At 37.3% G+C, this 72,089-nt stretch overlaps 1 protein-coding gene across 2 annotated transcripts; it reads left to right on the top strand.

Annotated features, from left to right (window-relative positions):
* The first annotated feature begins 15,016 nt into the window (after positions 1–15,016).
* Positions 15,017–64,547, top strand: LOC101977989 (organic anion transporter 7). Of its 2 annotated transcripts, none has more exons than XM_078045797.1 (10): positions 15,017–15,615; positions 16,271–16,374; positions 17,765–17,919; positions 18,003–18,186; positions 53,302–53,425; positions 59,400–59,515; positions 60,150–60,364; positions 62,059–62,167; positions 63,200–63,403; positions 64,366–64,547. In XM_078045797.1, the coding sequence occupies exons 1-10, from the start codon at positions 15,214–15,216 to the stop codon at positions 64,424–64,426; spliced, it is 1,674 nt and encodes a 557-aa protein (XP_077901923.1). In that variant the 5' UTR covers positions 15,017–15,213; the 3' UTR covers positions 64,427–64,547. The 2 variants fall into 2 exon arrangements, with proteins under 2 accessions (XP_077901923.1, XP_005341504.2); XM_005341447.4 differs by having other exon boundaries at positions 15,020–15,615; positions 18,018–18,186.
* Positions 64,548–72,089: the final 7,542 nt, after the last annotated feature.

Here is a 72,089-nt window from a genome sequence, read left to right as displayed (position 1 = left end):
CTTCTGCATAGAAAAGGAAACAACTAAGAGTATGAAGAGAGAGCCTACAATATGGGACAAAACTGTTGCCATTATTCTTCTAAATAATTAATATCCAGAATACACAAAGAACACACACAGGAAAACCAATTTAACACCAAAATAACAATAACTTATTAAAAATGGGAAAATAAACTGAATAGACATTTTTCAAAAGAAAAAAATCAAATTGCCAACGAGTATATGAAAAAGTATTTGATATCTTTAGCTAACAGTGAAATTCATTAAGCTTTTATTTCACTTCAGGTACAATGGACTCATCAAGAATACAAGTAATAGTAATGGCTTACCAGGACTTTGGGGAAAATGTACAGATATATATTGTTGGCAAGACTGCAAATTACACTGTGGAAATCAGTATAAATTTTCCTCAAAAGACTAGGAATGAAACCACAATATGACCTAATTCTATTACTCCCCACAAAAATTTCCAAAGTAAATAAAGTCAGAATTCTACAGCAATATGTACATACCCATGTTCATAGCAGCACAAATTTAAAAAGCCAAGTTATGGAACCAGTTTAATGTGTCCATCAATTGATGGATGAATAAAAAAAAGTGTGGGATATGTACACAATAGATTTTATTTTTGTTCTTTATAAAGAAGAACAAAATTATGTCATTTTCAGGGAAATGGATTGAACTGGAGCAAATAAGTCAGATATAATGGATCATAAATTCTCTCTTATATGTGGAAACTAGACAGAAAAAAGTAGGAAAAAGGAACATTATGAAAATAGAATGAAGAACCAATATCATGGAACATGGAGATCAAGGAAAAGGAGGAGGGGAGAGGAATGGAGAGTGGAGGATGTAATTGAACAAATTATATTATGTGTCTATATACACATGTCGCAATAAATTACACTATTATTTGAAATTATAAAAAGACTATATTATACTAATCAGTAAACAAATGTTTGTTACAGAAAGATAAAAATGGCAAAATGCATAAAACCCATATGTAATGAAATGATAGTTGAAAACTTACCAAATCTTATGAGAGATATGGACATCCAGGTTCAAGAAGCTCAAAGAACTCCAATTAGATTCAGCAAAAAAAGTCTTCTCTAAGGCATATTATAATCAGGTTATCCAAAGTATAAGAGAAAAAAAAGGAATTAAGAATACAGCACATATAAGGGAATCCCCATTAGACTAACAGCAGATTTCTCGGAAGACACCTTACATAGCAGAAAAGAATGACATGATATACTGAAAATCCTCAAAGACAAAACATTACTTAACAAGAAAACTATACACAGCAAAGCTTTCCTTCAGAAATGAAGGACAAATAAGGACTTTGCAGCACAAGCAAAAACTGAGAGATCTACTAATCACCGCACTAGCCTTAATTACATATAAGAGGTTGTGAGGGGAATGGGAAAAAAAACAAGGGGAGAAATGAATTACAGTATATGGGGTAGAGAGAGAAGATGGGAAGGGAGGGGAGGGGGGATAGTAGAGGATAGGAAAGGTAGCAGAATACAACAGTTACTAATATGGCATTATGTAAAAATGCGGATGTGTAACCAATGTGATTCTGCAATCTGTATACGGGGTAAAAATGGGAGTTCATAAGCCACTTGAGTCTAATGTATGAAATATGGTGTCAAGAGCTTTGTAATGTTTTGAACAACCAATAAAAAAAGAGACAAAGAATAATAACCATCATCATGAGCATGCAAAAGTGTAATTTAGAAGAGCAGAAACTCAAAAGAGAAACAGAAAAATCAGGCAATATCTATATAGAAAACCACCAAATCACAAAATAGAACAATAAGAGAGAAAGAAAGAACACAGGATTAGAAAAAAAAAAAACAACAGAAAAAAGTCAACAAAATCACAACAGTTCTTACTTGTCAGTAACAATCTTGAAAATGAATGGATTAACATCTTCAATTAAAATATTTAAACTATCTGTATTAAATGTAAATTGATAAAAAATTACCTCATGATTCATTAGCTACAATTAACTCACCTCGATAGTGAAGACATGCACAGATTGAAAGTGAAGTGATGAAAAATTATATTCTATGCTAATAGAAACCAAAAGTGAGCTTACATGTGTCAGATAAAGTAGTCAAAAATTGTAAAAAGAGACAAAGGACAAGTGGCTATATAGTGGTACAGTTGTCAATTCCATAAGCAAAAATAACAATTGTAAATATATATGCATTGAATGACAGAACACCCAATTATATAAAACTAACATTACTAAATCTAGAAGGAAGGGTAGACATGAATACATAAGGATTTGGGGATTCCAGTACCCCAGTTTCACCAATAGATAGTTTTTCAGATACTCTATTTATCAGATAAAAACTTCAAAGAAATGTGTTAAAATGTGCTCAAATAACATGCTTAAGAAATAAAAGTAAGATAATGACTCATGAAATGTCTTGTGAAGATGTAGGTATTCCAAAATATAGCCATATGGAATTTGGGAGTTGAAATGGAAAATAACTGTATAAATTGTATAAATTGATTAAGGTTCAGAGTAGCAGATTTGAATTCACAGAAAAAAAGAATTGATGTATGTGAACATAGAACAATTCAGGTTATGAAACAGGAAGAGCGGGGAAAAAGAATGAAAGAAATATTAATAGAACAGATAAAACAGATACAGGATGTGGGGACAAGTGCATGGAATGCTGCATACATGGCATATGTTAAGGGCATGTGAGTGTCAGGCCACTCCCCTTGTGCTAGGCATGTGAATGGCAGGCTGCTTACCCCATAGGTACAGCCCTGGACATGAAGCTATGAGTTGCAGTCCTTGCATTTATTCCACGGCCCACTCCTTGATTAGTCGCTGCAAGGATGGTTAGCAGAAATTACATTGGTCACTGCCTGTATTCTGCTTGGCTACTACCTGAGTATATACACATGGTAACTGTGCAATAAAATCAGACCTGCTTCCTGCTTGGTCTGTGGAGGTCTTGATTAGTGATTCTGCAGCCATACTATCCTGTTCTGTGGACCTCCTTGCTTGACAAGAGAAAGCCCCTGCAGCTGGTGCCTGAACAGGGTCCTGAATAAGCTTATAAGTCAGGATGTGGCCCCTTACAGAGCAGTGAGGAAGGGGAAATAGGGAACCTATTGAATTCCACCAGAGACTCACAGCTGCAAGTGCTGCACACTCTCTTAGATACTAGAGCTTTAACCCTGAATAAGAGAGAAGCCAGAATTTCTGGGATATAAACACTAACCCATGGATCAATACTGTTAATGTTTTTGATCCTAGGATATGGGACAAGATAATGGCAAATGTGCAGCAAGCTGAAGTGAGACAGGGATATACTTTACCTCTACATATTTTTTCTATTATGACAGCCATTTAGCAAAGTTTAGGGGGCCCTGCAACAGACCCTTGTCATATAATGATGGCCCTGAGGAAAGATGAATCTGTGAAAGACAAGCAAGAGAGAAAAAAACAGGGGTGAGACTCTACTTCAAAGCAAGCAACCACAACAGGTGCAGGAGGGATAGAGGCAGGAAATGGTACCTCTAGCCTTCATGGTGCAGGAAGAGGTGACCACAAATGGTGCAAGAATGCCTTCTACTGACAGGCAATGATTATACCCTTTCCTGAGTCAATGGCAATTGCCTCTTTATGAGCAACACTAAAGCCAGCAAGGGACTATGACAGCTTAGAAATGACTGGGCCACCAGACAGGTCCAAGCCATAGTCTCCCAGAAACCCATTCCAGGAAGCCAGAGATCCTTTTGAAGATCTATGTAGGATAAGATATGAGATTCAGGGTAAGGGAGTACAAGTCTTCCTAGTTAACACAGCCTCCACAGCACAGCACCTTGCAACTTGGTATCCACATGCATTGGGTACCCTAAAGGAGTTAAAGAAGGCAATAAAAGAGGATGGGCCCTGGGGGCTGTTTGCAAAGCAAACGTTTGAAGCACTCAGTCTTGAACTTAATTTCCCTCAAGACTGGAAAGATCTATCCAGAGCAGCTCTTGAGCCTGCAACATTCTTGAACCAGAAGGCATTCTTCTATGATGAATGAGAACAGCAGGGGGATTGCAACCACACCACAAATGTTAACCTCCCAGCTGAATGTTTGCAAGGAGAGGAAATCTACAGTTCCCTTGTGGTACAGGCTATATGCCCACCAAAATATTTTGACCAGTTGCAGCCCTGTGCTCTGAGAGCCTGGAGGAAGTTACCAGCTGGGGGAGGGACAGTTTCTATACAGGGTTTAAGGCAGAAAGCCACTGAGGAGGTGCCACAGTTTATTGAGAGAGTAAACAAGGTGGTAGAAAGAAAGGTGTCTCATGAAGGAGCAAGAGTGGCCCTAGCTGATAAATTGATTAGAGACCAATTAAATAAGGAACATAGAGCAGCAGTGGCACCAGCACAAATGGCACACTGAATGACTGGATTTTGGCCATGCAGGATATAGGGACACAAGCAGCTCAAGCCTCTCTACTGGCCTCAGCCATGGCAGTTGCATAAAAGCATGACTAAAGAGATTTGAAAACAACTAGTCAGAGACTGAAAAAAAGTGCACCCCTTTTCCCATTGACCCTTTACAACCTGCTGGAGTGAATTCCCAAGAGTTAAAAACTAGTGCTTGGGGTTCCAACATGGCGGCCGGCGAGCAGGCAGCATTTTTTGTACCTCCGCAGTAACGGGATCAGAGAGACACATAAATACAGTTGCATGGGACCTGCTGAGGAACTTCTAACAATATTCCATTGAAAGGAGACCTGCCGATAACTAGTAAGTCTGTGGGAGGGGTCAGTTTGTCTCAGGCGAGTGAATCTAGGCAACGCGGATCAGGGACACAATCCCACAGGGACACAATCCCGCCGGCTGCGGCCGAACTGCAGTGAACTGCAGCAAACGTATGAACGGCCGCGGCGGACTGGGCCCCCGCAGGCCTGAGTCTGTAAACTGCCTCTGGCGGCTTGGCGCTGAAAACAACTCCCCCACCCCTCCCCCAGCCGGTTCGGAGCAACGCGGATCAGGGACACAATCCCGCCGGCAGCGGCCGAACTGCAGCAAACGTACGAACGGCCGGCCGTGGCAGACTGGGCCCTCGCAGGCCTGAGTCTGGGAACTGCCTCTGGCGGTTTGGCGCTGAAAACAACACCCCCACCCCACTCCCAGCCGGGAACAACGCGGATCAGGGACACATTCCAGCCGGCCGCTGCCGAACTGCAGCGAACTGCAGCGAACATACAAATGGCCTCGGCCGGACTGGGCCCGCAGGCCTGAGTCTGTGAACTGCCTCTGGCGGTTTGGCGCTACAAACAACACCCCCACCCCCCCATCCCACCCCCAGCCGGTTCGGAGCTGCAAACCACACGACCCCCCACCCCCACCCCGCTCCTGTGAATAACTCCTGCCCACGGGGCTCTGCAAAGGGCCCCGACCACACGGCAAACGGACAAATAGTCCGACCACTGGGCACTTCGAACAGCCCTGCCCGCACGGGGGAATCAGGAGTGGCGAGGGACCCACCGCACGGAACTCCCAGCTACGGCTCCCACCAGAGGTAACATCTGAGGTCTCTTGCACCAGTTTCCGGGGGCGTGACTACCAGAGGGCAAGCAAATTCGCCGCGGGTCCTCAACCCCAAGCCCTACAAACTTAGGATTCCAGGGAATGGCAAACAGGGAGAGCGTGCCCAGGTGGCCATGAAAACAGGGCACACAGGAGCAGCAGACCTGGCGTGTAGCCAGTATTGTGGTGAGCATTACCGGTGAGCAGACCCGCCCAGTCCGGGAGGAAAAGCTGCTGCACAGTGACAGGCTCCCACCTACTAAGAAGAGAAGCTTAGCCTGGTGGGCACAGCATCACCTAATGGAAGAATAGTGAATCGGACTCTAAGACTGCATTTATTAATTATTTTTTTTTTTTTTGGTGGATGTTGTGGTTGGGTTTTTTTTGTTGTTGTTGTTGCTGTTTTTTTAAAAAAAGTGTTTTTAAAATTCATTTTATTTTATTTTATTTTATTTTTTAATTTTAATCCTCATCTCTATTATTACTATTGTTATTTGTTTTAATTCTTTTAAATCTTCAATTTTTTCTTTCTCTTTCTTCTCTTCCTCTGTCTTTCCATTTCTTTTCAATTCTCTTATTCCCCCTTCCTGGAATTCTACCTGGTTACTCTCATTCTCTTTGGTGATTTCTTCCCTTCCCTGCTAATACCTTTCCTCCCAAGCATCAAATAAATTTATAGGAGTAGACAGTAACTCAACAGTCAAACAGAACAAAAAGCAAAATGAGCAATATGAAAAAGCAAGGAAGAAAAGGAGTACAAACAACACAGGACAGCCCAAATATTCAGAACGACATAGAGTCATCAGAAAAGTGGTCATATAAAGAACTCAGGGAACACCTTAGACAGATGGAATGGAACCTTAAAGAGGACACAAGACAGCAAATTCAAGCAGCGAAAGAACACATTGAGAAGGAATTACATAAAATGATAAAAGAAGAAGTTAAGCATCTATATCAGGAGATAGAGACTATAAAAAAGAATCATACAGTAATCTTAGAAATGAAGGAAAATATAAACCAAATTAAAATCTCATATGAGAGTATCACTAATAGAGTGGAGCAACTAGAAGCCAGAACGTCTGATAATGAAGACAAAATATATCAACTTGAAAAGAGTCTAGCCAACTCAGATAGGATGGTTAAAAATCATGAGAGAAACATACAAGAGATATGCGATAATATAAAAAAAACAAATTTAAGAGTCATTGGGATAGAGGAAGGGATAGAAATTGAAACCAGGGGAATGAGTAATTTACTAAATGAAATAATTACAGAAAATTTTCCAGAAATAAAAAAGGAAACAGATATACAAATTGTAGATGCATACAGGACACCGAGCATACAAAATCACAGTAGACCAACGCCAAGACACATTGTTATGAAGATATCCAATATACAGAACAAAGAGAGAATATTAAAAGCTACAAGAGAAAGGAGACAGATTACATTCAGGGGTAAACCAATACGGTTAACAATGGATTTTTCAACACAGACGCTGAAAGCAAGAAGATCCTGGAACAACGTATTCCAAACACTGAAAGACAATGGATGCCAACCAAGAATCCTGTATCCAGCAAAATTAAGCTTCAGGTACGACAACGAAATAAAAAGCTTTCACGATAAACAAAAACTAAAAGAATTTGCAGCCAGAAAACCAGCATTGCAAAGCATCTTGAGCAAAACACTCCACGAGGAAGAAATGAAAAACAATAACCAAAGCCAACAGTGGGAAGTACCTCAGTAAAGACAGACAGGGGGGAAAGCAAATCATGGAGAAACAAACTAAATTGAAAAAAAAAAAGAGATAAATAATCAAACATGGCTGGAAGAACAAACCATATATCAATGGTTTAAACACTCCAATAAAGCGACATAGGCTGGTAACATGGATTAAAAAAACAAATCCAACAATATGCTGCCTCCAGGAGACTCACCTAACTGGAAAAGACATACACAGGCTGAAGGTGAAAGGTTGGGAAAAAATATATCACGCACACGGTCCTCGCAAGCAAGCAGGTGTGGCCATCCTCATATCGAATAAAATCGACTTCAAGACTAAATTAATCCAAAGGGATAAGGAAGGACATTATATTCTGTTAAAAGGAACCATTAAACAACAAGATATAACAATTATCAATATTTATGCACCTAATAATGGTGCTGTGACGTTCATAAAACAAATTCTCCTCAAGTTCAAGAACCAAATAGACCACAACACAATAATTATGGGCGACTTCAACACACCTCTCTCACCATTGGACAGATCCTCCAAACAAAAGTTGAATAAAGAAACTATAGAACTCAATACCACAATCAATAACCTAGACTTAACTGACATATATAGAATATATCAACCATCATCAAGAGGATATACTTTTTTCTCAGCAGCACATGGATCCTTCTCAAAAATAGACCATATATTATGCCATAGGGCAACCCTCAGTAAATATAAAGGGGTGGAGATAATACCATGCATTTTATCTGATCATAATGGAATGAAACTGGAAATCAATGATAAAAGAAGGAAGGGAAAATTCAATATCACATGGAAAATGAACAATATGTTACTGAACGATCAAAGGGTTACAGAAGACATAAAGGAGGAAATCAAAAAATTCTTAGAGATAAATGAAAATACAGACACAACCTATCGGAATCTATGGGACACAATGAAAGCAGTTTTAAGAGGGAAATTCATTGCCTGGAGGTCATTCCTCAAAAAAAGGAAAAACCAACAAATAAATGAGCTCACACTTCATCTCAAAGCCCTAGAAAAGGAAGAGCAAAACAATAGCAAATGTAGCAGAAAGCAAGAAATAATTAAAATCAGAGCGGAAATCAACGAAATTGAAACAAAAGAAACTATTGAAAAAATTAACAAAACTAAAAGTTGGTTCTTTGAAAAAATAAACAAGATTGACAGACCCTTAGCCATGCTAACGAAGAGAAGAAGAGAGAGAAATCAAATTACTAACATAAGGGATGAAAAAGGCAATATCACAACAGATGCTACAGAAATACAGAAGACAATTAGAAATTATTTTGAAAACCTATACTCCAATAAAATAGAGGATAGTGAAGACATCGATAAATTCCTTAAGACATACGATTTGCCCAGACTGAGTCAGGACACACACAATTTGAACAGACCAATATCAATGGATGAAATTGAAGAAGCAATCAAAAGATTACCAACCAAGAAAAGCCCAGGACCAGATGGGTATACAGCGGAGTTTTACAAAACCTTTAAAGAAGAATTAATACCAATACTTTTCAAGTTATTCCAGGAAATAGAAAAAGAGGGAGCTCTTCCAAATTCATTCTATGAGGCCAACATCACATTGATTCCGAAGCCAGACAAAGACACATCAAAGAAAGAAAACTACAGACCAATATCTCTGATGAACCTAGATGCAAAAATCCTCAATAAAATTCTGGCGAATTGGATACAAAGGCACATCAAAAAAATTGTGCACCATGATCAAGTAGGATTCATCCCTGGGATGCAAGGATGGTTGAATATACGGAAATCAATAAATATTATTCACCATATCAATAGACTTAAAAATAAGAACCATATGATCATCTCGATAGACGCAGAAAAAGCATTCGACAAAATACAGCATCCCTTTATGTTCAAAACATTAGAAAAACTAGGGATAACAGGAACTTACCTTGACATTGTAAAAGCTATCTATGCTAAGCCCCAGGCTAGCATCATTCTGAATGGAGAAAAATTGAAGGCATTCCCTCTAAAATCTGGAACAAGGCAGGGATGTCCTCTATCACCACTTCTATTCAATATAGTTCTTGAAACACTGGCCAGAGCAATTAGACAAACGAAAGAAATTAAAGGCATAAAAATTGGAAAAGAAGAGCTTAAATTATCACTATTTGCGGATGACATGATTATATATCTAGAAGACCCAAAAGGGTCTACAAAAAAACTACTAGAACTAATAAATGAATTCAGCAAAGTGGCAGGATATAAAATCAACACACACAAATCAAAGGCATTTCTGTATATCAGCGACAAAACTTCTGAAATGGAAATAAGGGAAAACACTCCATTCACGTTATCCTCAAAAAAATAAAATACTTGGGAATCAACCTAACAAAAGAGGTGAAAGATTTATACAATGAAAACTACAGAACTCTAAAAAGAGAAGTAGAAGAAGATCTTAGGAGATGGAAAAATATACCCTGTTCATGGATAGGCAGAACTAACATCATCAAAATGGCGATATTACCAAAAGTTCTCTATAGGTTTAATGCAATGCCAATCAAAATCCCAATGGTATTGCTTGTAGAAATAGACAAAGCAATCATGAAATTCATATGGAAAAATAAAAGACCCAGAATAGCAAAAGCAATTCTAAGCAGGAAGTGTGAATCAGGTGGTATAGCAATACCAGACTTCAAACTATATTACAGAGCAATAGTAACAAAAACAGCATGGTACTGGTACCAGAACAGGCGGGTGGACCAATGGTATAGAATAGAGGACACAGAGACTAATCCACAAAGTTACAACTATCTTATATTTGATAAAGGGGCTAAAAGCATGCAATGGAGGAAGGATAGCATCTTCAACAAATGGTGTTGGGAAAACTGGAAATCCATATGCAACAAAATGAAACTGAATCCCCTCCTCTCACCATGCACAAAAGTTAACTCAAAATGGATCAAGGACCTGGATATCAAATCAGAGACTCTGCATATTATAGAAGAAAAAGTTGGTTCTGATCTACATATTGTGGGGTCGGGCTCCAAATTCCTTAACAGGACACCCATAGCTCAAGAGTTAATGGCAAGAATCAACAAATGGGACTTACTTAAACTAAAAAGTTTTTTCACAGCAAGAGAAACAATAAGAGAAGTAAATAGGGAGCCTACATCATGGGAACAAATATTTACCCCTCACACTTCAGATAGAGCCCTAATATCCAGAGTATACAAAGAACTCAAAAAATTAGACAATAAGACAACAAATAACCCAATCAACAAATGGGCCAATGACCTGAACAGACACTTCTCAGAGGAGGACATACAATCAATCAACAAGTACATGAAAAAATGCTCACCTTCTCTAGCAGTCAGAGAAATGCAAATCAAAACCACTCTAAGATACCATCTCACTCCAGTAAGATTGGCAGCCATTAGGAAGTCAAACAACAACAAGTGCTGGCGAGGATGTGGGGAAAAGGGTACTCTTGTACATTGCTGGTGGGACTGCAAATTGGTTCGACCAATTTGGAAAGCAGTATGGAGATTCCTGGGAAAGCTGGGAATGGAACCAACATTTGATCCAGCTATTGCCCTTCTAGGACTATTCCCTGAAGACCTTAAAAGAGCGTACTACAGGGATACTGCCACATCGATGTTCACAGCAGCACAATTCACAATAGCTACACTGTGGAACCAACCCAGATGCCCTTCAATGGATGAATGGATTAAAAAAATGTGGCATTTATACACCATGGAGTATTATTCTGCATTAAAAAATGACAAAATCATGGAACTCGCAGGGAAATGGATGGCACTAGAACAGATTATGCTTAGTGAAGCTAGCCAATCCCTAAAAAACAAATACCAGATGTCTTCTTTGATATAATGAGAGCAACTAAGAATAGAGTAGGGAGGAAGAGCAGGAAGAAAATATTAACATTAAACAGAGACACGAGGTGGGAGGGAAAGGGAGAGAAAAGGGGAATTGCATGGAAATGGAAAGAGACTCTCATTGTTATAAAAAACAACATATAAGAGGTTGTGAGGGGAAAGGGGGGAAAAACAAGGAGAGAAACGAATTACAGTAGACGGGATAAAAAGAGAAATGGGGGGGAGGGGGGATAGTAGAGGATAGGAAAGATAGCAGAATACAACAGTTACTAGTATGGCATTATGTAAAAATGTGTATGTGTAACCGATGTGATTCTGCAATCTGTATTTGGGGTAAAAATGGGAGTTCATAACTCACTTGAAACTAATGTTTGAAATATGATATGTCAAGAGCCTTGTAATGATTTGAACAACCAATAAAAAAAAAACAAAAAAAAACTAGTGCTTATGGCAAATGGATGTCACTCTTTATGCACTTTTTGAAAAAAAAAATATATTCCTGTAATTATTGATACCTATTCAGGCTGTGTAATGGCACAGTCTCCATAGGAAAAACCACCAAAAAAGTCATCTCCCATCTACTGAAGTGTCTTGGAAGTGTGGATGTTCCCATGTCTATTAAAACTGACAATGGGACAGCGTATACTAGCAGGACATTTCAAGCAGTTTGCAATCATTGGCTTGTACACCACTTACCTGGGATCCCCAATAACCTTCAGGCTCAAGGCATCATAGAAAGAACACACAAGAAATTTAAAAATCATACTACAAAATAGAGGGGGAGGGGACTATACCAATTCCCTGAATGATTTCTTGAACAAAACCTTATTTGCTTTAAATTTTCTTTCTTTTTTGTAGAAATTTAGCAGCACATAGCATTGGGCCCTCCTCACAGGGCCCTCCCATCTACCTATGGTCTCATGGAAGGCTCCCATAACAAATGTATGGGATGGTTTGAGGCCCCTCCTAATCATGGAGGGTTTACATATGTTAACAGGAGCTTCACCCCATCTGGGTGTCTTCCAGAAAATCAAGCCCTGAATACCCAGAACCACCAACCAAGAAGATGAAGGAACTAACTCTGGAGAAGAAATCTCACAAGCAAATAACTCAATAATGCAAATGGACCTCACATAAAATACCCTGGAGTGACCTTAAAGGTCTTGTTGACTAAGCCACCAGATTTGTTCCCCATCCCTGCACCTATGATGATGGTCCTAGTGTGTGCAATGCTCACTACTAACATTGAAGCCTCCCATCAGGTAAATTGGGCTTTGGTCACTAAGCCACCACTTTTTGTGGTGGCCAGTTGGGAAGGAGCCCTACCCAAGCTCTTCTCCAATAATTCCAACCTTATTGATCCTGAATTATCAACCCAGGAGGTAACCATACCCTGGAATACCATCATTTCTATACCTATTCTGCCCATTTGTTTCTCCATAGTTGATAATGAGACCTACCATCAGGACAGTCCTCTCTGTTTTGCTCTTGCCCATGAAACTATTGTAGATAACTATAACAAGTCATATGTTGGGCTGTCTCTCACTGATGTTAGAGTTCTAGTTAATGCTATCTATAGCCAGAGACTACCCTTGGAAAATTCAAGAAACCCTTGCTGCCAACATGCCCAACAATGCTTTTTGGAAAAGCCCCCTTGGATAATGATAGCATCCCATGGAATCAATGTGTCACTGCCACATCTTATCTCCTTGATAAGAGGAATTTCTCCAGGGAAGAACATCTATTGCACCTGGACAGTCGCAGCTCCTGGGAATGTAACTGTTGTGCCCCAAAATCATATGGCTGCTGCAGTACCTGCTACACTGGACAAGCTGTTACTAAATGTTAGGCAGGGAATCAGATGATGTGAGGAATATCATGCTAATATTGCTACGAGTTGGCTGGATGAATGAGTCTATATTGAGTTCAGACCCTGACCATGGATTTGCCTTTATGCCAAATTATACCCATACTCACTACGCACATGCTTGGGTTATGCCACCCTTTGCCATGCTGATAATCAATGATACTGAAGGCATAAATATCACTCATACAGAGATCCCTTGTGTATCCTGCTGGCTCACAAATTGTCTAATCCCTGATATAAAAGCTAAACATATATTTATCCTCAGAGTGTCCCCAGCAATCTGGATTCCAATGAACCTGTCCAGAGTGGAAGAGTCCATGGGACATGGAGATGAAAAATCTTCTGAATGAGATCCAACACTGGACAAGGTGTGCAATTAGCTTCATCATCACTGGAATTATTGCCCTGGTAGCCACTATTACCACCACAGCCACTGCCATTCTTCACTTACTCAGAGTATCCAGATTGCCCAGACTGTAGACAATTTGTCTATTTCCATGGCAGAAGCTTTTGCCATTCAAAACTATCCTGAGCTACTATTTTAGACATTCAGCAAGAACTAGATCTCCACCAGAATCAACTAGATATTCTGTTTATGTTGCAAAGACTCACTTGTGACCTTGAATTCCATACTATTTGTGTCACCCAATATGCTGTATCTGAAAATGTAACCTTACACTTCTCTAATTTTTCTCAGTATATTAAAGGTACATGGGATACAAACTATTTATGACTATGTATGACCTTATTAAGGCGATTGTCAAAATCAATGAAAATAAGTTGCCTATCTTCACAAACTCTTCCTTTTTCCAGGGATTGACTAAATATTGGAAAAACTTTATAGTCAATCAACTAATCCTTATAATGCTATTACTGGCCCTACTGTTTATAATAGTGATTTTTCTTTCTTTTGTTTTGAGATGCTTATGTAACCATGTAAAAGCCAGAAGGGGGAGATATGGGGACAAGTACATGGAGTACTGCATACATGGCATACGTTAAGGGCATGTGAGTGTCAGGCCACTCCCCTGGAGCTAGGCAGGTGAGTGGCAGGCTTCTTACCCCATAAGTACAGCCCTGGGCATGAGGCTATGAGTTGCCTTCCTTGCATTTACTCCATGGCCCACTCCTTGATTAGTCGCTGCAAGGATGGTTAGCAGAGATTACATTGGTTACTGCCTGTATTCTGTTTGGCTACTGCCTAAGTATATATACATGGCAACTGCACAATAAAATCAGACCTGCTTCCTGCTTAGTCTCTGGAGATCTTGATTAGTGATTTTGCAGCCACACTCTCCTTACCCTGTTTTGTGAACCTCCTTGCTGGATGAGAGAGAGCCCAGGCAACAGGGATCATTGTGGAAGAGGCTGACAGTTGAATGCTTCCCATAAAGTTCTACAGAAATGTCAGCTCTCAAAACTTCTGTTTGAAATGAATGCCCCCAGTGATCTGCTTCTTCCATCCACACTCTAAGTTACCACCCAATAGCCATTCATTATTAATCCATCAAATAATTGAACCCACTGGTGAGGTAAGAGCACTCATAAACTCATCACAGCCCCTCTGAACGTTCCTTCATTGCCTAACATGTGAGCTTTTCTGGGGTATCTTGCATCCAAACCATAACACCTCACTGCATTAATTTAACTTGGGATGATTTCTACAACCTCTGTCGGTCAATAATTAGTACTAAACAATCCAAAAATTTCCTCTCTCCATGTCTCCTAGAAAAATCAAACAGATAATGAATAGGCAAACTACATGTTCTCTAAAAAAATCACAAAGCAAGTAGCAGAGTTACTCTGGTTTGTTTTCAGAGTATTTGCAGATCAATGTCCAATATTAACTACATTCATTGCCCACAACAAGAATCTTCACAAAGTAGATCATTAACATATTTAATTGCAGAAGGCATCTCAGCAAAGTCTTTTTCTCTCAGTGATTGAAAGAAAACAGCCACTCAAATAACCTGAGGATGACTAAGGGATATTAGCTCCATGGAATTGCCTCAGAGGTGAAGAGGGGACAATTAAGAAGGAAGTGAGGTAAGGGTCAACAGCCTTTGCTGTGTCACAGTGAGAGAGGATAAAACACTTTGTTCTTTGAACTCATCTAGATACAACCACTTTATTTTCATTTGGTGAGGGTCATTCAACCACTATGGCCTTTCAGGACATCCTGGATCAAGTTGGTGGTCTGGGAAGGTTCCAGATAATTCAGATGGCTTTTCTTCTTACCTACAATGCCATGGCACACATTCATATTTTATTGGAGAATTTCACTGCAGTCATCCTTGGTCATCGCTGCTGGGTCCATATACTCGATAATGCCACTGTCTCTGACAATGACACTGAGACCCTCAGCCAAGAAGCCCTCCTGAGGGTCTCCATCCCACTAGACTCAAACCTGAGGCCAGACAAATGTCATCGCTTCATCCACCCACAATGGCAGCTCCTTCATATGAATGGAACCTTCTCAAACATGAGTGAGATGGACACGGAGCCCTGCATGGATGGCTGGGTATATGACCGGAGCTTGTTCCTCTCCACCACCGTGACTGAGGTAAAAGGCTTAATTTTCCACTCATAAGTATTTGACCTGGGTGTGTGGAAACAGTGAAAATAATGAACATGCTTTGAGCCTTTAATTGCTTTGTGGGTGCTGGTTCTTCTTTGCTTTTTTCAGAAACTACTGATATTTTTATGCAATTCAGGGCACATACTTAGTGTAATGATAATAAACAAATAGGAACCTACTGTCATGGCACTTTGATTCTTGTGAATATCACAGTTTAAGCAAGTAAATCATGTGTCTTGTTAAAAATGTGATGTTAAGTCAGTAATACCCTGTCTTGATTGCCAGTTAGATATGTATTGTCAGATGATCAAAATCCACATACCTGACTGAAATCTTAGAGTAATCATGTGGGAAAGTGTGCAGTGGTATTCAACATTAAGTAAATTCTTCAAGGTCCTTGAGTGATGGTGGTCTGTGGCCAGATTTGAGAACTTCTCAGTATGGGTTAAAGTGATCATTAATGGAACCCATAGGTATAAGGCAGTTTTCCTAGATAAAATTATTTTACACAGAGAACAGGATGATATAATTGCAATGTTTTTGAAAACAGAAGCCACAAAAAGAAGACAGGGGCCTGAAATAAAGAAAACTACACATCATGTGAAGGTGTTTTTCTTATGCTGGTTTCCTTGTCTTCCAGTGGGACCTGGTATGTGAATCTCAGTCATTGAATTCAGTATCTAAATTCTTCTTCATGGCTGGAATGTTGGTTGGAAACATTGTATATGGCTCTTTGTCAGACAGGTGAGTGTCTCTGGTTCACAGATCTCTCTACCCCTGGGTACCATCATCAGCTTATGAATCATTTATGCATATGAAAAAATTATTACAAATTACACTGTCCTGGGTGTACCTTTGTTCCCAGGGATCTACAAACACAAATGTAAAATATCATTCAGTGTGGCGAGTGATGTTTTTTAAAGATTGAGTGATGTTTTTAAAAGATTTGGAGGTGTTTTACCAGAGGGTTTGGATAGAAGATGCCACAACATGGGGTTTGAAAGATCACAAACTGTTAACAATGGGGACACAGAGGTGGATATGTCACCACATTGGATCCAGCCTGCTTGAGTATGCAGGTAGGAAAAAGACATTGTCAGTGTCGCACAGGGGCATCATGAAAATAAAATCTCAGTAGGAAAACTCAAAGGACTTCACTATTCTACTTTATCCTTAAAATGTTGAAGAATAAAAGAGTGAAGTCTCAACGAAGCAATGAAAAGTGGTTTTTTTTTTCCACATACAGTGGATCTTCAATGGAATATTGGGTGATTTTTCTTCAGAATACATGGAAGCATCCCAAACTTTTCTTCTCAATAAGGGTCATTATAGTATGTTGCCTATGCATCTATAAATTCATATTTTACAAAATGAGACAGTTGGGTTTATGCACTTAATTTACATGTAATTAAATGTGTTGTGCCCTTCTCTCCATTGTGTACTTACCACTCTGTTTTTGGGATACATACATATTCCTATTTGTACTTTTAGTTCACATTTCTAATTGCTACATAGTGCTCCACAGTGGAGATCCACAACAGTGTTCCTGAGCCTTCTTTTGGGAATGGGCAACCAGATTACCATCCAATGCTCACCCTCCCAAACCTAAGAAAAGGTCAACTTTGGTATGTTCTTTTGCTGTGGAAAATACATGTTATATTTTTACAAATATGTTTTGTTTCTCAAGGTCAACAAATCCAAACTCACCAGATAGAGACTCTTACTCAACCCATCAGCAACGTTGATGTTCTGCTTCATAGCTGTTCCTATTACATCATGTTAGCCATAACCTGTGCAGTTCTAGAGTCTCAAGCGCTGATTTTAATATTTTATATAAAATGTTGACTCTCCACTATCATAAGTGTATGGCTCAGTGCAAGAAATATTATGAGGTATTAATATTTCTAACACTGCAGCATGTCTTGTATAGCTTGAATTGGTGCTAAACTACTGGTAACAAATTGAAGAAGTAGTTTTGGGGACAAGGTATCTATTTTAAAAGAAGAGAGTTGATTTGAGAATATCGGCTGTTGGTCCTTTATGGATATTTTATAGGTGTGAAGTGTTTTCTTTGTGCTAATTTTTTACCACAGTTGTTATTGTTCCCACAATCTCATCTTTCCCTTTTCCATAGGTTTGGGAGGAGGTTACTTCTGACATGGTGTCTTCTCCAGCTGGCCATTGCTGACACCTGTGCTGCCTTTGTTCCCACTTTCCTGGTTTACTGCTCACTACGTCTCCTGGCTGGCATGTCCACCACGACCATCCTGACAAATACTATTCTTCTCAGTAAGTCAGCACTGACTCTTGGACATTTACTGATATTTGACTTTGACCTTAATATTCTATCTTTGCTTGAAGTAATTATTCAGTGATGTTTTTTTCAGTTGTAGAATGGACAAGTCCCAAATATCAAGCTATGGGAACAACAATGGCAGTCTGTGCTGCTAGTTTTGGGCAGATCATATTGGGAAGCCTGGCTTTTGCTATTCGAAACTGGCATACTCTCCAGCTGGTTGTGTCTATACCGGCATTCTTCTTATTTATTTCTTCAAGGTATGAGCTCCCTTTTGTCTTTCTCTTCTAAAACCATGGGATGGAGAATGCACATGGCATCAGGACATAAAAATTTATTTCTTTTTGGTTCTACACATGAGGACGTGCTCTCAGAACAGGTATCTTTGTACAATTTGAGAAGCAGGGCAAGTAGGATGGTCAGAAGAAATTGAGGACATGGAATAATCTTTCAATTTATGTTAACCTAGTAAATATTTTTGTTTATTTTTTTTAAAGAGATACAACATCTTTGTTTTTATGTGGTTCTGTAGATCGAACCCAGGCCGCACACATGCCAGGCAAGCATGCTACCTCTTGAGCCATATCCCCAGCCCCTTAGTAAATATTTTTGAAAAATTTTATCCCAAGCTTTGCAAGTGATATACTGAAAGTTATTCACTGTTTGTATGAAATTCTCTTTAACTGTTATATACTGTATTTACTAAGGAGGTAAAATGCAAGATATCCCATTATATTCATATCATAGATAAATAACAAATAATGTTTTAGGCATGGATTCACTTTTTAGAATATAATACACTATTTGGAATTCAAATGAACTATGCTTACTCTAGTTATATTTATTAAAACAAGAACCATGAAAACAAAATATCAATGAATCTGTACATGAAGTTCTGGGTCTTTCAGCTTACCCTTGATGTAAGCCTTATTTTGTAATGTGTAGAAAAAATTATTGCAAACATATTGGGCTTTAGATATTGGTAAATTAGTAGAATCCAGAGTGTCAGAGCAGGTCCTAAAGATTTTTAAGTAGCAAACTGAGATAGATGAAGGAGGAGAAAGAGCATGGAGGCAACTCAGTGACTAACAACCAGGAGTAAACAAAAATGAGTAGTTTTCAGGACAGAAAAAGAATTAATAAAGGCAGTGGAAGAGTCAGGAATGCAATCCCTCAGTGGCAGAAGGGAAGCATTTCTCAAGAAGCCAAAAGTCTTTCTACCACCTAGCTCAAGAAAAACAGACACTGACAAATATATCCATAATCAGAACAGATAATAAATTCAGGAAAGCTTACTGTGTTTACTCAGGAGAATGTTTTAGATGTGTCTGCCTGGAGAGTGAACCACCACTCCCCTAAAAGGTCTTGGAGCCTTCCAGCAGAGGTGTTTGGATTAGGGAAGCCCTGACATATTACATCCATTTTGATGTAATTATGCTAACATGGAATATATCTCATTCTATTTAGGATCCCATTCTAGTGTATATACATGTGATGGTGGGATTCATTGTGATGTTTTCATATATGTTCATGAAGGAACTTGTTAATTATCCTTCCTGATTCCCCAACTGGGAATTCCTGAATTTTATCCTTGTTTTTTAGATAGCATTTCCTGTTTTATTTGTTTTCTTTCTCCCTCTTTTTTTTCCTTTTTTATCCTTTACTTGGTACACATGTATTTTGAATATCTGTGAGTGTCCATACTGAGAGCTGATTTGAACATAAAAGAGAGAATGAGATTCAGTGCTGGGTTAGACTCAGAGTGACCAATCAGTCTGCTGAGTGGAGAAGAAAGAAGAGGACTTCCCTTTGAAATTGAAAGTATAATCTCTGAATAAAAAGTTTGACTGATGGGAGGGGACTGGAATAGATTATGATGAAACATAAAATCCCATATCTTCAAGCCTACGAGAGGCTGGATGATAGAGTGACGTTTCTACACACCTTTTCCTAGCACATGTTCAGTAACTCTTGGAAAGAGTGATGTAATTTAATTCACATCAGTCTATAGACAAAGCAAGTGGAGGAGCTGGTCAGGAGACCTGGCAGACCTACATTCCCACCTGCAGACAGAACAACAAAACCATTTGGAGAGTGAAAACTCTCTCACCCCTCTGCTACCCCTCAGCAAGGGGGCCAAGCAAGAAGCTAGCTAAATTCAGCATACAGACTAACCTAACAAGTTTGGCAGGTTAGCTCAGTCCTGAAAACTACAAAGGGTGTAAAATCCATATAATAGAGATTTTATTTTTTAAAGCTTTATTGGCTCTTTTTAGTTATATATGACAGTAGAATCCATTTTTATGTAATTATGCTAGCATGGAATATATCTCATTCTACTTAGGATCCCATTTTAGTGTATATACATGATGGTGGGATTCACTGTGATGTTTTCATATATGAACATGGAAAATTATGTCAGGTCCATCCAATGTCTTTCCTTTTCTCCTCTGCCTTGCTTTCCCTCTAATCCCCAGTGTGAAATGTACTGAACATCTAGTCTTCCCCCTTGCTTTTATTTTGGATTGGCTTCCCCATATTAGAGAAAGCATTTGATCTTTGGCTTTGGAAATTGGCTTATTTCACTTATGATTGTTTCCAGATTAATCCATTTACTGGGAAATGTCATAAAGTCATTCTTCTTCCTTACATTTGGAAATTTCTAAAATTAAAACACTGAATTCAAAATGCTCATTTCAAAAACTTCAAAAGAGCAATCCAAACACTTTTATGAAAATTAGTGCTTTACCTTTACACATATACCTATACACAACATAATCTCTCATACACAATTTTTTTCTTCTTGCCAATCTTTACTTGAACCCCATCCTGCACCCATTATACTCTCCCCATTTTAACTCTTGTCTTCCATCCCTTCTCCATACTTTCTTTCTTCTTTTCTCGTTCTTCTTTCTTATCCCATCTTCAAATTCAATTGAGTCTATAATTGTTACCATGTAATATTTGGAGCTTATTCTGTATTACTTGTTGCACACATTCCTCCTGGGTTAATAGAGTTATAGAGATCATTTTAATTGCATATATAATGTGTGTTGATATATGGGTAACTCTTATGCTACCACTGTTACTTATGGCATCTTTCCTTTCAAAGAGGCATTGGAAGTTGAAATTAACATTTTGATTATGCTGACGTGATGTGTTGAAGCTAGGCTATCCACCCAGCACAGGGCTTATTATAAAGAGGTAACCACACTAAAGGACTCCTATTACCAATGGAACCAATGTCAGGCTAGGGGACAAACCCAGGCTGTAACATGTCCAGTATGCCCCAGAAATATTCAGAATCAAATTGGTAGGAAAATTGTTTTTATTCAAAGCCAGTTTTGAAGGAAGATAGAAAAAACTGACTGTTTCAAAAGTTCATCTTTGAACTCTCTAAAGGTCAGCAAAGATGTTAAAGGATGAGTTGAAATGAGTCAGGAATCTAAATAGGTGGGCATGACTACAATTGGGGACTGAATGTAGAAAGGCCATATTCAAGAGTGCAGAGTGTATAAGAATTGTAGGTAATGGGTTACCCAGTCCCATGTACAATTCTTGGGAGTCCCCTGAGACTAAGACTCCCAGCAGAAATCGGTATCTATCTGGCTTTAGGTGTGTGTGATCTAATATCTTCACAGCAAGTACTATTATAGAGCTTGGGCCTTCCAATAAACTGGGTCAACATGAAGAACCCCCTTCAAACTGAATTCTTGTGATCAAGTCAGGAAGATTTTAGATATGTCACTCAGAGTAAGCAGAATGACATTATTGAAGGGATAGGAAAGGGGAAACTCTCAAGGGAGAGAGTAGGTCCTCTGACACAGGAGAGGGACAACATGCCTATCTTGCACTCCAGTTTTATTGGATATCTCAGAGAAGTTTCCAAAAAATATCTGGTCCATCACTTGATGGTTTATGGACAGCACCTGATATCAGACTTGGAAGTTCACACTGACATGACAATTCTAGGTCACCTTGTCCCATGTTGACCAGTTCTAAGTGAATTCTGTTTTTTTAAAAAAAGTATTTGTTCTAATTTGTAATAATGACAGCAGAATGCATTTCAATTTATAGTGCACATATGAAGTACAATTTTTCATTTCTCTGGTTGTACACAAAATAGCCTCACACCATTCATGTTTTCATAAATGTACCTAAGGTAATGATGCCCATCTCACCACACAATCTTTTCTACCTCATGCATCACCCTGTCTCTTCTTCCCTTTGCCATATGCAAAGTTTCTTCATTTCTCCCATGCTCTCCCTGGTCCCCACTATGGATAAACATCCACTTATCAGAGAAAACATTCAGCCTTCGGTTTTCTGGAATTGGCTAAATTCACTTAGCATGATATTCTCCAATTCCATTTATTAACATGCAAATGCTATGATTTTATTCTCTTTTAATGTTGAGTAATATTCCATTATGTATATATACCAGTATCTTATCCTTTCATGTATTGAAGGGTATCTAGATTGGTTCCACAATTTAGCTACTGTGAATTGTGCTACTTTAAACATTGATGTGGGGATGTCACAGTAGTATGCTGTTTTTAAGTCTTTTGAGTACAAAAGAAGGAGTGGGATAGCTGGGTAAAATGGTGGTTTCATTCCAAGTTTTCCAAGAAATCTCTAAATTTCTTTCCAGATTGGTTGCACCAATTTTCAGTCTTATCAGCAATGTACAAGTACGCCTTTTCCCCCACATTCTCACCAACAATTATTGTTGCTTGTATTCTTAATAACTGTTATTCTGACTGAAGTGAGTTAAAATCTTAGAATACTTTTTATTTGCATTTCTTTAATTGCTATATGTGTTGAACATTTTCTTCATATATTTGTTGACTGATTGTATATTATCTCCTGTGAAGCATCTGTTAAGTTCCTTAACCCATTTATTGTTTGGATTATTTGCTTTTTTGAAGTTTTTTGAGTTCTTTATATATCCTGAAGATTAGTGCTCCATCTGATGTGTGCGTGGTAAAAATTTGCTCCCTTTCTGTAGGTGCTCTATTCACCTCATTGATTTTTTTCTTTCTGAGAAAATGCTTTTCAGTTTTAATTCATCCCATTTATTTATTCTTGATTTTACTTCTTGTGCTTTAGGAGTCTTGTTAAGTAAATGAGGGCCTAATCCAAGATGATGAAGATTTGAGCCTACTTTTTCTTTTATTAGGTAATGTCTCTGGTCTAATTTCTAGGTCCTTGATCCACTTTGAGATAAGTTTTGTGCATGGTGAGTGACAGGGGCTCAATTTCATTTTACTTCATATGGATTTCCAGTTTTCCCAGCACCGTTTGTTAAAGAGGCTACCTTTTCTCCAATACATGTTTTTAGTGCCTTTGGTATGAGATAACTGTATTTACATGGGTTTGTCTCTGTGTCCTCTAGTCTGTACCATTTGTCTACAAGTATATTTTACTGTCCATACAATTTTTTGTTACTATTGCTCTGTAGTATACTTTAAGGTCTGGTATTGTGATGCCACCTGCTTCAGTCTTTCTGCTAAATATTGCTTTGGCTGTTTGGGTCTCTTATTTTTACAGATGAATTTCATGATTGCCTTTTCTATTTCTATGAGGATGTCATTGGGATTTTGATTGGAATTGCATTAAATCTGTATAGTGCTTTTGGTAGTACAGTCATTTTGATAATATTAACTTTGCTTATCCTAGAACAAGGGAGATCTTCCTATTTTCTAAGGTCTCCTTTAATTTATTTCTGTAGCATTCTGCAGTTTTTATTGTGGAGTTCATTCATGTCTTTCATTGATTCCCAAGTATTTTAACTTTTTTCTGTGGCTATGTGAATGTGACAGTTCTAAATTTCTGTTTCAGAGGTTTCATCACTGATGTCCAGAAATGCGTTTGATTTATGTGTGTTGATTTTATATCCTGCTACTTTTCCTAATTCATTTATTAGTTCTAAAAGTTTTCTGGTGGAAATTTTTGTATTCTAAGTATAAATTCATGTCACAGAAAATAGTGCTAATTTGAGCTATTCTTTTCCTATCCGTACCCCTTTGATTTTTTTCATCTGTCCAATTGTTAAGTAAATTTCCACATTGTACTTTTTAAAGATCCAACAATATTCTGCCTTCCAGAGATGCATCTCATAGCATGGACTGAAGGTGAAAATTTGGGAAAAAATATAGCACTCACATGGACTTTGTAAGCAAGCAGGGGTTTCCACCCTCATACCCAATAAAGTAGACTTTAAGCCAAAGTTAATAAAAATGAATTAAAGAAGGATATTTCATATCCAATAAAGTAGACTTCAAGCCAAAGTTAATGAAAATGAATAAAAAATGATATTTTATACTTCTTAATGAAATCATATATGAACAAGACCTAACAATTATAGATATTCCCCCCAAAATAGTACATCTACATTCATAAAACAACTTCAAGAGCCAAATAGACCACAGCACAATACTACCCTGCATTCTATCAGATTATAGTGGAATGAAATTAGAAATCAATGATAAAATTAAAAAATAGATGCTACTCAAACACCTGGAGACTAAATAATATGCTATTGAATGAACAATGGATTGCAGAAGACATCAGAGAGGAGATTTAAAAATTCTTAGAGGTAAATGAGAACACTAGTACAACATATCTAAATCTCTGGGATACTATGAAGGCAGTATTGAGAGGAAAGTTGATTGCATGGAGTTCATTTCTTCAATGAAGAAAAACTCAACAAATGAATGAGCTGACACTGCATCTCAAAGCCCTAGAAAATGAAGAAAAAATCAATACCAGAAGTAATAGAATCAGGAAAATTTTAAAATCAGAGCTGAAATGAAATTGAAACAAATAAATAATTGAAAAAATTGACAAAATAAGTAGTTGGTTCTTTGAAAAAATAAATAAAATTGATAAACTCTTATCCATGTTAATGAAGAGAAAGAGAAAACTAAAATTACTAAAATCTTTGATGGAAAAGGAAATATTATGATGAGCACTACAGAAGTACAAAAGATAATTAGAAATTATTTTGAAAATTTGTAGTCCAATAAAATAGAAATTATCAAAGATGTTGACAAATTTCTAATCATATGATTTACACAAACTGAATCAGGATGATGTACACAATTTAAATCAATCAGTTTTGAGCAATGAAATAGAAGATGCCATCAAAAGTCTACTAACAAGAAAAGCCCAAGACCATTTGGATTCACAGCTGAGTTCTAAAAGAACTTCAAAGAAGAGCTAATACCAATACTCCTCAAAATATTACATGAAATAGAAAAAGAAAAAAACATTTCCAAACTCATTCTATAAGGCCAATATTACCCTGATTCCTAAATGAGATAAAGACATATCAAGTAAAGAAAACTTCATACCAGTATCTCTAATAAACATAGATGCAAAAATTCTCATACAATTCTAGAAAATTTGAATAAAAAAGCATAGTAAAAAGATAGTGCAGCACAATCAAGTGGGATTCATCCCAGGGATGCAAGGTTGGTTCAACATATGGAAATCAATAAATGTAATTCATCATATCAATAAACTTAAAGATAAGAATTATATGATCATCTCAATAGATGCACAAAAAGCATTTGATAAAATACAGCACCACTTTATATTCAAAACATTGAAAAAACTAGGGATAATAGAAAGGTATCTCAACATTGTAAAAGCTACCTATGCTAAGCCCAAGGCAAACATCATCTAAATGGAGAAAAATTCAAAGCATTCACCCTGAAAACTGGAACAGGACAGGGATGTCTTATTTCATCACTTTTATTTAACATAGTCATTGAAACTCTGATTGGATACTTATAATACATTCTTACAGATTTTAGGGTTAGAAGAAAGTATCCATATCTTTAGGGTTTCAGAATCTGGTCACAAAAGTCTTCCCCTTCAGGGTAACTTAGGTTCCTCACATTGACATCATCTTGGAACTGCATTTCTCCTGCAGTTAACAGGTAGTTTTCTGAGGAATGTGACATATCCTGTTCACTTAGGCCAGATAATGCTACAGGTAAATTGCTTCTTGGAAAAGAAAGCATGTCAGGGTGAACACAGTGGGCCTTTTTATAGAAATATTCTCTTAACCTCAAGTTCCCACCATTTTCATCTGTTTGTCCCCTAAACAGTATCACCAGGCAAAGCTCCAGAGTTTGGAGCAGAGATAAACTCCAATCACTTCCCATTTTAAATTCTATGTCATATCCACCCTGGGAAAGCATTGATCTAATCTATCCAGACAAAATACCACTGAAAGTACTCTCTCAATTTGGTTCTACCTTATACTGGTGAGAAGAGAAGATGAGAGCTATTTCACCCAGATTTTGTTCCAGGACAATCTAGCTGGCAGCTTGGTGAGTAACACAAAAAGGAAGATTTTATATATTCCTTGCTTTTTGTAAGGGGGATATAGTTCAGGAAGTAATGGAAAGAAGGTCAGTCTGTCATAGGCAGAGAACATCTATCCTTGTCAAATTTTGACCCTCTCCACAGAGAATATTTCTTCAAGTTTCATGAGGGTGTGTGTGTGTGTGTGTGTGTGTGTGTGTGTGTGTGTGTGTGTGTGTTATTTCTGCATTGGCCAATAAGTTTGTGAACATACACAGATATGCTTATTTGCTTCTTTTTACTTTTTCATGTTTATCATTTTTAAAAAAATATCCATTTGTTATTTTGCTGTGTTTTATTTTTTTGAGGATTAAGGTTTTTACTTGTTTCATTTGGTCTTTTTTGTTTTTGTTTCATTGTTACTCTTTGCTTTCTTGTCCATTTAATATCCAAATGCTCTTGCTCTATAGTATGTTATTTGTTTTGCTCTTTCTTTTCTGTTTTTTCCACCTTTTTAGTCCTCATATGCTATCTCTCTTCCTTCTCTCTGTTCATGTACTGATTATTCCCAACTTTCTTCTTACTCAATTTTATTTCCTTTTAATAAAATGTATTATTATCACATTTTAGAATTACTTAGTTTACATAATTTCCAACCCTGCTATGGTTGCTGTTGTGGTTATTAGCAGGATGGATGGCACAGACAATACTGGCTCTTTACTTTAATAATACTTTAATATAAAGAGTAACAGAGTGAAACCCTTGATCTGATAATTAGGTCCTAAGTACAAAAGGCCGGGGGACAGGGACCTAGGTCTCACTCTTAAATATCTTCAGAGCCATAAAAAGACTGTGGATGCCACACCTCCAAAGGGCCTCCATATAATTTTCCCATACCTTTTTAGAATACACAGAGTTGTTAAATCTAGAAAAAAATTCATAGAGGTGTAACCCATGCACCCTGCTGTATACAACACCATTGCCAACTATAGAAGAATCTTCCTCTTGTGAGGCCTATAGAAAAGTGCAATTCTTAAGCCATGACACAATGCACACCATATAAAACTACACAAATTACACCACTGTAGAACTAGTAGGGATATTCTACTACAAAACTCTGGAAGTACATGGAAAAATTTACAAAAACCTGATATTACAGAACCCTTTTTCAGGAGAATGCTGTGCCTTAAAAAGGCAAACACATAAGAGCAGAAGAGAAGTCTATTTCAATAGATGCAAAAATCCAATACAGGATTACAAGAAATATTTTTAAAAACAGGATAACAAGACACTGTTAGCATTCATAATTTACCAGAAAATGATCCCAAAGATATTGAAGTGAACAAAATACCAGGCAAATAATTTTTATAATTATTCAAAAAATAATTATAAAAATGATCAATGAATTATGCAAGAACACAGAAAAATAACTGAGTTAATTGAGGAAAGCAGTAGAAAACATGAATGATAAATTTGGCAAAGAAAAAGAGATATTTAAAAAGAACCAAACTGAAATCTTAGAAATGAAAGGCACCATAAATCATATAAAACATTCAGATGAAAGTCTCCCCAGTGGATTTGACTATGTAGATGACAGAATCTCAGAGCTGGAAGAGAAAGTGTCTGGCCTCAAACATTCAGATAAATTTAGGGAAAATAAAATGGAAACATGAATAGAATGTACAAGAATACTGAGATATTAAGAGAACAAATTTAAGACTTATTTGAATTGGGCAGTGTTTTGAGATGAAAACTAATGACATGGAGAAACTCTTAAGGAAAACATTGACAGAAAAATTTCTAAGTTGTGGAAATGAGTTGGACATTTAGATACAGGATGCATTTAGAACCCCAAATAGACAGGATGAAAATAGAATCTCTCCACAACATGTTATAATTAAAAGGCCTAAAATATAAAGAAAGAGTAGAATTTTCAAATCCTCAAGATAAAAACATCAGGTCACTTTCAATTTCTTAGCATAAAAGCTAATATCTAGAATGACTTTGAAAATTTCAAATAAAATACCTGTTCACCAAGATTGTTATGTCCTAAGAAAGCTATTATTTAGAATGTTTTAAAAATTAAAATCTTTCAAGATAAGCAGAAAGTAATTCATAACTACCTAGAGAGAACTGCAAAAATTCTTAAATAGTACACAAAGAAGAAATCAGAAACAAACTCAAGAGCTCACAAATGGACAAATATCATTTAAAGAACAACTAAGAAAATGAGAAGTAAGATCAAATTGTGCATTAGAAAAAATGGCAGAGGTTAATAAAAATCTCTGTATAATATCATTGAATGTAAGAGATCACAACTTTCTAAGTAAAAGACATATATTGGCAGGATGGTTTACAAGACAAGACCCATCTATATGTTGTTGGCAAGATACTCATTTTATAGGAAAAGACAGCAATATGCTTAAAGAGAAAGGATGAAAGAGTATATTCCATTCTAATTGAGCTCCCAAACAAGTTGAAGTGGTAATGCTTATATCCAACAAATCAGACATCAAGCAAAAATTATAGAAGGGAAAGAAGGTTACTTCATACAGGTCAAATTAATCCAATAAGAAGATGTAATGATAATAAATATTTATGCCACAAATTCCAGTACACCTCACTATAAAAAACAGACACTACTGGACTTCAAGAATAAGAGAGACCCTAATATAAAAAATATACTGGGTGATTTCAACACACCTCTCTCTCCAATAGATAGATCATCTGGACATCAACTCAGGAAAGCCTCTTTAGAACTAAAAAATATCATATAAGTAGAATGGACCTACCAGACATCAATAGACTATTTCACCCAACAATTAATTACCCAAATTAATTCTTTCCTCAAGTTCTCAATGTACTTTTTCTAAAATAGTCCATAATTTAGGTCATAGAGTCACTCTTATAAGATAAAAAAATCAATATAATTAATTCATCTTATTAGATCATAGTAGAATAAAATTAGAAATAAACACCAAGAAAAATACAGAAACACATAGATATTAAATACTACATTGTCAAATGATAAATGGGTCATAGAAGAAATCCAGTGCTGCAGTCTGGCTGCAGCAAACTAACTGGGGGGTGAGGAACAACTTGTGTAGATTGATACAGCAGGAGTGGAAGCCATTTATTGTAGGACCAGAGCGATATTTATACATTCCACACAGCTTATCTTAATTAGCATAAACTAGACATAGCAGTCAACCAATAAGGAATCTCCACACTTAATGGCTCGCTGGTGTTACTTCACAAACCACTCCCTCTGGCATTTTGCCAGGTGCCCTCCAGACTTATTTACAGACTCTAACATTTCCCCCTTTTGTTTAATTTAAATAATGACCATAGTGTTTTTTACACAAACACCATAAATAATCTGCTATGAGCAGAAGGGGAGGATACAAAATGTCACAATACCAAGCCACTTAATGGCTCCATGCAAGAAGTCCTTGGAAAAGTTATACCAGCAATGACACCATTTGCAAAGATACCTAGTTACAATTTGTTGTAGATTACAGTTTGTTGTCTCAGTCCAGGTAAAGCAGTGTCTCAATAGATTAACTCACAGTCCAGGTAAATCACAGTCCAGGTAAGTTCTGCAGGCAGCTAGCTTGATCCGAAGTCTCGTCTGGTTCTCTTTCACCTTCGTCTTCACTGGCACTGGGACGAAGGCAGGAACTCCAGATGGCTAAAGAAAATCCTGTAGTATTCCAGCAGGCACTAAGAAAACAACCTTCTGAACAATTTAGTAGTTATTGACATTGGAAATGACCAAACCTCAGGGACGCCGGGTGCGTCCTCTGCCGCCAGACCGTAGCATTCAGGGCAGCCCCAGGAGGCCCAGGGGAGAGTCCCAGGGAGCGTCTGGTACTCAAACTGCCACCGGGCACAGGGAGCAAGAGCCTGCGAGACTGTGCCTCCAGGTCAGGTCTAGATTTGGGCTCCGGCAGTGGAAGAGCTGGCTGCTACTGCCTGGAAAGTCCTTGTTGTGCCATGACGGGCTCATGCACATGGCAGCCGCTGCCAATTCATGCACCCTCCGGTAACGAAAAGTATTCAGTAATAGCCTTTTGATGCAACTTTTTTCCTGATAATCCTTTTTCTTCTGAACTTTCTTTTTCTTTCTGACTAGAGTTCCTGGGCTTTTATCAATACATGCCCTAATTGCTCTTGGTTCCATTGGGGTGCCTTCTTTCCTTAGTAATTTACTTAACACCCCTTCCATATTTTCACCATAAAGACAATACAATACACTGAGACAAAACAAGACACAAACATACTGTATCAATCTTCTCAATTTTCTCAAAATGGCCATTTTTCCTCTCACCCTATCTGCCTAGGGATGAGCAGATTTGCTCCCGTCCTATCTATGGACAGGCAGTTTTTCTCATCAACTTACCCCCGAGTGTCCTGGGGCTCCCCATAACGGGCCACCATCTGCCACAGTCTGGCTGCAGCAGAATAACCGGGGGGTGATGAACAACTTGTGTAGACTGATACAGCAGGAGTGGAAGCCATTTATTGTAGGACTGGAGCCATATTTATACATTCCACACAGCTTATCTTAATTAGCATAAACTAAGTCAACCAATAAGGAATCTCCACACTTAATGGCTCGCTGGCATTACTTCACAAACCACTCCCTCTGGCATTTTGCCAGGTGCCATCCAGACTTGTTTACAGACTCTAACAATCCAGGAGGAAATTTAAAGATTCCTAGAATGAAATGAGAATAGATATACAGAATATAAGATCATCTAGGACATTATGAAGGCAATTCTAAGAGGAAATCTTATAGCTCTAAGTGCCTAAAAGAGAAAATCTGAAAGATCCCAAACAATCCAATGATGCATCCCACAGTACTGGAAAAACAAGAACAAACCCATTGCAAAACCCATAGAAGAAAGGAAATAATATCAGAGCCAATAAAAATAAAAAGTAAAAAGCATCAATGAGATTAATCATTGATTCTTTGAAAAGATAAACAATATGACAAACCCTTAGCCAAGCTAGCCAAAGTAAAAAAAATAGACACCAAATCAATGAAATTAAATGGAAAAAGAAGATATCACCAAAGATGTCACATAAATCCAGAGGATCTTTAGGTACAATTTTGAAAACTTATACTCCAAGAAACTGAAAGATCTAGAAAAAATAAATACATTTCTAGACACACATAAACTGCCACAATATTGAATCAAGAGCATATATAAAACCCAAACAGATCAATAACAACTAAAGATATGAGGCAGTAGTAAAGATCTTTCCAACAAAGAAAAATTCAGGAGCAGATGGGAATTCAGATGAATTCTACTAGACTTTTTAAAAAGAAAGAATGCCAAGGTCCTCAAATTATTTTATAAAGTAGAAATTGGTGAAACAACCAAGTTTATTCTATGAAATAAATGTCACCCTGATAACAAAACCAAAGAACAACACACAAAGGAATGAAAAATATAGAGAAATATCTCAGATAAACATAGAGAAAATAATTTTCAAAATATATTAACAAATTGAATTCAACAACACATTCAGAAGATTGTACTCATGAACAAGTTGACTTCATTCCAGGAATAAAATGATTGTTCATATAGTCAAATCAATAAATGTAATCTTTTACAGAGAATTAAGGACAGTCATATCTCAATAGATGCAGAGCAATCTTTGACAAAATTTAGCACCCATTCATGATAAAACACTAACTAAAGTATTGATAGAAGAAATTTACCTCAACACCACAAAGCCTATATATGAATAATCCAAATGCAAAAATCATACTGAATGGAGAAAAATACAAAGTATTTTCTCTAAAATAAAGAAAAAGACAACGATGGCCACTCCCTTAACTCCTATTTGATATAGCTCTTGAAACTATCCAGGTCAGTTAGGCAAGAGGAGAAAATAAAAGAAATGCAAACAGGAAAGGAAGTAGTTGAATTTTCACTGTATGAATATAATATAATACTCTAATTGGAAGATTCAAAAGCTTCTATTAATAAAATAATTCTGTAAAGTTGCTAGGAAATAAATCAGCATTTAAAAATTAATAACTTTTCTAAACACTAATAATGACTTTGTTAAAAGAGATCAGGAAAACAAATCTATTTGCTATGGGCTCAAAAACAAAGCAAAATGAAAAAAAACAATCCTTAGAAATAGGCTGGGTGCAGTAATGCATGTCTATAATCTCAGTGATTTAGGAGTCTGAAATAGGATAGTCAAAGGTTATAGGTCAGCCTGGGCACCTTAGTGAGACCCTGTCTCAAAAGAAAATAAAAAGTGATAGAGAGTATGTTTAGTGGTAGATCATGCCTAAGTAAAATCTCTATTATTCCCCCTGTCCAAAACAAACACCTAATCAACAAAAAAACCCAACATTTGAAGAATGAATAAAACTAGATCTCTATTCTTTACCCTGCACAAAATTCAACTCAAAATGGATCAAAGACCTTAGAAGTAGACCAAAAATTGTGCAGATGACAGATGAAAACCTATGGTTAACTTTCAATCTATTGATATTGGCAAAGATTTTCTTAATAAGATTCATGAAGCTCATTAAATAAAACCAAAAAACAATAAGTAGGATGACATCCAATTAAAAAGCATCTGAATAGTAAAATAAACAATTTAACATGAATAAAGAGCCCACAGAATGGGAGAAAAATCTTTGCTACATCTTCTAACAGGGGACAAATATCCAGAATGTATAAAAAGCTTAGAAAACAACATAAACAAACAAAACAAAACAAAACAAACAACAGTGACTAAATGGCCAGTGATAAAACAAATATTTCTCAAGATGAAAATACAAATGATGGTCAACAAATATTTTTAAATTTTTGTACATCTTTAGATATCAGGGATGAACATCAAAAATAACAAATAAATTTCATCTTAGTCCAATTCAAAATGCAAATATCAAAATGAAAATAATGATAAGCACTGGAAATTATTTCTGTGAATGGGTGCATTTATACACTGTTATTGGGTCTGCAAATTGGTACAATGACTATGGAAATTAGTATGGAGATTCTTCAAAAATTAGGAATGATACCACCATATGATCCAGCTCTCACAAGTCATTGGATTTACCTAAAATTACTAAAATTAGTATTCTACATGATACATGCATACCAGTATTCATTGCCATGAAATTCACAATAGCCAAGTTATTAAACCAGTCTAGTAACCAGCAACAGATGAGTGCATAAAGAAAATGTGATTTATATACACAATGGAGCTTCACTCAACTCATAAAGAATAAAATTATGTCATTTTTTGGTAAATGAATGCAACTGGGAAGCATCATGCTATGTTAAGTATGTGAACCTCAGAAAATCAAGTGTCATGTTTTCTCTCAGATGTGGAAGATAAAGACAGAAAGAAGAAAAATGTGGGGAAATATCAAAATAGAAGGCAGATAGTACAATAAAGGAAAGGGACCTATGGTAAAGAGGAAGGAAGGTATTAGCCAGTAAAATTGACCCAATTATACTGTATGTTTTATGGATGTCTGAGCATGTTTTTATTTGTTCTTTTTAGTTATATGTGACAGTAGAATATATTTTGACGTATCATACATACATGGAGTACAACTATCATTTTTTGTGGTTGTACATGATGTGGAGTTACACATGTAGTGTATTCATATATGCACATAGAAAAAGTGTGTCTGGTTCATTCTACTGCCTTTCCCATTCCCATCTATCTCTGTTCCCTCATTTATCCTTGTCTAATCCAGTGAACCTCCACTCCTCCCTCCCCACCACCAATGTGTTACCGTTCACATATCAGACAGAGCATTTGGCCTTTGGTTCTTTCAGAACTGGCATATTTCACTTAGCAAGGTGGTCCCCAGTTCCATCCATTTACCAGCAACTTCCATAATTTTATTCTTCTTTATGTAAGAGTAATATTTCATTTTTTATATGTACCACATTTTCTTTGTTCATTCATCTATTAAAGGGTACCCAGGGTGGTTCCATAGCTGAGCTATTGTAAATTGAGCTGTTTTGAAAATTGATGTGGCCATGTCTCTATAGCATGCTGATTTTAAGTCCTTTGAATATATGCCAAGGAGTGGGATAACTGAGTCAAATGGTGGTCCATTCCAAGATTTTGAAGAAATTTTCTATACTGCTGTGCAGAGTGGTGGCACCAATTTGCAGTCCTACCAGCAATGCATGAGTGTACCTTTATCCCCATGTCCTTGCCAACATTTACTGTTACTTGTATTCTTTATAATTGCCAATGTGACTAGAGTAAGATAAAATCTCAGTATAGTTTTGTTTTGCATCTTTTTTTAAATATTTATTTTTTAGTTTTAGGTGGACACATATCTTTATTTTTTTATTTTTATGTGATGTTGAGGATCGAACCCAGTGCCCTGCACATGCCAGGCGAGCATGCTACTGCTTGACCACATCCCCAGCCCTGTTTTGCATCTTTTTAATTGCTAGAAATGTTGTACACTTTTCATATATTTTTGAGCATTTATATTTATTCTTCTGTCAAGTGTCTGTTCACTTCTGCAGCACATTTATTGACTGTGTTATTTATTTATTTTTCTCTGGTGTTAAGTTTTTTGAGTTCTTTATATATCCTGGAGATTAATGCTGTATCTGAGGTGAAGGTGACAAAGATTTTTCTCCCACTGTATAGAGTCTCCCTTCATGTTATAGATTGTTCCCTTTTCTGTGAATAATTGTTTAGTTTGATACAATCCCATTTGTTGATTCTTGATTTTACTTCTTGTGCTTTAGTAGTCTAGTTGAGGGATTTGATTTCTAAGCTGACATGATAAAGATTTGGACCTACATTTTCCTTCTAGAAGATGCAGGGGTATAATTTCATTTTATTACATATGGATTTTCAGTTTTTCCAGCACTGAGAGACAATCTTTTTTCCAATTAATGTTTTTGACACCTTTGTATAGTATGAGATAACTGTTTTTATGTGTGTTTGTCTCTGTATCTTCTATTTTGTACCACTGGTCTTCATGACTATCTTGGTGTCAATACTATGCTGTAGTTCTGTAGTATAATTTAATATATGGTATTATGATGCTTCTTATTTCACTTATCTTGCTGAGAGAATGTCTTTGGTATTCTAGAGCTCTAATTTTTTCAAATTAATGTCTTCACTGTTGTCTCTATTGCATGAAAAATGTCATTGTACTCTAATATAAATGGGATTAAATTTGTATAAAACTTTTGTTAGCATGACCATTTTGACGGAATAATTCTACTAAGCCAAGAATATGAAAGTTTTTCCCATCTTCTAATGCCTTCTTCAATTTCTTTCTTTAATGTCCTGTAGTTTCATTTAAGAAGTCTTTTGGCTCTTTGTTCGGTTGATTCCTAAATTTATTTATTTATTTATTTATTTTAGTTTGGCTAGTTTTTACCTTTTGGTTATTTTCCTCCCCCTTTACTGAGATACCTCCTGCTGTTAGTTTTGGGCACTATTTTTCAATTCCTCTTCTTGTAGTATTTTGCTCAAAATGCTTTGCAGAGCTGATTTTCTGGCTGTGAATTCTTTTAGCTTTTGTTTATCATGAAAGATTTTAATTTTATTATCAAATCTGAAGCTTAATTTTGCTGGATACAGTATTCTTGGTTGGAAACCATTATTTTCAGCGTTTGAAATACATTGTTCCAGGATCTTCTCACTTTTAAAGTCTGTGATGAAAAATCAGTCGTTAACCTAATTGGTTTACTCCTGAATGTAATCTCCCTCCATTCTCTAGTAGCTTTTAATATTCTCTCCTTGTTCTTTATGTTGGCTGTCTTCATAATTATATGTCATGGAGTTGGTCTATTATGGTTTTGAATGTTTGGGGTCCTGTAGGCTTCCAGGATTTGGCAATCCATTCCATCTTTCATCTCTGGGAAGTTTTCTAGAATTATTTCATTTAATAGGTTTTCCATTCCTTTGGTTTGATTCTCTATGCCTTCTTTTATTACGATGATTCTCAAATTTGGTTTTTCTATGACATCCCATATTTCTTGAATAGATTGCTCATGGGATTTAAGCATCTTTTCTGTGTTGACTATATTCTTTTCAAGTTGATAAACTTTGTCTTCATTATCTGATGTTCTGACTTCTACTTGATCTAGTCTATTTGTAATATTCTCGTTTGAGTTCTTAATTTGGTTTATGGTTTCCTGCATTTCTAGGATTACTGTTTGAATTTTTTTAAGATCTCTATCTCCTGGTAAAGCTCATTCTTTGCCATTTGAATTTATTTGTTTAATTCATTCTCAAAATATACTTTTATTGCTTGGACTTGCTGTCTCATGTCTTCTCTAATATTTCTTTCCATCTGAGTTAGGTATGCCTTGAGTTCTTTCCCTATCCCTGTTTCTGATGCTTCTAGGTCCTCCTGTAGAATTAAGTTGTCCTGCATTGTTTGTACTCCCTTTTTCCCTTGTTTTTTCATGATGTTCATGCTACTTTCCAGCTCTATTTGATTGCTGTGTTTCTGCTCTCTTCTATAAATTTGTTTTGGTTTTTTATATCTCTGTTGTCTCTCCTTTGTGTTGGTAGACTATGCTTGCTAAAGTGGATTCCGCTGGGAAGTAATTCCGACAGCCAAGCTCCAGTGACGTCACCTCTCTGCTATGGCGGGCCCCAGGCTCCTTACTGGGGTGTCCGAATGGAGGGGTGGGACTGGACTGTCTCTGGTTGGTTTCAGCTCCTAGACGCCTGCAGCCGGGTGGTCTCCAGCTTCCCAGTTGCGCTAGCAGCTGGCAGGCGATTGGTCGCCAGCGTTCGTGCGGTTTCCAGCTGCTCAGTCGCAGGGGCAATGGGCCGGTTGTTGCCGGCGGTTGTGCGGTCTCCAACTGCCCATTCACAGTGGCAACGGGCTGGCTGTCGCTGGTGGGCGGGAGATCTCTAGCTGCCTAGTAGCGCGGTCAGCCAGCGGGCCATCGGTCGCCAGCAGGCATGTGGTCTCCAGCCGCTCAGTCGCAGGGGCAATGGGCCAGTTGTCGCTGGTGGGCGGGAGATCTCTAGCTGCCCAATCACAGGGGCAATGGGCCGGCTGTTGCTGGTGGGCAGGCAATCTCTAGCTGCCCAGTCTTGCGGTCGATTGCAGGGGGGGGGGATTCCAGCGGCGCAGTTTTGTGGGTGGCTGATGGAGTTTCGCTGGCGGGCGTGTGTTCTCCAGCTGCGAGGGCCTGGCCTCTAGTCCTCTGGTTTCTCCTGCTAGTTCTGGTTTCTCCTGCTAGACCAGATTTCCCCTGAGTGATGCCTCTTGGCAGTTCAAACTGTACTCTGGGCCTGCGGTTTGTTGGGCGTGGAGGGTGGCTATTGAGAACCCCCCTCCGGCACTCTATTGTTTTGATTTTTTCCGGCTGCCCCTCTCCCCATGCTGACAATACAGGTTTCGTTTTCCCCGCTGATGGGAGGGGGAGTTGAAGGTCGGGTGTCTCTAGTTTTCCCTGCGTCTTTATGCAGGCTTGCTCTGATAATCCCTCCCCCAGAGAGCCTAGGAGAGATTTTATGCGAATTCCCCGCTGTATGGGAGATGAGCTGAGTAACACGCACCTGTTTTATTGTTGCAATCTGTCGGAGAGTGGCAGTGGTTACTTCAGCTCTCCAAGATGGTGGCTTCTGGTTTCCTTGGTGGAGTTTCCATTGTGGAGGATAGAACTGTTCCATTTCCTTCCCCGTTTGAAATCCCGAACTCAGCCCGGGGCTCCGTGAGTGCTCAGGCAGCAAGATTCCACAGAATCTGCAGCAATCTCCCTGCTTGCGGGTCACTTCTCGGCAGCTCCCCGCCATCTGTAGTCGCGGGGCGGGCCGCGCGGATCAGTCAGCCCGGATCTCCGGTCGCACAGTTAGCTCGTGTATGAGACTCAATTACTGGACCTCAGTGCTGGAAATCCTTCCTCTAGGTTTCGGTGAACCCCCATTTTGCTGTAAGTTCCTAACAAGATAGTTTTTTGTCTTTCTAACTCATTATTCACCCGAGCAGTGGTGCGGTACTCGGGGTGTGATGCACTCTATTTGCGGCCATCTTCGGGATAGTCTCCTAAATTTTTTTATACTTTTATTTTTTATTTGTAGTTGGACACAATACCTTTATTTCACTTATTTATTTTTACATGATGCTGAGGATTGAACCAAAGGTCTTATACATGCAAGGCGAGCTCTGTACCACTGAGCCACAACCCCAGCCCCTCCTAAATATTTTTTTTGAGGCTAATATGAATTGGATAGTTTTATGTTTCAGTTGATTCATCATTGATGTATAGGAACCCAATTGACTTATGGGTGTTAACTTTATATCTTGCTACATTGCTAAATTCATTTACTAGCTCTAGAAGTTTTCTGGTAGTGTGCTTTGGGTCTTCTAAATCTAGAATTATGTCATTACTACACAGTCATAATTTGGTTCTTCTTTTTCTATTTGTACCCTTTTAATGTCTTTCTTGTGTCTAATTGCTCTGTGTAGAGTTTCCAGGATGATGTTGGATAAAAGTGGTGAAAGGGGGCATCACTGTATTGTACCAGTTCCTAGAGGAAATGCTTTCAATTTCTCTCCATTTAGAATGATGTTGGCCTTGGTTTTAGCATAGATAACTTTTACAATGTCAATATATGATCTTACTATCCCTAGTTCTTCTATTGTTTTGAACATGAGTGGATGCTACATTTTGTCAAATGCCTTTTCTACATCTATTGAGATAATCATGTGATTCTTGTCTCTAAGTTTATTGATGTGATTAATTATGTTTATTGATTTCCCTGCATTGAAACAAATTTGAATTCCTGTGATAAACCTCACTTTATCATGGTGCTCTATCTTTTCAAATTTTTTTAATTTGTTTTAATTAGTTATACATGAGAAAGAATGCACTTTGAAACATCATATATAATGGATTATAATTTCTCATTCTTCTTGTACATAATGGGGAATCACACCAGTTGTATAGTTATATATGTACATAGGTTAATAATGTCTGATTCATTCTTTTAAACTTTTGAACCCCTATACCCCCCTCATTCCTTCACTCCCCTCTATCTTAAGTAAATCAATTCTTCCCTACCCACCACTTCTGTAGTAAATTCTCATCCACAAAGTAGAGCAAATCTCTAGGATTGGCTTATTCTTCACTTAGCATGATATTCTCCAGCTTCATATACTCACTGTTGAATGACATAATTTCATTCTTCTTTAAGGTTGAGTAATATTCTCACATATTTTTATTCATTCATCTGTTGAAGGGAGCCATTTGGTTCCAAATTAAGCTCTTAAGCTGCTATAAATGTTTGATGTAGCTGCATCACTGCAATACACTTGTTTTAAGACCTTTGGGTATAAACTGAGAGGTGGGATAGATGGTTCAAATGGTGATTCCATTCCAAGTTTTCTGAGAATCTTCATACTTCTTTCCAGAGTGTTGCACTTATTTGCATTCCCATCAGCAAATTTTCCCCCATATCCTTGCAAACTTCTATTCTTGTTTGTATTCTTCACAATTGCCATTCTGTCTGGTGTGAGATAAATCTTAAAGTAGTTTTGATTTGCATTTCTCTAATTGCTAGTGATGGTGAACGTTTTACATATATTTGATGATTGACTGCATTTTGACTTCTGTGAAGTGTATGTTTAGTTCCTTAGATCATTTATTGATTGGGTTACTTTTTTTTTGGTGTTAAGTTTTTTGGGTTCTTATATATATCCCAGAGATTAATGCTCTCTCTGAGGTGCTGGTGACACAGATTTCAAAGATTTCTTCCATTCTCTAGGCTCTCTCTTCATGTAATTGAATATTTCCATTGCTGAGAAGCTTTCTGGTTTAAATTCATCCCACTTATTTATTCTTGATTTTACTTCTTGTCTTTAGGAATCTTGTTAAGGAAGTTAGATCCTAAGCTGACATGATGAAAATTTGAGCCTACTTTTTCTTCTATTAGGCACAGAGTCTCATTAATATTTTTTTTGTGATTTGCCAGTATTTTCTTAAGAATTTTTGCATCTAAATTCTTTAGAGATAATGGTCTGATATTTTCTTTACTTGATGGGTCTTTGTCTGGTTTTGATATTAGGGTTATAGAATGAGTGTGGAAGATTTCCCTTCATTTCTATTTTGTGGCATTATTTGAGGAGAATAAGTGTAATTTCTTTGAAGGTCTGGTAGACTTCATCTGAGAAGCCATATGGTCCTGAGCTTTTCTTACTTGATAGTTTTTTTTATGGCATCTTAAATTTCATTACTTGAAATTGATTCATTTAAATTTTGTATGTCCTCCTGATTCAGTTTTTGTAGGTCATATGTCTCTAGAAAATTGTGAATGTCATTAAGATTTGCTATCTTATTAGAGTATAAATTTAATAGTTTCTGGTTATCATCTGTATTTCAGTAGTGTCTGTTGTGACATTTCCTTTTTCATCAAGAATTTTAGTAATTTGAATTTTCTCTCTCTCTTTCTATTAGCTTGGCTAAGGGTTCATTGATTCAATTGATTTTTTTCCCCAAAGGACAAAGTTTTTCCTTCTGTTGATTTTTTGGATTTTTTTGTTTTGATTTCATTGATTTCAGCTCTGATTTTAATTATTTCTTTTCTTCTACTGCTTTTAATGTTGATTTATTGTAGGGCTTTGAGATATAATGTTAGGTTATTTATTTCTTGACTTTCTATACTTTTAAGAAATGAAGATTATTAGGACTGCTTTTGTAGTGTCCTGGAGATTTTGATAGGTTGTTTCACTATTCTCATTTACCTGTATTTTTAAATTTTATCCCTGATTTCTTCTGCTATCTGTTTGTCATTCAATAACATATTATCTTGCCTCCATGTGCTTAAGTAGCTTCTATTTTTAATTTATCATTAATTTATAATTTTATTTTATGCAAAGAATTATCTTTATTTTTTGTATTTGCTAAGAGTTGCTGTATGACCTATAAAATGATCTGTGTTCTGCTGAGGTAAAAAGTGATTCAGCCTTTGATGGATGAAATATTTTATATATATCTGTTAAATCTTAATTTTAGATTGTATTTCTATAGTTTTTTTTAAATTTAGTTTTTGTTTTGATTATATCCAGTGGTGAGAGAGAGAGATGCGTTAAAGTCTCAGAGTATTATTATGTTTTAGTGTATTTTATTCTTAACATTGAGAATGTTTTTTTTTTCGATGTACATAATGCTCCATTATTTGAAGCAAAAATATTTATTATTATTATATCTTGTTGGTGTATAATTCCTTTAAGCTGTATGAAGTGTTCTTCTTTGTCCCTTCTAATTAAGTTAGGCAAAGTTCACTTTATCTCTTTTGAGCATCTAAACTCCTTCTTATCATGAGATTTGTGTGTATGATGTGTTTTTCCCCATGTTTTTATATTCAGTTTGTGGATGTATTTCCATATTATATGAGTATTGTGGAGTCAGCACATTGTTGGGTCTTGTTTTTTAATCCAATCTGTCAGTCTGTCTTTTGATTGATGTGTTTAGGCCATTAACATTCATTGCTATTATTGAGATGTGATTTTTACTATCTTTCATGTTGATTTATTTCTGCTTTTGACTTTGAATTAGTTTCTCCATTGATTCACTGTTCTTTTACTGTACTTCCTCTATTTGCTGGTTTTCATTTTTATTTTTGATTTCTTCTTCATGACCTCTCTTATTTAATATGTTTTGTAGTGCAGGCTTTCTAGTTGTGAATTCCTTTAACTTTTGTTTATAATGGAAGGTTTTTAAATTCCATATCAATTCTGAAGCTTAATTGCTTAATGTTTTGGGGCATAGTATTCTTGGCTAGCATCCATTTTTTTTCCAGAGCTTGTTATACATTAATCCAGGACCTGCTAGCTTTAAGGGTCTGGGTTGAGAGATCAGCTGAGATCTGGATTGATTTTCTTCTAAGTCTTATCTTTCATTTTTCTCTGACAGCCTTTAAAATTTGATCTTTATTTCATAGGTAGGTATCTTCATAATCATGTGTCTTTGTGTGGGGCTGTTTTAATTTTGTATATTGGGGTCCTGTAAGCCTCCTGTATTTGATTTTCCTTTTAATTTTTTAGGTTTTGGAAAATTTCTGATGTTATTTCAGTGAAAAGCCTGTGAATTCCTTTGGTTTGTATCTCCAAGCCTTCATTTACCTTAATAAGTGTTAAATTTGGTCTATTCAGATTATCCCATATTTTCTTGTAAGTTCTGTTTGTGGTCTTTTAACATCTTTTCTGCATGGTCAACTTTGTTTTCAATATTATGTTTTGCCTTTGTTGCCTAAAACTCCATCTTCCAAGTGATCTAGTCTGATTGTAATATTTTACAATGAATATTTAATTTGGTTTGTGGATTCCTTCATTTCACATGTTTCTACTTTTTATTTTAGAATTTCTATCTCCTTATTGAAGTGATATTTCACTTTTTTGCATTTTCTCTTTGATTTCTCTCCTTATATCATCCTTTACTTTGCAGATCAGTTTAGCTATGTACATTCTAAACTCCTTCTCTGGAATTTCTTTCACTGTGGTGTGAAATGGTTTCTGTTATTGGAGTATCTTGGTTTGTGTGGTGTGACTTGCTACCTTGTCTTTTCATTTTGTTTGTGCATCTACTATAACAGTATGGATTTGAGTTAGTGGAGTTTCAACTCTGCAGACTTATGGTGTCCCTGAATATTTACAGTATATCACTGCTTAGTGGGAGACAAATAATCACAATTACCAATAAACAGAAATCATATGATCAGTTTCGTCTACAATAAAAACAGCAAGTTTCCAAAAGGATTTACAATTTCAAATGGTGGACAGGGAGAGAACAGAGTGATATAGGATGTTTTGATTATGAAGGAGGAGGAGAGAAGATAGAAGTAAAAAAGTAAAGAGTGAAAACAATGCTGATTGGCTTGGAAGAAAATAGAGAAAGAGAATCAAGGGGTTTCCTTGGTAAGAGAAAAAAATACATATAGAGTGAAAATTTTTAAAAATGACAAATACAAATAAAAGAATACAAAGCAAAACTAAATATACTAATAAAACATTCTATTCCTCAAAAAAAAACTGAACTGTAAAAAATAACCAGCTTCAAAAATGCTAGAAAAGAGGGGGAAAACAAATATGAGTATATATAAATATCTATGAATCACAATTAAACTGGTAAAAGAATTAAAGAAAACAAAAAGAAAAAAAATTCAATGAAAACTTAATGAATTCTTTACATTAAACTTCAAAGTATTCTGTTTCTTTTCTCAGCAGTTTTAGGTGGTCATCTGGAGCATGATGGTCCACCTTTGGGATTGCTGGAATGAGAGAGGTAATCCCATAGGTGGAATGCCTGGAGGGAAGGTTTGAACTTAAGCAGACTCAAGGCTCTTCACTGAATGCCAATTGGTCTGGAGATTTAAAAACACTACAACTCCAGGGCCCAGCCATTGCTAGTGTACACCGGAAGAATGTACCCCAGGGAAATCCCCTGGATTCCACTTCTGTGGAGGAGGAGCAAATTCTTAGTGCAGTATGTCAACTTCAGACAACACATTTTCCTGTCTTGGGTTAAGTCTCCAAACTCAATCACTCTTGCCCCTGCCCTTCTGAATTTCTGGCCAGACATGTGTCTCTCAGCCAGTTCTGCAAGCAACCAGATTGCAGGGGGAGGGGTAGAACCAAGTTGGTTTCCACAACCAGTTGTCCTCTGTGTAAATCTCTCTCCATGTGTGATTTTCCCCCAGTCACTTAAGCACACTCTGGGTTGTGTAGTTTGTGTTTAATGGGCCTGTATTTCAGGTCAAACTCATGTTAGCTAAGAACTGGCTCCTGCAGCTCGCAGCTCCTGTACTGAGGCAGCAAATTTTTCCTTCTTCTTTCCTCTACTTGCTGACAGGAAATATGGGGGCTTCTTTCCTGCACAAGAATATTGTGCATCACACCTTTTAATTTAGTGGGTCAATGTTCTTGATCTCTAAATGCTTCATACCCAGACATGCTTCACCCCTCTAAATTGTAGGCTATTTAATACCTTTTTCCTTTCACTTTGCACATGGTGGTGCTGTTCTGGCTGCTGCTTCTTGCCAAGCTATGGCAGTGGCTGAAATGCTGGGTATTTTTATTTTATTTTATTTTATTTTATTATAGCCAACCTCCTGGGTTGCTGATCTGGATTGAATGTCCAGCTTTAAATTCCAGTAAATCCCCACTCCTCCCACCCTTTGTGCTGTTGTTGTTGTTGTTGTCCTACCTTGATGAGAAGCCTCTTGTCTGCTTTCCTGGTTTCATTTCTTGGAGCAGCCAGGAAATCAACCTCTTATTTTCTGCCATTTGACAAAAACATATATAAATATGTAAAAACAAATTCCACTGTGATGTACAATGTAACAATAAAATGGAAAAAGAAGCATAAGAAGCAAAGTTTTTTTTTACATTATGTGAATTCAATCTTCACACTATTTTTTTCTTTTGCTGTGTAGAAGCTTTTTAATTTGACACCATCTAATTATGGTTTCTTGGTTTTATCTCTTGAGTTCTTGGAGTTTTATCAATGAAGTCACTGCCTCCTCCTGAATGTTACAATGTAATCCTTGCATTTTATTCTCTCAGTTGCAACATGTCTGGTCTAATTCCTAGGTCTTTGATCCACTAACTCAAAATTTCTAAGTCTTTGATCCATTAACTCAAAATGGTAACTCAAGACTTTTGTGCAGGGTGAGAGATAAAAATCTAATTTTATTCTTCTACATATGGATATCTAATTTTCCCAGCAAAATGTGTTTAAAATGTTGTTTTTCTCCAATGTATATTTTTTGACAACTTTGGCAAGATTTAGATGTATCTGCATGGATTTGTTTCTGTGTCTTCTATTCTTTTCCATTGGCCTTCATGTGTGATTTAACAAGTTTGGTTGGCTTGAATTAGAGTCAAAATCAGTAAAAAGCATGAGATTTGCATTTGAATAATTCTCTCACAGTTTGTAGGTTTTAACATTTGAAACAGATACAAAAGTCTGTCTCAAAAATTTCTAATTTGATATAACTTTCTTATGTCCATATATGAATATACCACTATCGAAACTCCCCATCATGTACAACCAGAAGAATTGGATCCTAAGTAGGATAAGTTATACTACATATATGTATAATATGTCAAAATACATTCTATTTTCATGTATATATAAAAATAATTATTTTTTAAAAAACTTTATCAACAAATAATCTTAACTTCTCTATAATAATTTATGTAACAACTGACTGATAATAATTAATACCTACAATATCTCCACCATATAACTATTCCACTGCAGTTTTCTTTTGTACTCTAATTTTACTGTTACCATTTGAACCTCTGTATCTCCTCCCTTACCCACCACCTTCCTTGATTGACTTCCCATTTTTCTTTATTTTGTATAACATCTTAAATTTTAATGGAATATAAAATTATGAATGTGTAGCTGTTTCATTCTATTTTCTCTCTATTGCTGTTCATAGACATTCTTCTGGGAGGGATCAGAGTAATAGAGATCTTTAGAAATTACATTTGTAGTATATGTGAACATATGGCTTACTTTAAAACTATCACTCTTACTTTCTGCTTTCAAAGTGGCATTAAAGTTAAAATTAATAATGGTATTTTTCTGAGCTTATTTGCTAAAGCTAAAATATATCTTCAGATTAAGAGTTAGTACAAAAAGATAACTACTCACCAAAATATCCTCCATATCAAAGAGGAAGAGGAGTTTATCTTATCAGATACACAAGTCTAGGACTTCTGAACATGTGAGAAATGATGCCAACAAGTCTCCATCCAAATTTACATTTCCCAAATAAAAAAACCTACACATATTTAAAGGGATGAATTTCCAGAAGGAGACAATAAATGTTGATTATTAAAATAATTAATGAATTAAAAGTAGATATAAGGAACAGATTGAGAGAAAATATATTAGGTGGAAAATCATTTCAATAACAGATTGATTAAGAAAGAAACTCAACCAGAACTCCTGGAAATTAAAAAACAATAAATAAAATAAAAATTAATTTGGAAGAATCAACAAGAGATTAGATTTTGTAGAAAACAGAGCTTCAGACCTTGAAGACAGGTTATATAAACTTGAATTCTTATAAGCACAAAAATAGAAATAAAATCATTATTAGAATACACAAGAATTATGGAAAAATATTAAGAGGCCAAACTTGACTTTATGAATTTGATGGTAAATGAATGGATCTGGAGATTATCATGCTAAGTAAAATAAGTCAAATGTTCTCTCTGATATGCAGATGGAAACACACAACAAAGGAAGAAAAATAGAAGTTCAGTGGACTTGACAAAGGGAAATAAAGGGAAGGAGAGGAGATAGGAATGGGAAGGAGAGGAGATAGGAATAGGAAGGACAGTAGAATGAATTGGACATAATTTTCCCATGTTCATATATGAATACCTGATCAGTGAAACTCCATATCATATAACACAAAAATAATGGGTTCTTAATTAGAATAATTTATATTCCATGTATGTATAATATGTCAAAATATACTCTAATGGCATGTATATCTGAAAAAACAAAAGAGAAAAACATCATTGGAATTGAAAAGAGCATGGAGATACAAGCTAATGGTACTAAGAACTTTTCAGCTGAATAATAGAAAAAAAATTCACACCTTAGGTATTAGATGAACATACACATGTAGAAGTCATATAGAATAACATATACAATAACAAAATAACATATACATATACAATAACAAAACAAAATGTCTCTAAGACACATCATAATCAAAATGCCTAATATAGACAATAAGGATAGAACTTTCAAACTTCAAGGAAAAATGGCAGAGCCAGGCACTGTGGTACATGTATAATCCCAGTGGCTCAGGAGGCCCCTACTTCAAAGCCAGCCTTAGCAACTTATGGAGGCACTAAGCAGCTCAGTGAGACCCTGTCTGTAAAAAGTACAAAAAAATGGATCACTGGTTAAGTGCCTCTGAGTTCAATCCTCAGGGGAGAGAGAGAGAGAGAGAGAGAGAGAGATCTCCACTTGCCAGATACAAATATGTACCCCAAAACCATGTCCTCAATTCCCACCTCCACCAGCCACAACCTACCACTGCAGTTACCACTCAGTCAATACCTATCAAGGGGTTGATTCACTGGTTAGTTAAGACTCTCACAACCCTATCATTTCTCCTCAGAACCTTCTTTCATTTTCTCACACGTAAGATTTTGAGGAACACCTCACATCCAAATCATACATAAACTTTCCAAATTCTTTTTCTGGCATTTCCTCCATTATGATATCAATGGGATTAGTTGCATTCTGAGGCATTTGGAGTGACTAGTTCCCTTGCTTTTTCATATGTTAGAATTCCTTAAGGGCTATTTATCTCTTTTACTTTTATATAAAGAACATTTTCTTGTTATTCTGTGGGTTGGGTGAATGCCTTGGTGTCCACATTTCACTCAATTTAAACTTTCTATTATGTCCAGTATCTAACAGTACACTAAGAGGAGAGAGATTAATTTCAAGTAGTTACAACCACTTCAGAACAATTTCATACCAATAAATCTTTTAAAAAAATTATTACAAATGTTCTCCAGAAATATACTAGTCTGAGTGGTAAATGGGGGTGATTTTATTTAATTGGTTAATAAATAAGTTAATAAGGAAGCCAAATTATTTTAAGACTGTATTTGGCTTTGAACTTTTGTGTGGAGTCTTATCCTGCATGCTAAATTCTCATGTCTCTAGGATTAAATAGATGAAGTTCTCAGCTAGGCATGTGGATTTCTAATATCACTGAAGAGTTCTACCCATAGGTCATGGTAGCAGACCACTATGGGTAGATGGTGGATGGAAAGTTTTGTGTAGCCCTCCCCCCCACTGGCTACCAAATAATTGTCCATCCCTAAATGAATTCTGCCCATCTGTTCAATTTTCCTGTCCTTTTCAACTGATCATTCACACCACAGAGTGCAAAGGCAGAGCAGGTTTTACTCTCCTCTGTTTCTGTCCTGAATCCCCTGGATCTGCCATTCACTATGATTGTGTTGGGATCATGATTTTTCAGGTGAGCTTGAGATAACACAATAAGCACTGGCTGAGACAAAAAAAAGTGAAAGTTTTTGTAAAGAACTCTCAAGTTCCTACAGGAAAATGATTCAGCTTAAACTCCTACAGTTAGATCTCTATTTCTGTTCTTTATTTACATGAAGCATATTTTGAACACCAGTTCACCCCAGGGCGTTTGTATCTGCCAAGTCTAGACTGCATTTTAAAGGTGTTTATGTGTTGAATTTGTTCACTGTGTTTCCCTTTCCTTTTGTGGTGATGCAGTATCTCTGCTGCTGCCAGGCTCTGGTGTGTTTTCTTATATCCTTTGTTCTCAACACCTGAATTTCTGGGCTTCTCTGACTCTCTGACAGACAAATATTGATTTATAATTACACTCACCTTGTAATTAAGACGTATTACTGTTTCTTCAATTCCAAACATCAGATAAGTGGGAAGTGCTTTCTTCCTCTATTCACCATTTGGGAGCCTCTGAACAACACACGGTGGAACAAGAACTGGATATGAGAAAAAGTCACAAGAAATATTAAAAATTCTTGGAAACAAACAAGAATAATTTTAGTCCATGGCCAGCGCAGATGGTGAGAACAGTTCGGTCACATGGGAAAATCCTCAGGGAGTTTAAATTAAAGACACAGACACCACTTTGTGAGGTTTTACTGAAGAGGGGGGAGAGAGAGAGAGAGGGAGGGAGGGAGAACACAGGTTAAGAGAGTGAGCAAGCTAGGGAGAGGGCTTTAATAATTGGGAAACAAAGAATAAAAAAATTATGGGGGAAAATCCCATCCAATGAATGTCAAGGGGGGCAGTGTTGCAAGGTCAGTTGCGATGATTAGATCTTTGGGGCAGTGGTGAGACATGCCTCCACATAGGCAAACTCTGGAACCCAAGAAGGGCCAGGAAAGCTCTGCCACATTAAAAGTGACTGAGCGCTGCCGCAGTCTGGCTGGGCACAAATCACTGAACTGCTACAAAGCACTTGTATGTTAAAACAGGAAACTTTATTGCCTGAACTCCAACAGCATTCCACACACACTCCCGGGAACTCTCCCGAACTCCACCCATGAGGCCCCTCTCAGGCACACCACAACAACCGGAACTCCCTCCACCGGAACTTCACCAACCAACGCGAACTCCCCAGGAATCCCCGAGAGAACTCCAAAGTAGGGGGGGCCCCCCAGGCGGACACCAGGGGTCTATATACAATTGAATCAATCCAGCATCATCTTAATGGCTCGCCTCTCAAAATGCCAGGCGTCATCCAGACTCGGCTGTGGCCCTCAACAGAGTGCTTCACACCCAGCTGGGGAGGAAACTCAGTCATGTGCAAAGATGGTCTCCCACAAATAATGATACAACATACCAAGAATCTGGGACTCTTAGAATACAGATCTTAAATATATATATATAAAATGTATTAAATGCCTACATTTAAGATAGAAATATCCCAAATAAAAAAATCTAATGCCACATCTCAAGGCCATAGGCAACCAGGATCAAACTAATTCTATGTCCATTAGATGATAGGAATTAATTAAAATATAAATCAATGAAATAGAAAATGAAAAAAACAAAACTCCTAAATTCACAGGATTGATGTAACAAAGTGTTGATTATTGAAAAAATAAAGAAGGCTGATAAACCATTATCTAATTATAAGAAAAAGAGGAAAGAATCATATAGAGAAAATTATTGCTACATGGGGACATATAACCACAGACATTTTTGAAATACAGAGGACCATTAAGGACTATTTTAAAAACTTATTTTCATATACATTAGGAAATCTAGATGGTATTGACAAGTTTGTAAAAACATGTGACTTACCCAAACTGGAGCCAAAGTGTATAGAAAAGCTAAGTGGATCAATAAAAAACAATATGATTGAAGCAAAAATAAAGACCTTTGTGACAAAGAAAATTCCGGTACTAGTTGGATTTTGGGCTGCATTCTATAAGATCTTTAAAGAAGAAACCTTCTCAAGACTCTCTAACTTGTTTCATGAGATAAAAAACTGGGTAATATTTACAAATTTATTCCATGAAGAGAGTAACACCCTGATACCAAAACCAGATACTGATAAATCAAGGAAAAAACCCTGCAGACCAATATCCTTGCTGTATCTCATAGCAGATAAAGTGGACTGAAAGCCAAAATTAATCAGAAGAGACAAAGAAGACTATTTCATACTGCTTAAGGGATCTACAGATTTAATGCCATTCCCATCAAAATGCTAATGAAATTCATTACAGAACTGGGAAACAATCCTAAAATTCATTTGGAAGAATTAAAGATATAGAATGGCCAAAAAATTGATCAATAAGCATAATGCTGGAGGCATCACAATGTCCTTTAAATTATATTACAGAGCTATAGTAACAAGACCAGCATGGAACTTGCATAGAAATAGACATAAGGACCAATTAAGCAGAACAGAAGACACAGAGAAAAATCCACGTAAATATAGTCATGATCCTTGCCAAGGGTGCTGAAAACATGTAGTGGAGAAAATAGTCTTTTGAAGAAATGGTGCTGGGAAATCTGGATATTCATATGTAGAAGAATGGAATTATATCCCTACCCATCATCCTATACAATAGTCAAGTCAAAGTAGCTCAAGGACATAGAAGTTAGAACAGAAACTAGGAGAAAACATCAGTTTAACATTCCAACATATTGGTGCAGGTATGGATCCTACAGCATAAGAAATAAAACAAATAACCCTAATAAGTGGGATGGTATGAAATTTTAAAAACAAATTGCAGAGCAAGGAAACAAGAACATGAAGAGAGATCCTACTGAAAATAGGGAGAAAATATTTGCCAACTGCTCTTTCTACAGGGAATTAATATTCATAATACATAAAGAACCCACAAAACCTTAAAATCAGAAAAACACATGATCAATAAATGTGCAAAACAAATGAGACATATTTCTCAAAAGAAGAAATACAAATACATAAAAAGTTTAATATCCTTAGCAACCATGGAAATGCAAATCAACACTACACTGGGATTTCATCTCACCCCAGTGAGAATGGCATTCATCAGTATACAAATAGCAATAAATGCTGATGAGAATGAGGGGGAGAGGTACACTTGTACAATGTTGGTGTAACTGTAAATTCCTACAACCACTGTGGGGAGCAGTATGGAGGTCACTCAGAAGACTAGAAAAAGAATCACCATGTGACTCAGATATTCCACTCCTCTCTATCTCTCCACAAGACCTAAAATCAGCATTTTATAGTGATACATACCCATCTTTATGGCAACACAATTCATAATACCCAAGTTATGGAACCATCCTTGATGTCCATCAACAGATAAGTGGATAAAGAAAATGTGATACATATACAAAGTGGAGTTTTACTTCAACAACAACAAAAAAAATGAAATTAAGTCATTTTCTGGGAAATGGATGGATCTGGAGCACATCAACTAAGTGAGATACATTATACTTTAGAAGATCAGTGGTCAAATGTTCTCTCTGATATGCAGAAAATGAGAGAGAAAAAAGAAATAAAAAAGGGCTATCACAAAAATGTGAGCCCCATCGAGTAGTGACAGGAAATGTAAGTGTAATGAAAGGGGAGGTATGTACTTGGAAATAAAATCAACTAAATTATGGTATTGCCATGAAAAAAGGTACCACAATGAATCTATTTTTATATATAATTAAAACCACTAATTAAAATATAATAGAAGAGAGACCAGTGGAGGAGAGGAAGGGGATCATGGTGAGGGAGTAGGGAATGGAGAAGGGCAGATACTGGGGAATAAGATAGATAAATTATGCTGTGTGCATCTATGAATATGTCACAATGAATCCCAGTATCATATATAGTTATAATAGATTAATAAAAATTAAGTTTTAGTTTGACTCTGCCACTTCCTATTTTAGGGACTTGGTAAAATTAATATTATTTTAGTACAATTTCTGGTAATGACCACTATTATGCTCTATCTCTGTACTTTTTTAAAAAAAAAACTGAAATTATATAGTGACTATGAAGATGCTTGATGAAAACTAAATGTATTCAATAAACATGAAACGACAAAACAATAAAACATTTCCATCACATCAGGAAGCACTTGAAGATTAGATAGCCACAACTATTCCATGTAGTTTTGTGTGTAGCTTTCAATGAAAAATGCCCAACAGAGAATATTTGGGGGATTTTCAAATTCGGAGGTGATAATGGATGAGAGAAAGAACATATTTCCATCTATAGCTATTTAATGAAGGAGGAACACTGTTTCTCCAGTTGGAAAATATAGGCTGCCTGGACATCTTACATAATTTTTTTCCATAGATCTTCTTCCTTTCTTGTCTTTAGAAAGCCTTAAGTCAGGCTTTGATGTTCTTCCTCCCAAGAGGCTGGCTCAGTGGAGGAAGCCCATTTGGTGAGGAATGACTCTCAGAGAGATGATTTTAGATTAAGAGAGTGAGACGATTTCTGGCAGACAAGAGGGTGTACTCTGTGGTGTACTCATCCATGATGTCATTCATCCTCATAACAAATCTGAAAACTGGTGACGTTGCTGTTCCCATTACATAGATGAGAGTGTCCAGGCAGACTGAGCTGTTTGTGTATCAGATTCCATCAGAGTGGCAGGAGCAGGAGTGCTTCCAGTCTGCATGGGACCTTCAGTAAGCAAAAATATTTTAGGGTGCTTATTTTAGGAAAAGAACACTTTATAAATCAACATTTCTTTTGCCCTTACAAAGAACTTGGAGAAGGTCTGAACAGCCAAGTGTCCCTCGTGCTCCAGTGCTATGGGTGCCATAGTCAAGGTGTGTCCAACCAACAAGGCTGCTAATAGGAAGGACTCCATGTGTGCCATCCCAGCTGTGCAGGTGTACTGCATGCAGGCATCATTTCCCGTTTGCCCAGTTATGGTACCAGGCAACATGACAATGTGTTTCTTGGCTTAATTGAGTAACTGGTAGGTATTAGATTAAAGGAGAATGAAGGTGATGTGATGTGGTAAATACCATGTGAGAGTTGACTACACTTCCATCATCTTTGATCAGGTGGATGTCAGAGTCAGCTCGGTGGCTGATTACCAACAACAAACCCGAGGAGGGCTTACAGGAACTTAAAAAAGCTGCAAGGGTGAATGGAATGAAGACTTGTGCAGATGCCTTAACCATGGAGGTGAGCAGGATGGGAGGTGCTTATGAGACAAGGAAGACATAGCCTGACATATTATTAATAGGTTTCCAAAGATGCAATATGCAGTCAGTGAAAAGGTTGAACACAGATATTTTATTCAGAGGAGGCAAAGAGCCCCATTTTTTCTACCTTTTGCTCCTCCAAATCAATTCACACATCTCCCTCCACAGGATATTATTCTTTATATTTGATTACTTTTCATTTTGACAAGTTACCCTGTATGTTTTTATATTTATAGTGTGTTGTTTTGAAGAATATATACAGGGTAGAATGGTTAAGTCTAGCTAGTTAAACCAATTAATTAAACTAATTAATTAAAAGTTTTAATAAATCAACAGTATAGTCAGCTTTTAGTGGCAGTGACCAAAATACCTGACAAGAACAATTTTGCTCAGGAAAAGTTTATTTTAGGCTCACAGTTTCAGAGGTCTCAGTCCGTTGTCAGCTGACTCTATAGGTCTGGTCCAGTGGCGAAATGAAGCATTCTTTGCAGAGGGCTTTGCAGAGGAAGGCTGTGCACTTCATGCCTATCATGAAATTAATAGAGAGGAGAAGGAGTCTGAAACAAAGCATTATAATCCCTAGGGTATGTCCCCAGTGACCCACTTCCTCCAGCCAAACTGAACCTGCCTACAGTAACCATTTGTAACAAATTCAAAATTTCTAATCCTTCAAAAGGATTAATCCACTTCACTAGGTTATGAGTCTCATCATCTAATTATTTCACTTCTCACAATACCACAGGAAATTTGGGAGGACCCTTCATATCAAAACCATAACAACCAATGATTAGTTTAAATGTCACAAGTCAAAAATGCATTTAATACATGTCACCTACTGAATACTTTGGTATAGAAACACAGTACCTGGTAGAATACTAGTTATTACCCTAAAGATCATGTGGATGGTGGGAACTGTGGCTCACTGCAGCTCACTGCAGGTGCCTAACATGTTGAAAGAATATAATGGAGTACCCGGAAACAAAAGATCAAGGTTCAAAGTGTATTTTCTGTAAAATGTATATAGCATTTGTACCTCGGCAAAGTTGAGTAATTTTCAGTTGTGATATAATAAATTTTATTTTTTCAGTCATCTGTTAGATATCTATTTATTTACTTTAATTTTGAAATTGAACCTATTGTTGCTTTACCACTGAACTACATCCCCAGTCCTTTTATTTTTTGAGACAGGCTTCTACTAAGTTGTTGAGGCTAGCCTTAAACTTGTGATGCTTCTGCCACAGCCTCATGATTTCCTGGGATTGCAGACATGCACCATCATGCCCAACCTATTTATTCATCTGTTAATGAACACTTGAGTTAGTTCCATATCAGGGCTATTGTAAATGATGATATATAAACTTATGAATGCAGATGTCTCTTTGATATACTGATTTCATTTCCTTTGGACATATACCCTGAATATAGCAATTATATTTTTAATTTTTTGAAGAAACTCCATACTATTTCCCATAATGATTGTAATAATTTTCATTTCCATAAACAGTGTGCAAGTGTTCCCTGTTGTTTACATCCTCATCCACATTTGTAATCCTTTGGTTTTTTGATAATAGCCATTCTAAGTGGAGGGAGGTAAATATATCGTTGTAATTATTATCCTTATCACCACTTGTAATCCTTTTTTTTAATAATAGTTTTTGCAAGTGGGGAGAGGAAAATATATTACTATAATTATTCTTTTCTGTTACTAGGGATTGAACCAAGTGTTGCTCTGTCACTGAGATACATCCCCAATATCTCTTGCACTTTTGTATTTTGTGAGAAGGGCTCATTCAATTGCCCAAGCTGGGCTCAAATTTACAATTCTCCTCCCTCAGCTTCCCAAGTATCTGGGCTTACAAGCACATACTGCCATGCTCTGCTTGATTGTAGAATTGATATGCATTTATGGCATAATTAGTGATATCAAATATATTTTGTACCTATTTCCCATTTACAGGTTTGGTTGAGATCTTTTTTCCATTTTTTTTTTTTAATTCAGTGGTTCTACTCCTGACTGCTCATAAGAATCCTTGTTTGTGTTGGGGGATCAGATGCTGCAGCCTGTAGTTTGAAGTGTTCCAAGTGATTCTGAAGATTGTCTTTTGGTTATTGAATCATTTGGATTTCTTGTACCTGTTGGGGATAAATGCCTTGTCAGAAGCATACTTGACAAATATCTTCCTCTCTGTATGTTGATTTTTCATTATGTTCCTTGCTTCCTTTTCTGTGTAGAAGTTTTTTAGTTTGACCTAATCCCATTTGTCCATTTTGACTTTGGTTCCCTTTTGTGGTCTCATCTAAAAAATGTTTGCCCACACCAAAGTCATGGAGTTTTATTGCATGTTTTCTTCTGGTAGTGTAATGGTTTGAGGGCCTTCCATTTAAGTCTGCAATCTATTTTGGATCGATTTCCCTATGTGGTGAAGATGCGGGTCTGGCATCTATCTTCAGCATGTGAGTATCTAGTCTCCCTAAGACCCATTTTTTGAAGAGAAATTTTCTTCTCCATTTTTTATACTTAGCACTTTTTTTGAAATCAGTTCAGTGGAAATATGTAGATTTATTTCTGGGCTCTCTGTTCTGCTTCACTGCTCTAAGTCTGTTATCTTGCCAGTACCATGCTGTTTTGACTACTATGCCTTGATAGTATATTTTGAAGTCAGGTGGTGTGATACTTCCATGTTTATTTCCATATTTTTTGGTTTTATTTTTGTGCCTTTTTTTGCTCAAGATAATTTGGCTATTCAAGAGCTTTACTGATTTCAAATTATTTTGGAAATATATTTGGAAAAATATTTTTCTGTTTCTGTAAAAAAATGTCATTGGTATTTTGGTAGAGATTGCATTGAATCTGTGGCTACTTTTGAAGAACATGAACATTGTAACAATGTTAATTCTTTCAGTACATGAACAAAGACATGTGTCTATTTATTTGTGCCTTTTTCAATTTTTTTTCACAAGTATTTTAATTTTTGTGAAAAAATTATATTTTTATAATTTTATTATAATTTTTATTATACAGATTTTGCACCTTCATGGATAAATTTATTCCTAGGTACTTTTCTGTAGCTTCTGTAAATGCACTTACACTCTTGACTTCTTTTTTCACATTTCACAAATTGAGTTTTTCACAAAAAATTGATGCCACCACTATAAATAACAATGTGAAAATTCCTCAAAAACTTGAATAGAATTATTTGATCCTCCTGTCTCACATGTTGATATATGCCCATAAATAAATAAATAAATAAAAATTTGAATCTCAAGAAGATTTCTGCATTCCCATGTTCATTGTGGAAATACATAAGATGAGTAAGTCCTAGAAAGCCACTGAATGGAATAATGACAATAATACTGTATTATGTACTTAAAAACTTTCTAAGAGGATGGATTTGTGCTAACTGTTCTTATCAAAATAAATAGTAAAAATGAACATAGAGGGCTGGGATTGTGGCTCAGTGATAGAGTGCTCACCTTGTACATGCGGGACCCTGGGTTTAATCCTCAGCACCATATTAAAAAAAAGTGAATGAATAAAATAAAGGTAGTATGTCCAACTACAACTAAAAAAATAAATATTAAAAAATGAATACAGAGTGCAGGAAGAAATTTTTAAGTGATTATATATATTGATGAATATATTTTGGTGCCAACTTCACAGGTATGCAGTTATGTCCAAAATACTTAGATGCATTGTTAAATATGGGCAGTTTTTAAATTATTAATTATATACTAACAAGGTAAGTTGAGAAGTCAAAAATAGTTATCAATATCATCTGTCTATGATACAGTCACAAACATCTTCCCAAAGCTCATTTATTTTGTTTTATTTCTCTACTGGTTCTTTCATGTGAGCTTTCTTGGCTTCCAAATGCATTCCACCTTGTGTCTGTGCCTTTTGCTCTGCTTCCTCATATCTTTTTTCCTTCCTTGCACATCCTTTCTGAGTGTGTTCCATGATTCCCTGTGACATGTCCTTTGACAGGGGACAAGAACATTTATAGCTTCCACCCCTCACAAGGATCAGCGGGCTTGATAAAGCCCCTGAACAGTCAAGTAAGGATGCAAAGTGAATCCCAAGGATGGAAACCTAACCTTGATGTAGGGATGGGAGCTGTGAATGCATCTTAAAAAATGCAGTGTTTGAAATGTGCCTTTAAGGTTTGGGTAGAACTAGTCAGGTTTAAACATTCAGGGATTTGGTTATTTGAAGTTGAGTGCAGCCCAAATGACTTCAAAAGGGCAAGGTCAGTGGTGTCCTGGTAAATGTTTAACTTCAACATTTAAAGAATCCTAGAGTCCAAGAATTGTGGCAATCATTAATTTTTGTAGTTTGCTTACTTCACCCAGAGTCTATTTTAGCCTAAACACATGATGTCAACAGGTTCATAACCATTTAAATGTTTAATAAAGAGTTCTTGTAAATCTGTATGAACTGACCCTGATGCACCTTTGTGGGCAAAACTGCAGAGCTGAGACTGTTTCAGGCTTTTCTAATGGTGTGATGATTGGCATAGAATGTAATTTATAGAGAAAGATGCATTTGTAAAATGTGAACAACCAGAAAACCCTTATTTGAATATGTGCTGCTTCCTCTCAAAGTAAGGGTTACCAGGGAGAATACACTTATAGAACTTCCATGTCAGCTAGCATTGCCCACCTAAATATCTCTGGATGCACCACTCATTTCTGTTATCTCATCAAGAATGAGTACCTGGCAACAAATTAAGCCAGCATGCCCTGATATTTTATTCTGATATTGGAAGGAGTTGAAGGCCAGTCTCAGGTACTGCAGCCCTCATCTAAGACAGATTTAAGGTCTTCTTGCAGCCAATTCTTATAATACCGTAATAACAATGGCCAGTGGTCATGGGTTTATGTGTTGGATGCAGAAGGTATTACCACAAATGTCTCTCTAACAAGCATAAATCCTGTATGCCACTGTTGAAGCTAGAGTTGGAAGCTCCAAGGCCATTTCTGATGGTGCAGGTTTCCTCCGTCATGGGAGTAGGTCCAATTCTCAGCATTCCCTTCAACATGAAAATTTTCTGATGGCATTTGTAGTATTATTGCATTTGTAGAGGAGGCATGACAATGGACTTAATCTTTCTGAATAACTAATAAATTAATAAGTCTAAGAGTTCCGCTAGAAGTAGATTGATATGTATATTATAACCTACTAAATGACATAGAAAGTGTTTGTGAGGAAGGCATTATTATTTTATTGGTTTTCTTATTTCTCCAGATCCTAATTCTTTTATTTCTTCTTCTTTTCAATGACAAGGAAATTGAAGTATAGTGATAGCCATCACCTTGCCTAGGGTATACAACTAGCAAGTGGCAAGGCCAATAACACTGCAGTATAAAAGCAAATCTGAGTTTAAATCAATTTAAACTAAAATCCCCTCTGATTCCAAACTCAAGTTTAATTCTAGGCTTCTCTTTCATGGAGAAACAACATGCAACATATTCTATAAAATAGGATGACTCAAAAACTAAAAACTAAAAATAAAAAAATAAATTGCCAGGAAATAATTCTTCTTCCTGAGATATGAAATGTATTCTCCAACCATTAGTAATTAGTGGAGAACAAAACTCCATTCCCAACTCTTCTACAGTCATCTGGTATAAAAGGGGCTTTGAATTGTAGTCTCACTAACTCATCATTTGGTTTCCTTCCTCAGATAAATCTTTAACATAAATTCTCTTTTCAATGTTCTATACTCTTTTAGAGTTTACTTCTTAATATGTTCTCATTGCACAACTTCCCTGAAGTTCCTTGAACTCCTGAGTTCACCTATCACACCACTTTCATGCCTGCCATTGTTTTAATATCTATACTTTCCACTATTTAGGATGGTTATTGACCTTACCTTCTGTGGGTGGCCAGTGCTTCCACACTACCCATTGTTTTCTGACAACTGAACAATTTGTTGTCTCTGTTATTATTGAAGGCTGTGAGATCCAGCATAAAGGAGGAATTCAAGGCAGCACAGACAAAACCTTCTCTGTGTGACTTGTTCCACACACCCAACCTGTGTAAACGGATCTGTCTCCTGTCCTTGGTGAGGTAGGCTTCACATCATGCTTATAAAAAGAGTGGAGAATGAGTATATTTCTTATTTCAATTGGGCAATATATGGTGAACACAGCTTTGGATATAAAAGATGAGAAGGATATAACGAGCATTGCTATGGCCAGGGTTATGGTCAGAGTTATGAAAAGCCTGACACAGAACCATTGTACAGTGAGTTCTGTTTATCATATCACGCTGCCAGACTCACACCAGAGACAGATGCTGCAAACTTCAATCATGTACAGACTTTGACTCGGATTTTCTTCATTGTTTGCTTTAATGGAGATAAAATTTGAAATAGTGAATTACAGACATATATGTAACCCAATGAGTATTTATGTATGTAAAGATATATCTATCACTCAGATCAAGAGCAGGAAAAACTCTAAAATCCTAAAGACCCATCTTATATTTATATTCCTGACATCTCTCCAAAATAAACATCTAATGGCCTCATCATGTATTTGTTTTATTACAATTATAAAATAATCACTTGCATGCACATATTACAAGAAAAAGATAGTTTGCATTTTTAACACCAAAAAGTAACCGATCTTATAATACCATCATTTAAAGTATATAAGTGTTAACTCTCATGACATGTGTCTTTCCTGTGTGTTTGTTACAGATTTTTAGTATGGCTACCCACTTTTGGCTTGATTATCCACCTCCAGTACCTGGCAAGCAATGTTTTCCTGATCCAAATTATCCTTGGTGTAGTCACACTCCCAGTCAATTATCTTTCACTTTGGGCCCTGAATCACAAGGGCCGTCGAATAAGCATATGTTTTTTCATGACCACGATGGGAATCACCTTTCTGGTTAACACATTTGTGCCTGAAGGTAAGGAGAGAGGGTAAAAAAGGAAATATCTTTCCCACTTTCCTGGGGATTTTTCAGCTTGAACCTATAGGAATCAGAAGAACTGGGTTCTAAGTGTTCACTGACACAAGTTGGGCATTTAGAACAGATTCTGCCATCCAGTACTTGGAAAACACCTAAAGGTCAGTAAAGTTTGTTTCAAATGCATGATTATCTTCATTATGGTCAAGAAGTACCTGTAAAATGGAGCCACCATGTTCTGAGCTTCTCTAAGTTTCTCTGAGCTTCTTCTCTTGGCCAATCACACTCCCTTGCAAACATGTAGGGTTTAGACTTATCATTATAAACTAAAATGACCACACTGTATTGTTACTTTTTCTCGATGGCTCTGTCTTATTACTTCACCTTCAGTGACAATCTATACCTGAACTCTATGTGTCTACACATGTGCCTCATCTCAGGTCACCACAAATGCCATTCTGGTTTTGGGGAGTTATTTTAACTTCAGAAAATAAATCTTTGTGTTCCAGTAGAGAATAGGTGACAGCAGTGACAGCATATCCATCACTGTGCTTTGCTGAACTCCTGTGTTGTAACTTGTTTTACAAAATTCCACATTGGTGGGTTCCACTCCTCAGTCTCTCTCTTTAGTATCAGGGATTGAACCCAGTGGCATTGAACAATTGAGCCACATCCCCAGCCCATTTTATTTTTAGCCATGGTCTTGATAAATTGCTTGGGCCCCTGATAAGTTGCTGAAGCTGGCTTTAAACTTTTGATCCTCCTTCCTTAGCCTCCTACAATGCTGTGGTTACAGGAGTGCACCATCATACCAGGCTACAGGCTTCACTCTTCTTGAGTTTGAACAATGATGTCAGTTTCCTGGCCGCCACAAAGCCTCCGCCAAGGTTTAAAGCTCTGATGAGATTATTTTTTTTAAAGAGAGAGAGAGAGAGAGAGAGAGAGAGAGAGAGAGAGAGAGAGAGAGAGAGAATTTTTTAGTATTTATTTTTCAGTTTTCGGTGGACACAACATCTTTATTTTTATGTGGTGCTGAGGATTGAACCCAGCGCCCTGCGCATGTCAGGGAGCGCGTTACCACTTGAGCCACATCCCCAACCCCAAAAGAGATTTTCTTTTAATTGAGTCGAAAACCAACTTTATGTTCCAAAGTCTGTCATGTTTTCTATAATAGAAGTTTTTATTCTTGAGTCTTCAAACATTGATCTTGATCTGGCTACTCTCCAGCTTGTCCATTAATATAGGATTCCTGTCCTTTCATGACTGTCTTTTACAGTCTTTACCCCATGTCAGTACTGTGCATGGACCATGGTTTTAAACCCCATGAGTGCCTGAGTGAGTCTGACACCCCTCAGTAAATCACACATGACAATCCTACCTTCCATTCAAAGGATAGAGACATTGTACAGAAAAATAAAGTGATTTCCTCCTAAATTCAGCATCCTCTCTTCTCCTTTGACAAATCTGGAGAGGCAAAGAGCATGAATACAATTATTCAGAACTTTTATTCATCATAAATTGAACTTTGCGTATAAGTCACATCTAGTCCTCATAAACTTCCTTGGTGCAGTTTTTCCACAGTATATTTTACACTGTGAACGTCTCCAACAGAAGCATTTTTTTGTTTGTAAATTGGAGAATGAAGATTCCTTCATCTCAGAATTCCTAACTTTCCTGGCTCTTCCTCTTTCCAGAAATGCAGACCGTGCATATGATTCTGACAACTTTGGGAGGAGGAATTTCTTTTGCCTCTGTTACCTGTTCTCTTACCCATACAAATGAACTGCTCCCCACCGTCATCAGGTACAAAAATCTCATAGGTTCCTTGTGAAGGTTAAAACAGTTCCTTCTCAACTCTAACACTCATCAAGGGAAGAAAACAAAAGTAATCAATGGTGATTATAACAATTATAGCCAAAGTTTACCCAAAGTTAGCTTTTTCTAGGTATTTCTAGGTGTGCTAATATACCACTAATGTACACCTCCTGTATTCTTTGGAGTCACCTAAATTGGAGATGCTATTGGGCAACTCACAATAGATAAATTATAGAAACAGCCCAGATGTCCATCAACAGATAAGTGAATAAATAAAACATGGTACATATACATAATGAAGTTTTATGCAGCCATAAAGAAGAATAAAATTGGGGCTGGGGTTGTGGCTTGGAGGTAGAGCGTTCACCCAGCATGCATAAGGCCCTGAGTTCAACCCTCAGCACCATGTAAAATAAAATATTGTGTCCACCTACAACTAAAAAATAAATATTAAGAAAATTATAAAAAAGAATAAAATTATGTCATTTGCACGTAAATGGATGGAATTGCAGAGGACCATGCTAAATGAAATAAGCCAGAATCAGAAACTCAAGGGTTTAATATTTTCTCATATATGGAAGCTAGAAAGAAAAACAAGAAGTTTTATAAAAATAAAAGGGAGACCTCTAGAGCAGAGAATAGGCATTGGAGTGGAGGAACTGTACAATGAACTTGACCAGATTATGGGCCTATACCAATGTATCACAACAAATCCCATGATTTTGTATAACTGTAATGTACCAGTAAAGATAAAGTAAGTACGTAATAAAGTAAATGAGTAATAAAATAACAGAACATAGATGATTAATGGAATTTTTAATAATAAAACATGTCTTTGTAGTCTGTGAACTTGATAAAGATTGCTAGCAGATGAAACAAAATTTCAAAAGCAAGAGCAAGTCATCAATCTTCACATGCCCAAACACACTCCTTGTTCTCTCATAATTAATGAAAAAAGGTGACACAAATCCACCTGCATTCTTACCAGGTTAATTTTTTTATTGTTGTTTGTGCTCCAAGGGCAACAGCTTTAGGAATCATTGGAGTTTGCGGGAGTCTGGGGTCGGCCCTGGCCCCCCTGTTGATGATCCTGGAGACATATGCTGAACCCTTGCCCTGGATCATCTATGGAGCCTCCTGCATCTTGGCTGGCCTTGTTGTCTTCCTCCTTCCAGAAACCAGGAATCAGCCTCTGCCCGACTCCCTCCAAGATATAGAAAATGGGTGAGTGAGCCTCCTCACGGTCCCTTAGAGGAGTTAAGTGTCACAGGTCTGAGATGAGAAGACAAATTCCCCTGGGGCCATTGTGGCTCTGGCAGTCTTAGACCTACTCTCTTTCCAAGTGGTCAGTGCCATTGGTTTAGTAAAGGCAATATCCTTTAACCAGTGATATCAGATGTCCCCCTGAAGGTCTCTAGATCACGCAAGCCAGTTCTTCCCAAAGTGCCCCCAGTAGGTTTAGTAGTAAATATGACACAATTAGGTCTGCTCAGTCCTCTCTGCTCCAGGGTAGCACATACCACTGAACATATCTCACAAACATGCACAAATACAAATGCCAAGTCTCACCTTCCGGGTCCTACTATTCTGAGACCCAATGAGTGCTGGTCAACTGTCTGGCATTGTCATTTTTTTTATAGGCTTGAGCTCTTCCCTGGTCACTGAAGAACCCAGGGGAGAACACATACTGTACAATGTCCCTATTTCTATAGGGCCCCTTCCACAGGTGACAATATATCTAAGGGAGGAGTCTTCATGTGTTGCCTGTGAGATTCAGACCCTCTGGTTTTCACGAGGTATGAAAGTGTTCAAAAAAGAAAAGAATGCAATAGTAAAGAAAGACATTTTTAAAGTGACGAAGGATTAGGGAAGATTTTTAAACTTTTGTGTACTTCCCTTGATTTATCCAAAGACTCCTTTGGAGAATGACATGATATCCAAGGATGACAGTAGAAATTATCAAAGCTTCCTTCCAGATACTGCCAGGAGTATTTGTCTTTTATTTCACAAGATTTACTCAGGTCCTTAAACAGGTGTCATGGTTTGTTTGGTTGGTTGTTTGTCTTTCACCAAGGTTGGTGGGGAAAAGATCAGCTTGCTCTAAGGAATGCAGGAGATATATTCTTTCTCCATGTCACTTCGTGTTTTTGTTTCTTTCATGGTGGTTTTTGCTGTATTTGTTCTAGGGGGAAAGACTCAAGAAAAACAGAGCAGGAAGATACCTCCATCAAAGTGACACACCTCTAAGGAATTCCAGGAATTGACAACTGATCAAAGAGCAAGAGAAAAGAAGAAACATCAAGATCACTCCTAGATACTAGCAAAAAAATATTTAAATAAATAGATGCAATAGTAATAATGAATCCCATTTACAATTGTGATGCTAAATTTTGTATACAAGATGCCTTATGAATCACAAGAAGTTCAAAGCAACTACAATACTTTGAGATACATGAGAAACTATTTACATGGTTGCAGATACCTAAAAGGTTTTGGATAGGGAGATGGAATTAGCTTAAAAACATTTTTCCTTCTGAATTTATAGGAAGAGTATTTTATTGGATAATTACAATGAAGAACCCCACGTTCTGGAAACAACTTGAAACAATAGTTACAAACATCTAAAAATTATTCCTAGTATGTGAGTCAGTTTTTTGTCTTTGCAACAAAATACTGGAGGTAAGTGAATTAAATGAAGGATAGATTTATATTGGCAAACAGTTTCAGAATTCTCTTTCCATGGTTGCTTGACCCTGTTGCCTTGGGTCTATGGAAAGGGAAAGTATTAAATTGAGGAGTCCATGGTGGAACAAACCTGCTCACCTCATTGAAGACAAGAAACAGAGAAAGTCACCAGGATCCGAATATCTCTTTCAAGGTCACACTCCCAGTAACATAAGTCACTCCAACTAGGTACAACCTCCTGAAGTTTCTACCACCTGTCAATCATACCACCTGTGGGGAGTCATCCATAAACTGTGCATGGTGAATTCAAATGACTCAAAAGCCATTAAGCAGAAAAGTCTGTTAGGAATTCGCAGCAGCAACCCTGCTGGTTTGAGAATGCCCAGTTTATGTGACTTTCTACCTAGCTCTGTCAGAGGCTCACCATAGCACTGGAGATGGGCATGACCCCTTAAAAACTGAACAGACTGCCTCCTCCCACACCTCTCCTGTTTTTTTTTTTTTTTTTTTGCAAAAAAACTCCTATTGATCCCTTTTGATCTGTATCACTACAAATAAAGCAAGTGGGGGTGGGGGAGAATTTCTCTTGTTAGAAGCTGTACCCTCTGGTCAGTTTAGCCCATCACTGCCCACTCTCTGAAACTTATTTCTGATCTCTCATGTTTACTTTCTTGTACTATTTTCTTAGCTTTATTTCACAGGAGTCCATCCCATTTCCTTCACCCACGAGGTAAGTAAGCAAGAATTTGCCTAGAACAGGGACTATTCACAAGGATTCCAAAATGAGAAAGAGTACAGGTGGGTGCTTGGTCCTCTCTCACAGGAAATTTTCATGATTAGCTTATTGAGAGAAAGAGGAGAGAGGATTTTTTTTTAATAGCGTGATGTTAAGCATGGCAAACTCACTCTCTACAGAGAGGGAGAGTTACTTAGCTATTCTTAAAGGTATCATGAAGCAAAAGGGGAAATCTGTGAAGTGAGCTCAACTTGCCCAGTTCCTACAGGTGATTAGGGAAGTTTGTCTGTGGTTTTCTGAGGAAAACTTCGTTTGACTTGCATACTTGGGAAAACTCTGCAGGGAGCGGCATGCTGGTTTTATTTCAGCTAATAGGCCTAGGAGCACAATCTAGAATGTAGAAAGAATTTGGACTGTGATAGAGACTTCTTTATATTCAGACCAAGATATTGGACTATTTAATCACCCCCTTTGACATGTTGTTATAAGTCTTAGACCTACTGGACAAACCTGCCTACCTTCCAGGTCTTCTCTGATTGCAGAGAACATAACACTAGATAGATGAAAAGAAGACCTAAGGATGGAGGTAAAACATGCTCCATTTGTAGCTGGTAAAAAGCAGAGAGAGAACCTAAGGACAGAGTCAAAGCACCCTGCATTTGTAGTGAGATAAAGGCAGGGAAACAGCCCAGAGGTAGAGCCAGAGCATGCTTCATTAGACAAAGCCATACAGGAAGATGGGGGAGGGATCACTTTGCTGGACTGTGAGGAAGACTCTGGTCTGAGGAGGAGGATGAATTGACAGCAGACCTCCATAATCTGCATTTGAATCATCCTGCTCCAGACATCCACCCTGTCCCTTGGGGAAGACCAAAAATCAGGGTCCCTAATATGGTGGCTACAAAAGTTACCCTGCTTCAGCAGAGCCTTAGTGCCACCAGAGTGGCAGAAGAAGATTTATTGGGATTTAAATTATATCCAATGTTTGAGCAATTAGATCTGCAAAATCCAAATCAAAATATATGTATCCATGCAGCCTTTTCTTTTAAAACATTAAAAGAAATAAAATTCACTTGTTCCACGTATGGCCCCAATTCACCTTTTTTCATAGCTTGATGAAATCATTGTGTAATGAAACCCTGCCACCTAATGACTGGGTTACCCTTGTGAAAGCTTGCCTTTTGGGAGATGAATATTTGCTGTGAAAATCTAGTTGGATGGATTTTGCTCTGAGCAGGCATGCATGGAGTACATATCACCTTGGTAATGTTGACTGGGACGGCACCATTTGCAACAATTAAATCATGATTTACAAATGTATGCTTAGATCAGTGTGTGTTCAAGAAGGCCATGTAGAAAAGTGCCTACCAAGAGAGAGAAAAACTTAGATTTCAGCCAGATCTTACAGGGGCCCAAGGAGAATTTCTTAGCCTTTGTAGCACATTTATATCCAGCTGCAAGCTGTATGATTGGGGATCCAAATGCATCTGAGATCTTAGTTAAACAACTAGCTTTTGGAAATGCTATAAAGTTTGTCAAGAGGTCTTCCAGCCCCACTGCCAAAAGGGAACGGTATCAGATTACATCCATCTCTGCTCTGAAGTCAACCCAGTGTACTCCCAAAGCATAGCCAAGGTAGCCACCTTGAAATAAATTTTACAACCGCCTTTAAAGAAGGCCAATTCTAAGAAGCAATGCTTTAACTTTGGCCAAACAGGACATATGGCTAGAGATTGCAGACAGTCACAAGAACAAAGAAATGTACGAGGTATTTGCCCACAGTGCCAAAAGGTCGGCATTGGGTGTGGGAATGCTATATCCAGAATGTTGTAAATGGACCATCTCTGCTTATACATCAGGAAGTAGAGGGGGACCAACCCTGACCTCACTAAATAATGAGGGTGTCACCTTTTGCTCTGTAGCAGCTCTTGGCTCAGGATCAACAGTCACTCACTCTAGTCTAGCATCCTCACGCATAGGCCCAGTCTTGCTATACTCAGGAATAAGAATCCAGGGCTTCCACCCCACCTCAAGATTCATACTGACTCCAGAGATGAGTCCACAAATGATCCCTATGGGAATTTATGGACCTCTGCTGCCAGATACAATAGGTTTAATATTGGGTAGAATTATTTTAACTCAAAAAGGAATTCAGGTATTACTGGGTGTTCTTGATGTATATTTTAATGGAGAAATTAAAGTTGTTGCTCAAACAAATTACATTATTCATCATTCTCCAGAAGATGGCATTGCTTTTGTTTTTTTTTTTTGTTTTTTTTTTTTTTTGATGGGTTAGAAATCTGGATCCTTAGAAAGAGCATTCTTGGCTCCATTAGTTAAGCAAGAACGCCCTCTATTGGATCTTAAAATTAATTACAACATTTTGAAGGGTGTGATAGGTACCAGAGCTGATGTTTTTATAATTTCCAGTAAATTCTGATCCCAAGATTGGGCTTTACACACACCGTCTGCTGACTTAGAAGGCATTAAACAGATCTCTCAGCCTGCTCAAAGTGCTCAATACCTCCAGTGGGAAGACAAAAATGGCAATATAGACTTTTTAAACCTTACATCCTCAATACTTTGCCAGTAAATTTATGAGGGTGAGATATTATGAGCAGCTTAGGAGTTTTGTCAATAACCCCTAATTTCATGACGACATCTACCATGCCTAATGAAGGATCTATCTCCGCTAAAAGATTAAAAATGAATAAAAAGGAAAGGTATTTACCTATGCCTCAGTTTTCTCAGCAAAGACAATATGGATTACTTAATACATTTAATCAGCCTTTTTAATGGGGGCATTGATCTATGTCTTCTCCAGCCCAGAAAAATGACAGGAAAAAATAATTGGCTGTCTGATGATCCTTTCTGGGTTGATCATTGGCCCCTTACAGGAGAAACACTTCAAGTAGTCCACAATTTAGTTCAGGAACAGCTTCAAGTTGGTCATATTGAGCCTACTCTTAGGCCTTGGAACACTTCAATCTTTGTGGTAAAGAAAAAAATCTAGCAAATGGGGATTGTTACATGATCTCAGAGCCATTTATTGAACCAATGGAGGCTTTACAGTCTGAACTTCCTTCTTCTATGGAGATACTACTTGATTATCAATTAATAGTAATAAAGATGGTTTTTTCACTATACCATTACATCCAGATATTTGTAAGAGATTTGCTTTTATCATTCCAGCTATAAATTTTAAAGAACCAGGTAAGAGATTTTGCTGGAAGTGTTGCCTCAAGGTAGGGCCAATAGCTCCGCATTATGTCAGCACAACTTGTTGCTCCATTATGAGAAAAATTCCTTGATGCATCTATAATCTATTATATGGATGATATTCTTTTGACTCAGGCTACTTCAGGTATGGTTTTAAAAATTTTTTCTCAATTAGAAACTTTACTTACTGCAGTTAGTTTATGCATAGCACCCAAGAAGGTACAAAAGTCTTCTCCTTTTCAATATTTTGGCAATTTAATCAAAGGACGCATGATTCATCCACAAAATCTACAGAACAGAGTTCATGGTTTACAGACATTAAGGACTTTCAGAAATTACTGGGTAATATTAACTGGTTGTGGCAACGTTTAAAATTATCCACTGCAGATTTGAGCCTTTGTTTCAGATTTTACAGGGAGACCCTTCTCTAAGTTTTCACCAACTTACAGCACAGGCAAGGACTACCTTAACAAAAGTTGCAACTGCCATGAAGATTGCACAGCTTACTAGAATTAATCTACAACAACCTATATATTTATTAATATTTTCCACTATTCATATTCCCTACAGGAGCAACATGACAGTCCTTGGGAGTTATTGAATGGCGTCACCTTGCTCACTCTCCTCAAAAGTCTTTGACTTTATTTCATGATCTTATTGCTCAATTAGTTATTAAATGTAGAACATGAGTATTACAATTGGTTGGATCAATAATAATACCCTTCTATTATTGTAACCCCCTTTTCTATCCAGCAGCATAGTTGGCTCTGGCAATCTTCCAATATTTGGCAAATAGCTTTTTTTTTTTTAACCTGTCCGAGATTTTATTAGCAGGACCATAGCAGCCAGTCAAAGAGAAGAGGGTGGAGAGAGAGAGAGAAGAGAGAGAAGAGAGAGAGAGAGAGAGAGAGAGAGAGAGAGAGAGAGAGAGAGAGAAGAAGAGAAGAAGAAGAGGGGGGGGAGAGCGCAAACAGGGGATTGATATTTATGGGCTCAATGCAGGATGAGGAGGAGCAGGGCAAGTGGGCTGTTACTTCTTTATTGGCAGAGAGCTCGTGCCACTTCAGGGATGGGAGGTGCGCCATTCAAAGTTTGCGCCATTCATAGGGATTGGAGGTGATGGTTCATGCGCCATTCAGTGCGTCATGGACCTGAGCTCCTGGAAGAGAAGAGCTCTGGGTGCCATCTTTGCCAATATTCCTCCCTTTATTGTTTTGGTTTTGGGGCACCTTTCTTGATCTGGCTACTTACTGCTGAGTAGGGGCGTTGTTTAGTGGGAGGGAGGGAGGTCAGTTGATTGGAGAAGGAGGGCCAGGAGGCCCCATATCCATGTGCTGAAGGCATGGATTTCCTCCAGGGAGAAGTCCATGAACAGGCCCTGCAGCTATGAAAAGAAACAACATTAATTTCTCGTATGTCGTCCAGTCTGTAGGGCTGGTAGAAAAGGCCTATGTCCAGGAGAAGGCAGATTAGAACATATAAAGCAGAAAACCAAGGGCTTATTTCTTTGGAATGGTGGGGTAGAGATGGCCCTTCGGTGGAGTTGTCTTTTGGTATCTTCATCTTTCAACACTTGGTGGAGGTTTCTTGGGATGAGTGGATGTGAGTGTCACCCAGCTTGTTGGCAAGTAGCTGGTAATCCCTGAGAAAGAACTGATTGAAAGTTTGGTTAGAGATTTTGTTAATTTGTCCTTGAAGGAACTTTAAAATGCAAGGAAGGAAGACACAGAATGAAAAGACCCAAACTAGGTGTCCCAGTATCGGTAGACACCAGTGGATGACGGTGTTTGTGAAGAGGTCCCAATAGGATTGTTGTGCCAATTGCAGCTTTCTTTTTTTCCTAGTTGTTCCTGTTATTGTTTCTAAAAACGGTGTGGGTGTACTGTGTTGCTGTGGGTTCGTAGATTCTATCGGGAGGCCCATTCTTATGTGTGTTATTCTCCTTTGGAATGGAAGGGAGGGTGGTGCGTGACTGTGAAAAATGGAGCTTGAGAGAATTATCTGGAGATATCTCAAAGGTAAATCTGGGTGATTGTGGGGGTCTTGTAAGGTTGGGAGCTGTGGTGGGATTGTCCTATGGAGGGCATGCCACTGGTTTTAACCTAGAAATGTGAATCCAGGGGGTTAGTTTCTTTCCTTCCTGTTGGAGTTTTGCAGCATTGGGTGTACACAGGACTACCTGTAATGGCCCTCCCCATTTTGGGGAAGAAAAGTAGACCCATTCTTCTGGTTTGAGGGGAAAAGAGGCAGCTGAGTTCTCTGGGTCTGGAAGCAACAAATCTTGTTGCTTCCATAGCTCAGAGCATATAAGGAAGAGGAGGGGAAGAGCATATTGGTCAGGGAGGGGCCAAGGCATTGGTGAGATTCTGGGGTAAGAGGACGACCATACATTATCTCAAAGGGGGAGGCAAGGGATGGCTTTTTTGGTAAAGCCCTCAGGTGTAGTAGGGTAAGAGGGAGGAGTTTAATCCAATCCAAGTGAGTCTCTAAAGACAGCTTCATTATGATGTCTTTCAGTGTGCAGTTGTCTCACTCAACCTTACCTGAGGCTTGGGGGCGATAGGGACAATGAAAGTGCCATGGGATGGACAATGTCTTTGCCACATCCTGGGTTACTTGAGAGACAAACTCAGGCCCATTGTCAGATTGGATTGAAGTGGGCATCCCAAATCAAGGGATTACTTCACTTAGGAGGATGTTAGCCACCATGGTAGCCTGCTTATTTGAGGTGGGGAAGTCCTCTACCCAACCCAAGAATGTGTCTATTAAAATTAGAATGTATTTGAAGTTTTTTACTCTGGGCATGTTGGTAAAGTCGATTTTCCAATCTGCCATGGGAGTATGTCCCCTAGCCTGACGAGAAGGGAAGGTTCCGGGTTTTAAAGATATATTGGGATTCACTCTTTTGCATATCTGGCATGAGGCTGTGATTTTCTGTATCACTTCTTTATCCTGGGGAGTCAGAGTAAAGAAAGAGTGGAGAAAGGCTTTGAGAGTCTGCAACTAGTGTGGAAAATGGAGTGGAAATAAGTAAAGAGGGCATGTTTTGGTGGGTCTCCATTATTGGGTAATATTGGAGAGTATGTGGCAATGAGAGATTTGGTGGGGTCTGAAAGGGCTGCTGACTTGGCTGCCTGATCTGCTTTTGAATTTCCCTGTGTGATGGGGGAGGAGTCATTTTGATGTGATCTGCAATGGACAGCTTCAAGTTTTTTAGGAAGCTGGGAGGCTTGTAGTAGCTGAGTGATGTATGTGGAGTTGGTTATAGAG

Source organism: Ictidomys tridecemlineatus, chromosome 4 (assembly GCF_052094955.1).
Source record: "Ictidomys tridecemlineatus isolate mIctTri1 chromosome 4, mIctTri1.hap1, whole genome shotgun sequence".
Classification (NCBI taxonomy): domain Eukaryota; kingdom Metazoa; phylum Chordata; class Mammalia; order Rodentia; family Sciuridae; genus Ictidomys; species Ictidomys tridecemlineatus.
The sequence above is the reverse complement of the archived record's forward strand: the minus strand, read 5'-3'. Positions and strand labels throughout refer to the sequence as shown.

Coding starts and splice junctions, on each gene's coding strand:
- LOC101977989 (XM_078045797.1), top strand. CDS start 15,214: ATGGCCTTTCAGGACATCCTGGATCAAGTTGGTGGTCTGGGAAGGTTC. Junction 53,426..59,399: donor CAGATGCCTTAACCATGGAG/GTGAGCAGGATG, acceptor TTATTATTGAAG/GCTGTGAGATCCAGCATAAA. Junction 63,404..64,365: donor CTCCAAGATATAGAAAATGG/GTGAGTGAGCCT, acceptor TATTTGTTCTAG/GGGGAAAGACTCAAGAAAAA.